The sequence below is a fragment of the Hemibagrus wyckioides genome, linkage group LG02, assembly GCF_019097595.1.
Source record: "Hemibagrus wyckioides isolate EC202008001 linkage group LG02, SWU_Hwy_1.0, whole genome shotgun sequence".
NCBI lineage: Eukaryota > Metazoa > Chordata > Actinopteri > Siluriformes > Bagridae > Hemibagrus > Hemibagrus wyckioides.
Window position 1 is genome coordinate 10,253,972 of NC_080711.1, and position 72,089 is coordinate 10,326,060.

At 39.4% G+C, this 72,089-nt stretch overlaps 2 protein-coding genes across 2 annotated transcripts in view; both read right to left on the reverse strand.

Annotated features, from left to right (window-relative positions):
* ppp1r9ba (protein phosphatase 1, regulatory subunit 9Ba) overlaps positions 1-7,240 on the reverse strand; it is a 46,451-nt gene extending 39,211 nt beyond the window's left edge. The window contains exons 1-2 of the mRNA XM_058377078.1: positions 7,082-7,240; positions 4,285-5,703 (exon numbers count right to left, since the gene is read on the reverse strand). Coding sequence (XP_058233061.1) covers positions 4,285-5,646 — 1,362 coding nt within the window. The 5' untranslated portion in view covers positions 5,647-5,703; positions 7,082-7,240. The remainder of the gene's footprint in view (positions 1-4,284; positions 5,704-7,081) is intronic.
* An 11,620-nt stretch (positions 7,241-18,860) lies between these two features.
* On the reverse strand, positions 18,861-36,289 carry col1a1a (collagen, type I, alpha 1a). The gene is made up of 51 exons (XM_058417438.1): positions 36,068-36,289; positions 34,323-34,514; positions 33,582-33,604; positions 33,323-33,358; positions 32,660-32,752; positions 32,125-32,199; positions 31,509-31,553; positions 31,235-31,288; positions 30,940-30,993; positions 30,671-30,724; positions 30,516-30,569; positions 30,361-30,414; positions 30,223-30,267; positions 30,058-30,111; positions 29,606-29,650; positions 29,408-29,461; positions 28,986-29,084; positions 28,832-28,876; positions 28,616-28,714; positions 28,417-28,470; positions 28,102-28,209; positions 27,829-27,882; positions 27,564-27,662; positions 27,126-27,179; positions 26,732-26,830; positions 26,589-26,642; positions 26,418-26,471; positions 26,259-26,312; positions 26,102-26,155; positions 25,719-25,763; positions 25,507-25,605; positions 25,255-25,362; positions 24,579-24,686; positions 24,421-24,474; positions 24,210-24,263; positions 23,711-23,818; positions 23,487-23,540; positions 23,326-23,379; positions 23,052-23,213; positions 22,769-22,876; positions 22,453-22,560; positions 22,267-22,320; positions 22,055-22,162; positions 21,861-21,914; positions 21,644-21,751; positions 21,391-21,444; positions 21,196-21,303; positions 20,826-21,105; positions 20,441-20,631; positions 20,098-20,340; positions 18,861-19,748 (listed from the first exon to the last, which is right to left on the reverse strand). Exons 1-51 carry the CDS (start codon positions 36,147-36,149, stop codon positions 19,602-19,604), a joined length of 4,350 nt encoding a protein of 1,449 aa, XP_058273421.1. The 5' UTR covers positions 36,150-36,289; the 3' UTR covers positions 18,861-19,601.
* Positions 36,290-72,089: the final 35,800 nt, after the last annotated feature.

Below are 72,089 nucleotides of genomic sequence, written 5' to 3' on the forward strand. Positions count from 1 at the left end.
ATATTATTGAGCCACTTTGGGGTGTTTTGGAGGAGCGTGTCAGGAAACGTTTTCCTCCACCAGCATCACGTAGTGACCTGGCCACTATTCTGCAAGAAGAATGGCTCAAAATCCCTCTGGCCACTGTGCAGGACTTGTATCTGTCATTCCCAAGACGAACTGATGCTGTATTGGCCACAAAAGGAGGCCCTACACCATACTAATGAATTATTGTGCTCTAAAACCAGGCGTTTCAGTTTCATTGTCCAACCCCTGTATGTATGTATGTATATATATATATATATATACATACATATATATATATATATATATATATATATATATATATATATATATACCTACGTCAATACCTTCCATGTTTGAAATCTTGTGTTTCGGGGTAAGGTACTGTTGTAAAGTCGGAGAGAATCTTTAGCTGTTTGTTTTTAGCTATTAGCTCTTCCTAGCTCTCATCAAAATCACACAACTGTCATTTGTTTAGGTGATGAAGTGCTTAAAGAGACAGGAGTTTTCTGAGATGGATGCCAGACTGGTGTGTCTCTGGGTAAAATATTAACAGTATATTAGCCTAGTGCAGCATTGCCTACAGGACTGACCACTCTGTCTTCTCCTGTCCATTGGCAACCCAGTGATGAGATTACATCTGAATAAAGATTATATATTGTCTATAGTTAATAAATACTTATTCAACATCTTTCTGACAAATATTTGCATTACAAGAGCGGTAGAAACATTAGCATGAGCTGTGTTATACATTATTGGCCCTTTGGAACTGAATGTTATGCACAGGCATGGGCAATAAATTTCAGTCCTCATTCTTTGATTGCCTTGATAGTTCTTGTTCACACATAACACCACTGACCTTTCTCTCTAAAGAATGGCAAGCCTGCAAATATAAGTACTTTAAAAGCATTAAGTTTACAGAACAAAGAAAATGCCATACTGTCTCTGACTAGCACAAAAGCTCAATGAAGCCAGCCACCTCCTTCCACGCAACTGCTGGACCTCTTCCTGTGTTTGAAAGGATAAGAGGGGCCGCCCAAAGCTGCCTGGAATCAGGAAGCACTTAATAATAAGGCCAGCGACAAAGCTAGGCATGTACACACATGTAGACCCCACATGGATGCTTGCTAAAAAAACAACGCCATGTAAATAACAATGCCATATACAAAATTGCAAAGTCATATACTTTTTGTCTCATTCTTTCGCTCCAGAGCATGTGATTTATTTCTAGCAGTACTCTAAGCTGCTGAAGTATTATCTGTAAGGCTGCAAAGTTTACAGATGGGAAATGAACAACAAGGGGAAGGAGAAGAAACAAACGAGGAATGACAGTGGATGATATGAAAGGACAGGGAGCAAACAACTGGCTAGGGCTGGTAGAAATAGCCCTTTCCTGTTACTTAGACATTATTTTTTATTCACCTTCCAGTGCCTAATGTCGTGGACAAGAAAACCTTTGCTGTGAAGAAGGTTCTTGCAGCCTATAATTACTCTGCAAGGCAAAACAAGTCACAAAGAAAATTGTTGGTGCTTAAATGGTACACACTGAACATCCTGGGTATAATTTAAAATTACTTCATATAGAAAAGTCACTATGGCAGTATTTATGCAATGCTTCGCAGCACTAGTCAAGCCTAAAATCCAATATAAGTGTAGGCTGTTTAAGTACTGCAGACTTTTATTCACCCTTTCAATGATATTCTCCATGTCAATAAGTTGGCACAATGTGTGTATTCTGCCTACATACTGGAAGCTTGGCATTGCAAAGCACCACATACACACTGCTTTCAGATTGTTGGCCCTGGCGTATTCATGGAAATAATCTATTGCCTATAAGTGAATGAATTAATGAATGAATGAATGAACAAAACCTTTTTTTGACATTGTATGCTTACATTTTCACTGTGACATCAATGAGAGCAGAAATCCACACACCATGTGAGCAGACACACAAAATGCTCAGCCATTAAATAGATACTGTGTGATAATGCCATTCGGAAAGATTTCCTCAGACAGCTGAATTTCTCTTAAACAGGATTGAATTTTCTTACACATGTGTCAGTACACTTCGGTTTCAGTTCTGTTTTTAAAGTGGTGACATGCCCTTGTCTTGTCACTTGCCCTTGGGGGCAATCCTTGGCACCATCTTCCATTACTGTGTTCACTCAAATAAAATTTCTTAAATGACCCCTTGAAGGGACAAGTGACTGATAAACATGAACAGAAATGATCGTGACCTGGCACAATGGATTGGGGACAGAAAAAAAGGTGGGCCAGAGCAATAAACTACTTTGAAATATGAAATACTTTTTAAAATATAACAGTGAACAAATCAATTGGGCTTTGTGTAGCAAATTGCTTTACTTGTTTGGCAAGTGGTCATTCATCTAACTTAGTGTAACTTTGGATGATTAAATACAGTATTAAAAAGTGGGGAGCAGTTATGGCTCTGGCCAACTGTTTGCCAAGTGAATAAATAACATTTTTTCCCCTAACACTTAAATGCTGTGTTATGTGTTATAGTTCGAAGAGCTGCAGGAACAGCCAAGGGCCCTACAGATAAAACTGTTCAGTATTTTGATTTTAAGACCAGATTTGTTTCCATGATTACTTTTAGAAATAGTGAGGTCTGTTAGATGAATTGATGTACAGAATTCATTTTACATTTACAGCATTTGGCTGTCAACCTACTTACCTACATCATATTTTATTCAGCTGAGCAGTTGAAGGTTAAAGGGCCTTGCTCAAGGACCCAGGGGTAGCAGCCTGACAGTTGCAGGATTTGAGCACACCGCAGGCCAACGTCCTAACCACTGAGCTATCACTATTTTCAGTTCCACTATATGTCAGTCTATGACTGTCAGGTCAGACAGGTTCAGTGTTGAGTACAGCTTTTGTCAAAGTCTGACACATACAGCACTCTGCCAATATAAGACAGATTAATTACTGCTATACATGAAGAATTCAAGGGGGAATCCTATATAGTAAAATACATAATACTGTTTACATGACACAGTCTAGATATGATGCTCTACTTTTGTACTATACCACCTTACGTTTTTATTTTTTTCTTTCAATGATCTTCATGTCATATTTACAGAACACCATGTCTCATATTCCATTCACATGGATGTCCTCCCTTCAGAGCAAACAGTATATGTGCATCAAAGCCCTGATATATTGACTTATAAACACAGATGTTTCCAACAAAATAAGCAAAAGTTGTGATTAGCTATACCAAAGACTAGCTGAACAGGAGGCTATTCTGCACACTAGCTGAGTCAAAATTGCTGGCTCAATGTACCATAAGAACACACTGCTTATTGGCAGTAAAGTCGTGAAGTGCCACTATAGATTTCACAAGTGACTGCACTAATACCAGACAGCACTTGACCACAGAACAGAATTTTTTATCCAGACAGATATAAAGAGAAGCTTCAACATTAGTGACTATCAGTCTGTTAAAAAGTTGACATAAATACTTCATATTTCTTCCCTTTATAGAAGAATCTGATATGCTGTTTTCATATCCGGTGTTACTGAATGAAGGAAGTGATAAAAGAGATACCAAATAAAAAAAATTAAAAAAAAAAAACATGGGCAGGGTACTAATAATTTTCTTGCCAGTGCAAACGCCAACATGATGGTGGCTGCAGAACCAAGCTAGCGTGTGATGATATGAAGGCACCAGATCAGACAGGAAGTGGCTGTACCCTTTGTTAAAAAGATGTACTCTGATGAATACAAAAATGCAGAATGAAGCCGACACTGACTGCTCAGCAAACCTGTAGGTGTCTATACATACTGCCAAACAGCTTGACTGTCACCGATTGAAATGTGTGTTGCTGAAATGGATACCTGCCTGACATAGGGCCAATGCGTGCTTAAAATTAACTATGCAATTACTGAAGTGATTTATGTGATAGTAAAAGTAATAGCAGTCCTTGGTAGTTAACCTTTTACCATTCCACCTCCAAATTAAAAACTGTCAGCCGCACGTGGCATTAATAACATAGGTGTAGCATACTCTGTTCAACCGAACAAAACTAAGAACCGAACTAAAAAAGGGTATTGTGCGGCTGTATACTCAAAGAAAATTAAAAAAGATTACTATGGTTTGTCAGAATCTTGCAGAAGATAGCAATATACTGTATTCTGAGCTGTAAAATCTAGTGATGGTGACAAAATATCCTCCAGTTTTCTGTTACTGACATATTCCAATGGAAACAGCTGCAGTATTGATTATTTTACAATTAATTGTGACATTAATCACATGCTTACCTTAATAGGCCCACTGCTGAAACGGATCTTCCTGCTGGCTGGAGGATCATCCTCATTTGGCAGTCCCGCAATCTCTGTGCAGCTAGATTCCGGTTCATAAGCCTCATCATCATCAGCCTCTTCGTCCTCATCCAGCTGACTCCCACCAGAGTCCTCACCTACACCACTGTAGGCGCTGATGTCTATCAGGTCAGCTTCTGAATAATCCTCCTTTAGGGTCTCTTCCTCTCCTGCCTCATCCTTCAGAGCGGAGGTGTCTCCTTGGTTCAGCCTGCGCTCATCTCTCTGCTCGGCAGCCTCGTGACAGTTTTCAGTCTCCCCATTCTCAAGGGAAGCGTGAACCTCTGCGTGCACCAATCTGCTCCCCGCTTCCTGGCTAGCTGCATCCTGCTCCCCAGGTTCGGACTCCTCTGTATTAGTTCCAGCAGAATCTTGGTGTTCTTTTGACTGCTTTGCATTTGGCTCTGCAGACAAAAGAGATGTTTCATCTGCTGATTGCTTGTTGCTTGTTGCGTTAGCTTGGGATCCTGTTCTCCTTGGACTTCTAGGGGCTGCTTCTTGATCCTTACCCAGCAATTCATTTTCTTGGCTTCCTGCTTGAGGGAATGTTCGCACCTTTTTTGGGATGACTTTGGGGCGTGAGGGCAGAAGTGAGGTTGAAGGTGGCCGATGGAGATTGTTCCGCAATTCTGCCTTCTCAAACACAGCACTCAGCTGGCTGACAGTGGGTGACACTGCCTCAGCAGGCCCACCTTCTGTGTCCAGTCTGTCCAGGGCTTCTGTGCTGCCATTGAATCGTACGACCACGTCCAGACGGCTGTCCTGGAAGCCTGAGGCACGCTCCTTCTTCAGAAGGATGCGGTTGGTAGCAGCCTGCTTCTCCTGCAGGGTGCGCTGCTCAAAAATCTTACGTGTCTCCTGCAGCTTAGAGAAGCCAGATGAAGGTCCACGGGTACTGCCATCAGGCTTCCCATCAAAGCGACTCACGCGTTCAGAAACGGTTCCTCCTAGCTTGAGAAGGGCGCTGTGGTCTACATTCTCGTTAAGACTGCTGGCTCTTGGCAAGGAGAGGCGCACTGCCTGGTCTTTCATCTTTGACGGATCTTCTTCCTCCCCAGGGGAGCCCATCTGCATGAACATGTTCTTAATGCGATGGACATTGGAGCCGTACCTGCGACCCCGTCCGGTAGGTCGTGGTTTTCCCTCTTTGCCATCCTCACCGTTTGCAGCATCAGGGTCTTTGACTGGTTTAAGTGACTGAATTCCTGCCTCGTATGCATTCCTGTGTGGCGACGCGCTCCGAGCTACGAGCGTGGTGCTTGTTGTGCCGCTGGCTGCAGATGGGGGTTCAGTCTTCATCATGGTTAATCAAATGGTGGTAAAGAATAGTTGAAACGGCATAGCCTCCTCCCTTTTTCCCTGGAGGTGGAACCCCATCAGTGGTAGAAGCATCAGAAAACATGAAGCAGAGACAAACCAGGGGCCATTATCAGTATTATGAAACGGGTGAGCGAGACATAGAAGAACTGTTTACAAATATGGTGTTTATTAAATATATAATAAATAAGTGACCAATATGATGTGCCACTTGCAAATTTTATTTACAAACAGTCATATGGAAAGATATAAATGCTAAGGGCAGAGGTTATTTGGATGGGGTCAAGAATTCTAAAGAGATTCAGCTTGGAACCTTTTCTAGTAGAAAATCCTCTGCTGTACGGTTCTACCTAAAACCCTTACAGGTTTTATATTAGCATACATAACATAACCAAAAAACCTTTGGCATATTAGATCAAGCTGATTTCCCCCCTTAAACTGTAAGTCTAGGGGCGGGGTTAGTATGCATACATTTTCTGTTGCTTTCATTTGCGTGAAATCAAAGAAAATTTCAACCACATCCTCTTGTGTAGTTTCATTTGTATGATCAGGCTGAAGAAAGCACACACTTTTGGAATCTGCTATTAACCTGCTTTATTACTGAGTATGACAGGCTATAGCATAGGCCTAGATTTTATGTACATTTATATCCTTGTTTCAAGGAGGCTTTTCATAGGTAGTTATGCCAGATACATACATTATTTGTATAGACGATGTATTTATTACACCAATTGGGACCTAGAACTGCATTAAAACCAGAAGGTGCTCGTGCAATACAACACGGGTCCTGTTGTAAAGGTGTGATCTTGATTAAAAATTTTTAGTAGGCTTTATTCCTAGGGCAATAAAATATAAATCCGTATGCGGTCCTATAGCCTGCTATATCCTGGCATGGTGCAGTAGGCTTTGTTATAAAACCCTGCCTGTGATTGATGCCACTAATTTGATCTAAGCAAGGTAGGCTTCAGTTCTCCAAATCACGGCATTCTAGCCGGTTCTTATATGGTGCTAAAATCGCATGGTTGGTGCAATAACTACAGCCTAGCATAATAGTAAGCGATTAATTTGCGGTGTGTCAGCGAGCAGCAGGCTGTCAAAACACGACAGTAGGACCCTGCGGAACGGCGAGGCCCCCGTTCACTGCCCAATACACAGGCTACATCCCAAACCGCAGTACTACCGCACTGAACCGCATGTCCAAATAATACGGCAAAAAACAGCAATATGCCAAAACCAAACGCTGTGCATGAGCTGACACGCGATTTAGTGCATTAGTCCACGGTTCGGCATGTAGCCTTTGTCTCGCTTACGTCGCTTCCTGCATCTTCTGTCGCCCAAAAATAACGGTTCTCTTTTTTCAATCAAAGCCACAAACGAGGACAAAAAACGCAATCGCAACGCCGTCACTACACGGACTCACCTTGTATTTCGTGTTCATCAAAGGTCCAGTGCGTTAAAGTCCGTCCGCTGGCGAGTCCATTGTGTCCGCGAGCCGTTTTCAGACTGTCGGTTTCCCCGCGAGCGAACAGCAGTGACGCGGCCGTGCTGTCTCTCCCCGGCTCGCGCTCACAGCTCAGCTCGCAGCCCCGCCCCTCCTCTCGCGCATGGCATCACTGCTTCCATCACATTTTCCTCCTGTGGGCTTCAGGAACACGCAGCCGTGCAGCTTAGCTGTGCACAACATGTGAAAACTGCATATGCAGGTCCGTGCAAAAGTTTGCATCCCCATGGTTTGCGGCTGGAAAATATGTTACTATATTGTAATTTATTTAAAAGAAGTTGCAACGATCCAGATTATAAAGCAGAGAGCAGAAGAAAAAATGCTTGGACATATCAACTATTAGATGCTAGATTATAAAAGCTGGCCAAGAGGAGGTTAAAGATGGTTATAAAGCCAAAGCATAGGTATGCAAATGATTTTTAACAAATTTTAAATGAATAATTACCAATTTTAATATATTCATTCATTCATTCATTCATCTTCAGTAACTACTTTATCCTAGTCAAGGTCATAGTGGTTCATAATCGATCCAAGGAACATTGGGTGTGAGGTAAGAATACACCCTGAGAATAGGAAGCCAGTCAATCAGGGTACCACACACACACACACACACACACACACAGACCTAAATAGCAACTTATTTTAGCTAGTCTTCCTACCAGCATGTTTGTGGACAGTGGAAGGAAACCAGAGAACCCAAATGAAACCCACACAGACATCCACAAAGAGTAACCAGAACTCAGGATCAAGCAGGGGACCATAGAGATCTCAAATAGCAATGCTACTCTCTGCACATTTTTAATAATAAAAAAAAAATGTTTTTCTTTATCTATACTATATTATACTATAGTATTGACAGGCAAAGGCCCTAAAGCAGATCTTTCAGAAATCCTGAGTTGCCTTTTTACTGCTATAATTTATGCAAGACACTGGCTTTAGTGAACTTGCATAATATACAGTATGTGTTCAGAGATACGTCTATCTGCTCATCAGCTTTTCATGAATACACAAGAGAAGTCCAAAATTAGATCCAAAACACACTTCCAGTTTGGTAGAAACAAACATTTGCACTGTGGTTTGTTCATTCTTTTTAGGATTACATTATCTATGTGACACTCAGCAGTGAATGAGCAGTGCAGCAACATTTAAAATAAGATCAACGTGAGAGAGAGAGAGAGAGAGAGAGAGAGAGAGAGAGAGAAAGGGCAAAATCTAACTGGAAAATCTTAGTATTAAACATGACTGGCATGTGCTATTTGACCATAAAATTACTAACAATAATATTGAATGATGTTGTAAGAGAAAGGGAGCGTCACAAGGATTGGGGCCTTTAACAATTTGCTTGATTTTGCTGATAAATATGTAGTCACTTCTCTGCCTTTTTCTATTGTGAATTAACAACAGGAAAACGTCATTTTAAAGTTCTTTCTCTTTTTTTTAAATAATAAAGATATTTTTATGAACTGCAATTTGAATCAATTTACAGTTTATTAAAGAACAAGTGATAAGTGACGTTAATAACCTTTATCACTAAAATACACAGCAAATTTTATCCTTCAGTTCGTGATCTTTAATGTCAGGAGTGAATTAATCAGACAAGATGAATGAAAACCCTGCAGCAGTCCACACTACACCACTGTAGGAGACACACTGACCCATTTTGTCATGACGTGCATCTTCTCTGGAAAGCGCATTGAGAAGAGCGACACCACGTGACGGACCGGGGATATGACACCTGGAGTCTCGTGGAACGTCACTGCTTCAAGACCAACCCCCTGACCAGTTACATATTGCATTGAACTGATACTTTTTATTATAATTTCATAGGCTACTTTAGCAAAACTGGGAAACAATGAAGTCCTACACACAGCATGCACGCACAGTGAAGCATCTGTGGGAATTTCTAATGTGTGTAGGGGTAAGAATTCACTGTGATCTAGTTCCCAGCATTTTGGTGTCTGGGGATGAGATAGATAAAATGTCCTGAGTCAGAGTAGAACCAAAAAGATTAGATAAAGTGCTCAAGAAATTGTGAATATTCATCCATCCATCCATTTTCCTATACCCGCTTTATTCCAAATTAGGGCCACGGGGATCTGCTGGAGCCTATCCCAGCACACATTGGGCGAAAGGCAGGGGTACACCCCGGACAGGTCGCCAGTCCACCATAGGGCCACAATTGTGAATATTCAATATCTTTAAATAAATGGTCAGAAAGAAATGTCATGCTCTACTTAAATCACCACATGCTACCATGCAAGGAAAAAGGAGCTAAAAAATGAAAGAAAGGTAACATTACGAATAACATTCAAAAAGAAAGCTCTCTGTGTATATTCCTAGAAGGTGCTGATGTATAAATGCAGGTGGCTCATGCAGAAGCAGCTTAAATCTGCTGCACTCCCCACCTCTCACAGATACAGTTTCCATAGCAACCCCTCCTCCTCATTGCCACCATGGTGACCCGGATTTTTCACATGCATGGATTCAACCTGCGCTGGTAACAGGCCTTCAGATGCGGATGTAGGCTTGGGTTGAAAGGTTGCTATACCTTAAGGGACAAGTGGGTGGGTGCTTAGGTGGGAATAAAACAGGACAAATTTTGTAAACACTTAACCACATTATATCTGTCCAATTTAATGCCCTGATTAATACACAAACTGACTCTACCTGTATGCATAAGATATACAGTTTATCACTATAGGCACATTTCAGTGGGCACACACACACACGCACACATACACACACACACACACACACACACCTTACTATATAATAATTCAAATTTTGCAGTGATGTACATCTTATATGTTTATCTGTAATTTGAACAACATTTTATCTTGACCAATCTGAAATTCCTTTATTAGATCTCTTAGCACTGCAGATTCAGAATTTGAATGCCTGTTTTTAATATTTTTTGATATCTTGATTTCAGGTTTTTAAGATTTTATTTGTCACATATACATTTATGCACAGTATATAATGCAGTAAAATGAAATCCTGGCTTACTTTACATTGGACAGTGCATTAAAAAAAAGGAAAAACAAATAGTAGAAAAGACTAAGGACATCTATCTATCTATCTATCTATCTATCTATCTATCTATCTATCTATCTATCTATCTATCTATCTATCTATCTATCTATCTATCTATCTATCTATCTATCTATCTATCTATCTATCTATCTAATCACTAAACACTTTATTATGATACTCATGCATGCAGTTATTTAATCAGCCAGTAATTTGATGTAATCAGATTTAATGCCTCTTTCTTTGAAAATGCATGTGTGTTTTCTTTTGAGTTGCTATTAAACATCCTTCATGAGATTGCATTCTCAGTTTCTTTGTGTCTTTAGGTTTTGCATGATGGAAAAACACGGTGAAGATAGATTCAGATGAAGGAACATCAGAAGAACACAGAATATCAGAGAACTTGACATTGCTGACACCCAACAGCACCAACTACAGCAGAAGATGATACTGGAACAAGAACAGCAAAGTCTCCAACGATTAACTGTCACTATCAGAAGAATCTCACAGCAAATGAAGGCTCCTTTTTCAGCATCTTCCTAGGAGGGGGAGCCAGAATTCCTGAACGATGTGAAGCCTAAACGATGTGAACATTTCATACTACATGTTACTTGGATTTTTATTTCTAACTGATAATTGAAAAAACACTTCTTTTGTGCTCTGATGCTGGTGAGGAACAATAGAGAATTGACTGCTATAGGGGCTGAAAGGGATATTGGTATAGATTGGTATTTGGCCTGAAGATCTTTGTAGTATCATGCAAGCCACCACTACATGGGCAAGACTGGGATGGCTGATCACTTGTCCTGAATGAACACTTCCCATTTTGCTACTACTTGGAGATCAGTAAGGAGATTAAGTTTCAAGGATATAGGAGTTAGAGCTTTTGTCAGTCAGTCACCTCATTACCTGTAAGGGATCTCAATGATTCCTTGATCTCCTGGAGAGAGCTGACAGGCTGGTTCACTTGATGCTATACACCTGCATTCTGTACATTCTCTGTCAAGGAGACAGAGATGATGAAGGATTACATCCAGTAAGTAAGCACTAGGGAACGGTTTCTTCAAAACATTCATATCACCAGCCTCAGCAGGGTTGTGGAGAAAAGAGATCATAAAATCTGCCTCGGAATCAGAGTCACTGTCAAGTACCTAAACTCCTTGCCATCGCTGCCGGATGGAGCATTTGGTGAAGCAGAAGCACATACAATTTTACTAGTATCCAGGCAGGAAATGAAAGGAAGATGGCTTTATACACAATCGTGGCATACTGTAAACTTATACACGTGGTCAAAATTCTTGGTATCCTTCCATTAAAGAAAGAAAAACCTACAGTGGTCACTGAAATTAGTAAATAACTTGAACCTGACAAAAGTAATAATAAATACAAATGTACTGAAAATTGACAAATGAAAATCCGACTTTGCTTTTGAATTGTAGTTCAACAGAAGCATTTAAAAAACAAACTAATGAAACTGTCCTGGACAAAAATGATGGTACCCTTAACTTAGTATTTTGTTGCACAACATTTTGAGGCAATCACTACAATCAAGTGATTTCTGTAACTCTCAATGAGACTTCTGCACCTGTCAACAGATATTTTGGCCCACTCCTCGTGAGCAAACTGCTTCAGCTGTCTCAGGTTTGAAGGCTGCCTTCTCCACACTGCATGTTGCAGCTCTTCCCACAGATGTTCAATATGATTTATATCAGGGCTCATAGAAGACCACTTCAGAATAGTTTCGGTGTGTTGTTCTTAGCCATACTTGGGTGTTTTTAGCTGTGTGTTTTGGGTCATTATCCTGTTGGAAGACTCATGACCTGTGACTGAGACCAAGCTTTCTCACACTGGGCAGCATTTCCCTCTTGAATACCTTGATAGTCTTGAGATGTCATTGTACCCTGTACAGATCCAAGACACCCTGTGCCAGGTGCAGGAAAGCACCTCCAGAACATAACTGAGCCTCCTCCATGTTTCACAGTTGGTACAGTGTTCTTTTCTTTGTATGCTTTATAAAGGTCCAGTTTTGTCTCATCTGTCCAAAGGACATTCTCCTAGAAGCTTTGTGTCAATATGCATTTTGGAAAATTCTAGTCCCGCTTTTTTATGATTTGCTTTCAACACTTCCATTAAGTCCACTTTGGCTTAAACAGCGATGGATGGTGCGATCTGACACTGATGTACCTTGACCTTGGAGTTCACCTCTAATCTCTTTGGAAGTTGAATCTTTGGTTGCCATTCGTATTATTTGTCCCTTCAATTTGACATCAACATCCAGAGAGATTGCCTACAGTCCCGTTGACTTTAAACTTCTGAATAATATGTGAACTGTAGTCACAGGAACATCAAGCTGCTTGGAGATGGTCTTATAGCTTTTACCTTTAACATGCTTGTCTATTCTTTGCCTTCTAATCTCCTGAGACAACTCTCTCCTTAGCTTTCTGTGCTCCATGTTCAGCGTGGTGCACACCATGATACCAAACAGCACAGTGACTACCTTTCACCCTTTAAATAGGCAGACTGACCGATTACAAGTTTGAAGACACCTGTAATGCTTATTACAGGACACACTTTGGTTTAACATGTCCCTTTGGTGAAAATATTTTCAATCTTTTCCAGGGGTACCATCATTTTTGTCCAGGCTAGTTTCATTAGTTTGTTTTTCTTTAAATGCTTCTGTTGAACCTCAATTCAAAAGCAATGTCTGATTTTCATTAGTCAGTTATTATTTATTATTACTTTTGTCAGTTATAAATTTATTTATTGTGGGTTTTCCTTCTTTAATGGAAGGGTACCAACAATTTTGTCCATGTGCGTAAATACAATTTCTGTCTTCCAGACCTTTGCCAACAAAGTCCTTATAGCGTTATACTCCGTCATTTCATTGTAGTCTACAACGATTCTCCTTTGGACTGAATATATCTTTTCCATCAGGAACATCTCCCTTCCAGGTTGTCCTCAGTAACCCACCTCTTCACTTCCCTTGCACCCAAGCCAAAGAGGACAAATGGTTTCAGTGTGGTGAAAAGAGCTGGATTCCAGACCTCCCTGGAGTTTAATTTCACATGTGCTTCTGTTTTTGTTTTTGTTTTGTTTACTCTGCCCCATTCTGTGTCCATTGTTTCTTGTCTTGTAAACCCATTATTAACTTCACCTGTGTCTGGTTAGGGTCTATTACGTGGTGCATTTTTCCTGCAATTTTGATTCTAGTCATCTCATTTGCAGTTGTGGAAGCAGCTGGTGAAGCACATGTGAGAACAAATATTGTAATTTGAAAATAATTAACCATCCACCCTGATTTTCACAGATTTTCTTTGCTAATGGATGATAAACCTTGTGAAATGGACATGTATTTTGTTTTATAAAATAAACTAAATCTATTAGAATTTTTATACAGTTAAAATCAGCATTGACCTGCTTTTTCCATTCAAAAAAACTGCTAGACATTCCCACCATCAAAATAATATTAAAATAATATGTTTAAAAACTGACACACCTAAAAGCCTGAAAACAAGTATTTATAGTCATGTTGTCATCATTTAATCAAAGTTGGCTATGTAAAATCCATGTATATATATATATATATATATATATATACACTACTAGTCAAAAGTTTGGACACATCTTCTAATTCCATGGTCTTTCCTGATGTTTATTTCTTTCTACATTGTAAAACAATGCTGAAGGCGGTCGAAATCCACAATAATCTCCTTTGAACAGTTGATATTGAGATATGTCTGCTACTGATGCTCTGTAAAGCCTTCATAACGGCTCTAATCTGAGGTGCTGTTAATTGGTGATTTCTGAGGCTGGTAACTCTAAATGAACTTCTCCTCGGCAGCAGAGGTCAGTTTTGGTCTTGCTTTACTGGGATGGTCTTCATGTGAGCCAGTTTCATCATGGTGCTTGATGGGTTTTGCAAATGCACTTGACAATACTGTTCTTGCAAGAACTATTCCAGAACATCTGACCTTCGTGTCTTAAAATAACAACTGACTGTTTTTTGTTGTCATTACATATGGATTACTTAAGTCCATGTGTGTTATTTCATAGTATTGAAATCTCCAGTATTGTTCTAGAATGTAGAAAATAAATCCTTAAACAAAAACACTGAATTAAAAGGTGTGTCTAAACTTTTGACTGGCAGTGTATATACCATTCCTGAACCATTTTTGCATTATGGAGCCCCATACGCAACAAACTGTGATATACTCTGTGATGCACTTATGTAATCTGACACCTTTCTATCAGAACTAGCATAAACTTTTTTTTTAGCAAACAGTAACTTGTCTGTTGGATTGGACCACACGGGCCAGCCTTTGCTTCCCATGTCCATCAGTGAGTCTTGGCCGCCCATGACCCTGTCGCCGGTTCAACATTGTACAGTTGTATACCTGTACATTTATGCAATTAGCAGTAGCAGTAGCAAATCTTGCAGCTACAGGTTAACTGTTACATCTTCACATCACACATCAGAACGGGGAAATTGTGATCTCAGTGCCTTGGCATGGTTGTTGTTGCCTGGTGGGCTGGTTTAAGTATTTTGGAAAATATGCACAACAATCTCTAGAGGTTACATAGAATGGTGTGGGGGAAAAAAACACCCAGTGAGTAGCAGATCTGCAGGCAGAAATACTTGGTTGGTGAGAGAGATCAAGGGCGAACTGCCAGGAAGTCTACAGTAACACAACCGCTCTTTACAACTGTGATGAGCAGAAAAGCAATTCAGAATGCATAACCTTGAGGTGGGTGAGCTACAACAGCAGGTTCCACACTTGTCAGCCAAGAACAGGAATCTAAGCCAAACAGTGCCGTGCAAAAATATTCCTACACCTTGAACTTTTCCACATTTTGTCACGTTACAACCACAAACTGAAAATGTATTATATTGGGTATTTTATGTGATTGACCAACGCAAAGTGGCACACAGTTCTGAAGTGGAAGGAAAATGATAAATGGTTTTCAAAAATTTTTTTTTACAAATAAATATCTGAAAAGTGTGGCATGCATTTGTATTCAGCCTGTCTGAGTCAATACTTTGTAGAACAACCTTTTGCTGCAATTACAGCTGCAAGTCTTTTGGGCTATGTCTCTACCAGCTTTGCACATCTGGAGAGTGAAATTTTTGCCCATTCTTCTTTGCAAAATAGCTCAAGCTCAGTCAGATTGGATGGAAAGCGTCTGTGAACTGCAATTTTCAATTCTTGCCACAGATTCTCTATTGGATTTAGGTCTGGACTTTGACTGGGCCATTCTAACACATGAATATGCTTTGATCTAATCCATTCCATTGTAGCTCTGGCTGTATGTTTAAGTGTTGTTGTCCTGCTGGAAGGTGAACCTCTGCCCCAGTCTCAAGTCTTTTGCAGACTCTAACAGGTTTTCTTCTAAGATTGCCTTGTATTTAGCTCCATCCATCTTCCCCTCAACTCTGACCAGCGTTCCTGTCCGTGCTGAAGAAAAACATCCACACAACATGATGCTGCCACCACCATGTTTCATGGTGGGGGTGGTGTGTTCAGGGTGATAGTTCAGTGTTAGTTTTCTGCCACACATAGCATTTTGCATTAGGCCAAAAAGTTCAATATTGGTCTCATCTGACCAGAGCACCATCTTCCACATGTTTGCTGTGTCTCCCACATGGCTTGTCGCAACCTGCAAAAGGGACTTATTATGGCTTTCTTTCAACAATGACTTTCTTCTTGCCACTCTTTCATAAAGGCCAGATTTGTAGAGCGCACGACTAATAGTTATCCTGTGGACAGATTCTCCCACCTGAGCTGTGGATCTCTGCAGATCCTCCAGAGTTACCATGGGCCTCTTGGCTGCTTCTTTGATTAATGCTCTCCTTGTCCGGCCTGTCAGTTTCCATGGATGGCCATGTCTTGGTAGGTTTGCAGTTGTGCTATACTCTTTCCATTTTCCAATGATGGATTGAACAGCGCTCTGTGAGATGTTCAAAGCTTGAGATACTTTTTATAACCTAGCCCTGCTTTAAACTTCTCCACAACTTTACCCCTGACCTGTCTGGTGTGTTCCTTGGGCTTCATGATGCTTTTTGTTCATTAATGTTCTCTAACAAACCTCTGAGGGCTTCACAAAACAGCTGTATTTATACTGAGATTACACACAGACTCTATTTACTAATTAGGTGACTTCTGAAGGAAATTGAATCCACTGGCTTTTAGTTAGGGGCATGAGAGTAAAGGGGGCTGAATACAAATGCATGCCACACATTTCAGATATTTATTTGTAAAATACCCCCCCCCCCCCAAAAAAACAAAACAAAAAAAAACCCCTTTAGAATTTCCCTTGCACTTCAGAATTATGTTCCACTTTGTGTTGGTATATCACAAAAAATCCCAATAAAATACATTTAGGTTTCTAGTTGTAACGTGACAAAATGTAGATAAGCTCAAGGGGTATGGATACTTTTGCAAGGCACTGTAGTGGGCACAGTCTCCCTAATTAACAGACGAAGACTGGAAAATACATTGCCTGGTCTTTTTCCAGTTTTTTTGTTCAGTTTCACTGAACTGGTGGCCACTGTTCTCAAAATAAATCACAAAATGATCTTTAAAATGTCAAAGTGTTCAAATGTTCTCTCAGAAACAATATCATGCTGTCAAACTACAACAACAATATAAAAAAAAAAAAAAAAAAAATAATAACAATAATAATACTGTAATGGGATTTTTAGAAATTAATAAATGACCCTTCAACACCACTAGATGTCGCTAATCGGCTGTCTAACCTCTGGCTCCTCAAAAGATGGCATGTGGGAAGATCAGTAAAAACTAACTCATAATTTGATACTACCATAACATTTTGTCATTTTCAATAACTAAAATTACTGTTAGATTCATGAATTAAAACATTAATTCCACCAGACATTTGACTCATGGCACATTTGTTAACTTGGCAAATACCAGCTGTTCTGTTTTATTTTATGAACATTTGAAACAGACACTGTTATAATGCAAGTACACAAGTAGAGACAGTGCTGTATTTAACTACACTTATAGGCCACTTTCCATACTTCCCCAAGTATTCCTTTTTTCATTATTCAATTGCCCCATAGAAACAAATAGATTTTGCTCCTAATGTTCTGAGTTGGGGAAAGTTTCAGATGAAATGATGACATACAAGATGAAAAGACATTTGAAGTCATTAACAACAATCTAACCCATCTTTACTTTATTTAAGACTGTGTGTGCCCTATTAACTGCACTTATATTGGAAATAACGAGCCATTTGGGAGCATCAGTAGCTGCTTAAACAGAGACCATAAGGCTACTAGAGACTCAGTGTGTTGTAACAGATAAAACCCATAACAATATGGATGTCTTATGGAGATATGCACAGCTGTCCTAGAGGTTAAATATGTTCATGGCAATGTAAGTGTAATATTATGGTGCAAATCTACAGCATACCAACTGAAATCAAAGCAGGAGCACGGCTCACATTTCAGCTAGACCCCCACTACGGAAACCTGCACATACCTAGCCATACAATGGCTTCCTTGTATCAAGCAAGACAAGCTTCCCTTCACCATGAAGATTCCTTCAGTACACACTGGCGCACAGATCACTTCAGTACCAGGGCTGTGAGGTGCAGGTAAATGTGGAAAACCGAGTTCCCTTCTGGTGGATTATGAGTTGGTGACCCTGCGTGGAGTGGACCTGAGGACTCGGCTGGTCAGACGTGGTTATTTCATTTGCGGAAATATAATTTGAGCGTGAAGAATTGTCTCCATGGATTTATATCAGAGATTCCACAGATGCGATTGACAGCGGAGAGTCTGTTGATCCCATTTATTTGGATTATATCGAGTTTTATTCAACGCAGCAGCAGCTGAAGAAGAAGAAGAAGAAGAAGAAGAAGCAGCCCAGACTCAAAACAGGTAATGCGGTGAACCTCTATAGAGGAACTTTAGGCTATGCTTTTTCGTTACAACTGCACTGCTGGACAAACTTTAGTGATATGGTGGTCATCTGTCTGAGTAAAACCAGCTACATTATATGATTTGAGAGTTTTAAAAAAGGTACAATTGTAAGACAATTCTGTTTCTGTTATTTTTCTTTAATCTTTCTTCCAGTCAAAAGAACTGTAACAGGTGCAAGCTGTGCTTCATTAAAGTCCATTTGGGCACTTGGGGATGAGTCAAGACCACTTCTGACAAACATTAGATCGACCACTTAACATGCTTTATTTCAGCACTCAAAATAATTAAAAACATCTCAAATTATTATACATATACAAAATAGGTACAGATCATCTTGTTTTAACCCCCTATTGTGTGTATGCTTCTCTCACTAGTTTTGGGGATCCCTATATCTCTTGCCATCTTTGAAAAGCCCTAGGTCAAAACAAATCAAACAAAACAAAACAAAACAAAAAACCAACAAATCCTGACACAAACGTGGTAGAATGGAAGCACTGAAAGTAAACATGGGGATGTATTGTAAAGAAATCAAGACAACAACCAAAAAGTGTCAAAAGGTTTTGAGGGGAAAAATAAGACTCCACCTGCTTATTTCTACACTTGAAAAGACTATGTGCATCAGAGCTTAATTATATTTCCCTAACAAAGTTTCTGTTACAGAAATCAAAGCGAAATCCTGTAGCAAGAGAGGCACGTGTTATAACTGGACAGCAAGAGAATATGATTTGTTTTTGGTTGTTTTTTTTTAGCACCAAAGGCCCTGTGAGCAAGAGTGAAATAATACATTACTTTAGAAACTGCTCTAACACACCCCACTAACAGGACCTCATGAAATAGCACCTTTTGCAGCTGTTTCTTTCTTTCTTAAGCATACTCCTGTGTAAAATCCTAACCTGGTGTTGGTCAACATTGGTAATAATATAGGTTTCTTTTCTGAGGTAGACATAAGATATCAAAACGAAGTTGAACCCCTGTCTCATATGAATTCTTTTCTGTTTGCGAACAATGAAGGTAGTACCTGTTGATCACTTGTTCTGATGGGTAGAACACAAAGACACTTAAATGTCATTTTACAGATTTATTCAACACCTGAACATGGTACAAAGCATTTGTTTTCTCTTTTTCATTGTCCTTCTGCAGTGGTAAAAAAAGTCACCTGTATGTTTTTTCCTTTTTTCCAGGGGGATTTTACACTTTACAAGTATATATTATTTTCTTGTGGCCAGTGAAACAAATGGGTCTTCTAAAGTGTCCTCTGTGTTGGTGGTGGTAAAATAGTGGTCCCAAAAAAGCTTGATAACACATAACCACTGTCTTCTGAAGCGTAGTTCTAAGCAAGTGGACCATTCGGACAGCCAAATCGAAGTCTAGGGTTTTTTTAATGCATAGAAAAGATTTTTAGAGAGATGACTGCTAGAAAAAACACACACACAACACAAACAATTTCAAGTCCAGATTTCTTTTTTACAAGAAGCAGACTGGGCCAACTTCAATGCCAAATTCCTGATCAGGTGCACCAACGTCCATAGGAGCGATGTCAATAATGGGCAGCCGAGATGTTTTCGTTGTTTTGTAGTCGATGACTGTCTTGCCCCATGCACCAGTGTGCGACTGCAGGGAATGAACAGAAATGTATAAGTATTTCGATGTGGTGGACCATAAAAGCAATAAGAAAAATATGGGCCTCTTTATTTTTTGAAGGTTTTCGACTAAATTTTTTTTTTCACTTCGGTTTAAGACTTAATATGTGTCTCAAAGACAAACTCATTAACAAACTCTTAAAAGTAGTATAATGATATATTACTTGCATGTACTACTAGTGGTATGCCATCCAACCTTTTTTTTTTTTTAGCTTTAAATGTTTCTAATGCTGGTGTGAACGCAGCCCAGACATATACAGGAACATGTTATATAAAACAATGTGGACATACAATGGGGATAGACATTGAAAATAACTCACCGTGCAGCCATCTTCAGTGACGCTGTATGTGAAGCGGCTGTTGCCTTCTGCTCTGATCTCAATCTCATTGGAGCCCTGCAGCAACAGAGCCTTCTTAAGGTTGCCTGTGGCCTGGTCCATGTAGGCAATGCTGTTCTTGCAGTGATATGTAATGTTCTGGGAGGCCTCAGTGGACATAAGGCGCAGGAAGGTAAGTTGGATGTTAACATCCTCAGGGTTGGAGCCCTCGCTGCCATACTCGAACTGAAGGGGAAAGAAAAGAGACAAAATAAGTTTAGAAAATGCTTTATGTTACTAGGTATTATACTTTTTCAAATAATGCACACGATAAGAGAACCCTCACCTGGAAGCCATCAGTCATAGCCTCTCCAAACCAGACATGTTTCTTCTCCTTGATGTTCTTGCTTGTGTACCAGCTCTTCTTGGGAACGTCAGCCTGGGATGGGTAGACACAGGTCTCACCAGTCTCCATGTTGCAGTAGACCTTGATGGCATCCTGGTTGCAGCCCTGGTCAGGGTCAATCCAGTACTCACCTGTTTTTTATAGAACAGGTGTCACAAAACCACATACCCTGGTTAAATACCAGAACTCCATTGTGGCCTGTTTTCATACCAAAGTCTTTCTACAGACCCAATATGCACTTAGATGGTAGGTTAAAAAAATTAAGTTACGAAAATTATGGCAATTCTTATCACAATTTGGAAAAGAAATCCTGAGCTTGGCATACCGCTCTTCCAGTCAGGGTGGCACATCTTCAGGTCGCGGCAGGTGCGAGCAGGGTTCTTCTTGGTGCCATCGGGGCTGCGGATGTTCTCAATCTGCTGGCTCAAGGACTTGAGGGTGGTGTCAACTTCCAGGTCACGGTCGCGCATCACATTGGCATCATCAGCACGGTAGTGACGGAAAGGATCAGGGGCTTTCTCCTGGGGTGCAGCAATGAAGCCAATGTCGAATCCACCGCCAGATGGTCCAGGGGGTCCAGGAGGTCCGGGAGGTCCAGGAGGTCCCTAAATCAAAGGATGGTGGAAAGACTGGTGTAAAATCTTGTGTGCTGACTGAAAACTTCAAAATAAAGTTAAAAAGAAACAGCAGCTCACAGATGGTCCAATTTCACCAGTGCGACCACGAGGTCCAGGAGGTCCAATGGGTCCAGGAAGTCCACTCATGCCATCCTTACCAGCAGCACCAGAAACTCCAGCAGGTCCCTATTTTTTACATAAAGTCATTAAATGAGGGAACATCTGTATAATAAAACATCTATCTACTGCAAGGTAAAATAGAAAAAAACTCACTCTAGGTCCAGCAGGGCCGGAAGCTCCAGCTGGTCCAGACTCTCCAGATGGTCCCTATAGAAACAGAATAAATGTTCCCAGTTCACTTTTGTGCCCCCATTACTGTGCTAGTTTTTTTGTTTCCTTTTTGAATACACACAATAAAATACTAGTTTCTTTGTGGAGCCAGGGAATTCTCATTTTTGTCTTTATGCACTATTGAAGATATAATTATTAAAAATATTGGATCTCAAGCAATTGGGTCAGAACTTACGGGAGGTCCAGGTGGTCCCTGCATTCCAGTGAATCCTCTGTGTCCCTTCATGCCCCTTTCTCCGGCCTCTCCAGTCTCACCTTTGTCTCCACGAGCTCCAGAGGGTCCCTACACAAAGACATATATAAGCCTTGGAGTATTTTGAACTACGCTACTGAGGTCACAATTATTCAGATCATTATATGTTAACAACACAATAACTAAAGTATAAACTTACAGCAGGGCCACGGGGGCCAGAAGGACCAGCAGCACCAGCGGGACCAGCAGGACCCTAATGGAGTAAATCACAAATGATGCTGAGTGAAGTCAGACACTGATTCACTACATTCAAGTTATATACTATGCACCTTTAATTAACAGTAGTTGTGACTAGATTAGCTTCGAAAAAAATAAAAATAAATAAATACTTACAGCCTCTCCACGATCACCAGTCTTTCCAGCAGGGCCAATAGGTCCAGGAGCTCCAGGGGGTCCGGGAGCACCAGGAGCACCAGCAGCACCAGACTCACCACGGTCACCCTAAAGTAGATAAATGGAGAAGTCAGGAAAAATCCATGTTCTTATTATTTTGTGATAACAAGAGACAAGGTTTAGTCATGGAGATAAATGATAGTACAGTTCACCTTGGGACCAGCAGCGCCATCACGACCAGCAGAACCCTCATTACCAGGAGTTCCCTAATAAAGAAATATTGAGCAGTTCATTTTGCACTGTCTATTCATCAAACAAACTTCAACACACATTCCCAACTAAAGCCAAAATGGTGCTGGGCCATTCATAATATGGCTGCATGTACTAGGGGTGCCCACCTCACGACCAGGCTCGCCTGGAGCTCCAGCCAGTCCTGGGGGTCCCATGGGTCCAGGGGGTCCACGCTCACCAGAGGGGCCACCAGGTCCCTGCTTACCAGGCTCTCCCTAGGATGTGAAAAGAGCAAATGCTGGGTTGATGTCCCTGCATTTCTGCAAAGTACTGATTACTTTGAGAGCAAGGTAGGATACATTGGATTTTTTGTGTGCTCACCCAGACAAATGTGATGTTATCTCATGTCTCAACTTTGGGTTCTTCAACAATAACTAGAGATATTGAGAGTATGTTTAAAGAGTTCACTCAGAATTCACTCACTGATGGTCCTGGGAGACCAGGGAAACCACGCTCTCCTTTCTGTCCGGGGAAACCAACAATACCACGCTGTCCAGCAAGACCTTGAGGTCCAGGAATACCAGCAGGGCCCTGTTAAATAAAAACAATGCTGAAGAGAATCTGATACTTGACAATGTCTGTGTTTAGTTAATGACTAAATGCATACATACAACATAAATACAAAAAATACTACACTAGACATAAAATGGTACTTTTTCTGTCTTGTAAGACTGAGGGTACTTTAGACACAGTAAGAAAGACTTACAGAGGGACCCTCAACTCCAGTAGGTCCTTTCTCACCAGGAACACCAGGAGTACCAGGGGCACCAATCTCACCAGGGCGACCAGCAGGTCCAGTCTCACCACGAAGACCCTTTGCACCCTCCTTTCCGGGGACTCCAGGAGGTCCAGGTGGTCCAGCATTACCCTTGAAAGGAAATAGCAAGGATGGAACAGCAGTTAAATGTGTAGTCAAGATGTTTTACTGAAGCTACATTGGAGAAATGATTAAAGAATTGTAGCTATACTAAAGAACTTACAGCAGGGCCGGGAGGTCCAAGTCTTCCAGCAGCACCAGGGAAACCAGTAGCTCCCTTAACAAAAGAAACAAAAATTGATTTGGATAATCAGAAATCCTTATCTTAAAACAATGTTTAAATAAATACTGAAACCTAGTATCATTTAAGAAAGTGATACTTACAGGAGGACCAGCAGCACCACGGGCACCTTTAGGACCAGTAGAACCAACTGGACCCTGTAAAGGAGCAATATTGAGTTTGCTGTATTGAAAATATGTTCAGATTGCATTTTTATAATGAAAGCTTTATGAAGTTATCAAACAAGACAAGGACTGTGGATAAAGTATTCAAGGGATAATTGTATTATTCATTTGTATATGTGATGCGCTTTGCATGTTGTCTGTACCTGAGGTCCAGGTGCACCAGTAGCTCCAGCAGCTCCAGGAGCACCAGCATCACCCTTGGCACCAGTGTCTCCAGCCTCTCCCTTAGCACCAGGCTGACCATCAGCACCCTACATGAGAAATGTGGACAAGTGCAACCAGTTCAAAAGCCACCTAAGGTCCATAAGAAATCACATGATATTCAATTCAGTTCAGTCCAATTTATTTATTTGTATAGCGCCTTTTACAATGGACATTGTCTCAAAGCAGCTTTACAAAAGTAGAGAAACAGAGAAAGGGGGAAAAAATTATTAAATGAAATTATTAAACTATTTTATCCTTATTTTATCCCTGATGATATCAAAGCAGCACACACAGTAATAGTTATTTGAGTTTTAGAGCTCAATGTGATTCAACTAAAATGGATTTTAAAGGTGTAATTGGATCATTGGTAAAGTATGTCCAGACAACTGTGCTACATAATGAATCAATCTGGTTGATTTGAAATTTACAGATACTCACAGGTGGTCCAGCAAATCCGGCAGGTCCAGGAGCTCCAGTCTCACCACGTTCTCCCTAGAAGTGGACACTAGTCATTCATGGGGACTAAGGCAGACACTAGCAATAAACACTAGCCATAAACACTGACCCTAATATCAAAAGAAACCATTTTCGAATTCCTTGAAAGGAACTAATATTGCATATTTTGTCCAGAAAAGAAAAAAGTACTCACAGGGGGTCCACGGGCACCAGTAGGTCCAAGAGGTCCAGCAGCACCAGGCTCTCCCTTGATAAAGGCAGAAGAAATTATGTTAGCCTCAAATATATTTGGATATTTGGCAGTAAGTAATAATGGATATCCAGCAATAGAGAGACAATGAAGAGACTGACCTTGTCACCCTGAGCACCAGCTGGTCCAGGAGGTCCAATAGGTCCAGTCAAACCACGGATGCCATCCTTACCAGGGGCACCATCAGTACCCTTGGCACCTTGGTCACCCTGTGTAGAAAGGCAATTTGACATCAGTGTTTGCCTGTTGCAATATAACAGTAATTGATTATGAGCATACTTAAAAGTTTAAAAATCAGGCAAACATTGTATACATCTAATGGCTCATTTTTAACTGGTTGGAATTAAAATTTTGTAGATAAAGTGTTAAATGTTTGGTTTTCTTTATTTCCTCTTAGACTCCACTGAGATTTAGCATTTGCAACCAACAAAATCTTATTTTGAACACAGGCAGGGAAGAAAATTGCACACTGTTGTAAAGTATTACTTTATAATTTAGTGATCAACATCGCTTGATCTAGTAAAAGCTATCAGCCATTAGGGAAAGCCTGTATGTTGCCTTTATAGTACATAAAATTAGTTTCTTCCAGTATGAGTGTAACAATCAATGTGATTATTTACACCCTCGAAATAATAACAGTCACATTAAACAAAATCATTTGCATTGCAGAACATTACTTGAGGAACTTGACTGTAATCCAATTATTGTTACTGAAGTGACAAATCCAGTCCCAAAGAAAACCTCTTTAAAACCTCTGTGAAACATGGCGGCACTTACTCTGTCTCCCTTAAGACCTGGCAGACCGGCAGCACCACGCTCACCAGGCATACCCTGAAGACCAGGAGCACCCTGAGCACCAGGGGCACCGGGAGCACCAGACTCTCCCTAAAGAAAGAGAAATACAGAAAGAAAACGGTCAAGACTAGTAATTAGCTCAAAGAGGTTTGCTCTGTATCAGCTCAGCTTATTGCTTTGCTAAACACTAAACTAGACACCCAACACTAAACACCCAACATGCCATGCTCTCACCTTGGCACCATCGTTACCAGCTGCACCAGGAGAACCACGTGGGCCAGAAGGACCAGCAATACCTGGGGCTCCACGCTCACCGGGGAATCCTCTATCACCCTGAGTAGAAAGAAGGAGTGTGAAAATGAGAATAATCCAAGGACTGAAGTTTTGAGTGTCTTTAGGTCTGATCTATGGATTTGTCAATATCTTCTATAGCAACAGATACTTACTCTAGCTCCAGAAGGTCCAGGGGCACCAGCTTCACCAGGCACTCCCTGTAACAAAGAGGATTATACTTGTATCACAACAATCAATTTTGAGGTACATGAAATCATACTAATAATTTCCAATTCTCCAGTGCTGGTTGTAATTATGGCTTATTACTTATTACTTACTTGTTTTAAGCTTGAGAAACATAATCAATTCTAAGGTTGATAGAATATACAGGCTGCACATGTTTACTAGGATTTTTGAAAAAGCAACTGTCTAACTGTTGTCAGCTTTAACAAGACCCTGACCTGAGGATATGTTTTCTGATGGAGACTAAAAAACACATTTTTAAGCCACTCTGGACAATGCTGGCAAATGCTGTAAATATAAATGAATGTCTTACCTGCTCACCGGACTTTCCAGGCTCACCAGTAGCACCTTGAGGTCCAGGCAGACCCTGTTGCAGAGAAAAAAATAAAGTAATGAAATTATAAGAATCACTTTACTATTGGAGAATATGTTTAGGTTCTGTAGAGAGAAGTAGGTCCTCAGTTACTCACCTGGAATCCAGGTGAACCAGCAGGTCCCTGCTCACCTCTCTCACCAGCAGGTCCCTACAGACAAAAGCAAAAAAAAGGTTTTGAAATGTAATAAGACCAGTGGATTTGAGAGAAGATGCTAGGTGAGATATATGGGGATATATCAATATAGATACTCACAGCGGGGCCAGGGGCACCAGGAGCACCAACATCACCATCCTTACCGGCAGCACCCTACATACACATACACAAATGCATATGATTCAGAGTGAAAAATCAGCCTTTAAAAGACAGATAGCATTCTTTGATGCAAATTTTATTGTGTTTGAAATAATAGTCATTGATACTTACAGGGGCACCAATGGCACCCATCACACCTCTCTCACCAGGCTTGCCAGCCTCACCCTGCAGAAGTTTGAAAAATGTTACCAAATTGTATAAGGTTTAATATTAAACCTATTTAAGGTGATTGGGTGAAAGGTTGAAATACATACAGCAGCACCCTTAGGTCCAGGGAATCCCATAACACCGGGTTGACCTCTGGCTCCAACAGGGCCTGGGGGTCCGGGGCGGCCATCTTGTCCAGTAGGTCCCTGCCAGATAGCAGATATATTAGAGATATGTGAATATGTATATGTATTTGGCTTCTAGCAATAGAATCTATCAGGTTGAACATTCTTGCAATGTGACAGAATGGCAAACGTGTATTATTGCCCAAATACAGCAAAGGCTATCAGTTGAATATTGCTATTTTTATGGTTAAGGATGTATATGTTATTAAAACTGAATTAAATTGTGGGTAGTGTAGATAAAATCGGAGTGAGATGGTGTAGATATGCTGTCAGTGATGGCCGCTGTGTAATGCAAGAAGGAGTAGTGGTTACTTACAGCAGGTCCCATCTTTCCGTCAGGTCCAGGGCTGCCAGGGCTACCAGTCATACCCTAGAATGTAGAGCAAGTGGAAGAAAGGTTAGGAAGTGATAAAGAAATGAATGTTGTTTTAAAATGCAAGGGAATTTAAATTGAGATTACTAAGAATGAATAGAATGGACATTGTTTTTAGAGAGCTCCAATTGCATGTGCCAGTTATCAAGCCTTTGGTATGTTTAATTTGGAGTACAAAATTAGCAAAGCAAAAAAACTTTGTAACATTGTTATTATACTGTATTACTAAACTATATATACTATACTATACAGCGTTCCGAAGGAAATATTTAACTTTTCCAGCATCTACATTGAATGTATCTGCTAGAATCACCATGGCAGTATCCATTCTAAGCTTTCTTGTTCTCAGATATAAGAAAAATACAAGAAACTAGTTCCTACCTTTGATCCAGGCATACCAGGCTCACCGTTGCGGCCAGGCTCACCAGTGGCACCCTTAGCTCCAACAACTCCAGGGCCTCCACGCTCACCAGGGGCACCCTATAGTCATGAGGAGAATATCATGAGTGTCATCTATGTCTGATTGAAAAGTGACTGATGAGTTTCATTATGGTAGGAATGGCTTTTTGCTCAGAGGAATCCACTGTCAATAATCGTCTAAATCGTCCGGCTAAATTATACCTGTGAGTGATTTTTTAAAACATACCTTGGGGCCTGCAGCTCCATCAGCGCCAGGGAAACCACGGCCACCAGGAGCACCCTATGCAGAGAAGAATAGATTGATCAAGCTTAATGTATTATTCTCTGTTGTATATTGTCTTTTGCTGTGTGCAATTGATAATCTGAACTAAACAAGGAAGTGGTGGGAACATTGACAGAAAAGTTATAGCTTTGTTACCAAAAAAAGGATAAGAAAAACTGATGTGAAAAAAATGGAAGTATATGGGAGAGCAGATGGTAAGACAGGTAGGATACATACACGTTCTCCAGGGGGTCCACGAGCACCAATAGGACCGGGCTCACCACGGGCTCCTCTCTTGCCCTCCTCACCAGAGGGGCCAGGGGGACCTTGGATACCGGGTGCACCCTGAGGGATTACACAGAAGACAGAAAGAGTCAGACAAAGTGACTGATGAATCAGAGCTGGGTACTGAAATTGAATATTATCTTATGCTACCCTGAGATTCCTAAATGCATTCGATACTAACTAAATAGTGATTGAACTTTGGCTTGGCAAAACAGACTCAGATTTAATTAGGATTGTGAAATAAGGCAGTTGGGATGATGCACTTACAGTCTCTCCCTTGACACCAGCATCTCCCTTGTTACCAGGAGCACCAGCCTCACCCTGTAACACAAAGAAAAAAAATGTTAATGTTGGAACAAATAACTGCCTAGTTGGATGACAATGATTTAATTTTATATCTAGAAAAAAATCTAATTTTAAATATACAAAAGGATTTGATGAATTGATAACATAAATATATACTTACAGTGTTACCTTTGGGACCAACAGCACCAGGAGTTCCAGCAGGTCCAGGAGGACCACGGGGTCCAGGGAAGCCAGGAGCACCAGCGATACCTGCGGCACCCTGTAGAGTGCAGCAGAGAGTCAGTGTAATTTATTCTTTGTTTTGGTTAAAATGAACTAAAATAAATCTAACAGCAGACTGCAGAAGAATATACATCATTAAATGCATCATACTTACAGGGGCACCCTTAGCACCAGGAGCACCATCAGCACCATTGTTGCCCTGAAGTAGAAGAAAAAGAAAATGGTGGAATCAAAGTGGAATCTACCTATTGCTCCAGCTTTGTAATGAATGATTTGCAGTAAAAATCAAGTAAGGAAGATCCACTCACAGCAGGTCCAGCAGCACCAGCAGGGCCAGGGCTACCAGGCTCACCACGTGCACCCTGGGGTCCCTCGGCTCCACGAGCTCCCTGAGGACCAACCTCTCCCTAAAAGGTACACGGAAGACCGCTTAAGTTCATGCCTGTCAGGAGATCATTTTCACTATTATCTTCTAAGAAAGAATATGCCTATCAATTTTTGGGGAAGATCCATTCCCCACTATTTGGTGAGACACATCTCACCATGACTGAAATAAATGGTCTCTGTGATGTAGAAAGCACAAACAGCACATGCTAATCTGACTTTCAATTTCAAAAGCTTTCCCCATTTACCCCTATTTACCCTATTAGGAAAATATGCAGTCTTCATTCAGATATGCTAAAACACAGAGCTATCATTGCAAAATTTAGTTTGATGCAGGTGCACTTACTTTAGCTCCGGGGCCACCAGGGAATCCGGGGGGACCAGCAGGGCCAGTTGGGCCCTAGAACAAATGGTAAAAAGTATGTCAGGGCTCATATTTGACTTAATCTAGTACACTAATCTTTAAATGAAGTTAAAACCAAAGAACTAGCATGCAACACGATATATAATGTGGATTAAAAATGAATAAAAGTTGGCTACTCACAGGAGGACCAGCAGCTCCAGCAGCACCATCGTTACCACGAGCACCCTATGGAGCACCACAGGTGTGTTAGAAATATAAAGGATTTCAATCTTTAATGTAGAGACAAATAAAATATTGTGTCTGCTCAAGAGGTTTCCTGGTCTGACAAATGACCTGATTGGAAACGTTTATCAGTATCTGTCAGTATTTGGGGATTTTAAGTGTAACTTTGAAAATCATTATAATTAATTAGCAGCTAAGATGATTCCTTTATTTAGGTCTATAATTTGTACTTTTTCTACACAACTCAACCTGACTTGATTTATGAAATTAAGTGTTCTTATTTCATTCTTAATGCAAGTTTTATTTCCATAAAACTTACTGACTTAAGGGCACTGGCCTAGTCTAAAGAAGTGCACATTTTCACTGATATGAGATTTAGAGTCTTTAATTCAGTGGGTGAAGTTACTTACAGCAGCTCCAGAAGGACCAGCACGGCCTCTCTCACCAGGAAGACCACGAGGACCCTAAGAACAAAAGTCACATAGACAGTCAGAATGATGCACAACCACAATATATTAACTTTCCTCCTTTATTAATGAGATTATGAATATAATGGAGATATTGGTGACACCCACCATAGCGCCAGGGGTTCCATTCTCTCCAGGTGCACCAGCCTCTCCCTGTGGGTCAAATCAGGACATTATAAATCACTGCATAGTGAAACCTGCCATTTCTAATGCAATTATATTAAGAAACTGTAATGTGGCACCAACCTTAGGTCCAGAAGGGCCAGTGTCTCCCTTAGCTCCATCTAGACCACTGAAACCCTAAGAGAGAGAAGATAACAAGAACGATTCAGGATAAGTTGAATGATGCTGAGATCCACTGAATTGAAGACAGTGCCTGTTGAGTGGCAGTGAATACTCACTCTGTGTCCTTTGATGCCAGGAAGTCCGGGAGTTCCAGGGAATCCACGAGCACCCTGTATAAGAGAGCAGACAAGAAATTGGGTGAGATTTGACAAAATAAGGGGAAAAAAGTGCATTGTTAAAAAGACCAGATTGTAAATACAGTGGTACTAACCTGTGGGCCAGGGGGACCACGCTCACCAGGGCGACCAGGTTTGCCAGACTCACCCTACATTACACAGGAACAGTGAATCAAAAAGGCTGGAAGTGACCAAGACTGCTATCCATGTATACATGTTTGGAGTCACACAAGCTGACACTATTCCTGAGCATACTGGATGTGACCATCAGCTAATATTAAGAATACTGGCTAGTTCCTGGAAGAGAAATTTGAAATATCTTGTAGTTGGATAATGCTGTGTTGAGATGGACAGAGCTACTCACATCTTCTCCGTTCTTTCCAGGAGGACCAGCTGGACCACGGGGACCCATTGGACCCTGCAGAAGACAAACAGGGTCAACCAGGTTAGCCATGTGTGTCTATGTGTGTGTATGTACTTGAGAAAGAGCCTAAGAGCAGACATGATTATAAGAGTATTCCTTAAACATCATGCATTAGCAGTGGCACTGAGAGACACTTGGACTATCACTCATTTAATATTTTTTTAAACTTTTTATATGGGAATGAGATTATGTTTATGTCTGAGAGCTTAGCAATGATGTTTATTCAGACACTTACACTAGCACCAGCCTCACCAGGCTCACCAGGAGGGCCGGTAAATCCTTGAGGTCCCTATAGTTGGAAACAAAGCAAAAATTTAAAATTAAAATAATCTAAAAGGGAGACTGAGGATCAATTAAAACACGTCCTAAAATCAGTTAAAGTCAGCTCATTTACTACTAGCTTCCATTTTCACTATAATGATTTACAGTAGGTTTAGAGTTGCATTCAGTAAAATACTATTTAAAAACAGCACGTTTCTAAATATTAAATGAATTAAAACAATGCTTACAGAAAGTCCAGGAGGTCCAGGGGGACCACGGGGGCCCATGGGTCCCTAAAAGTGACAGAGAAGAGGAGCATTGGAATATAACAGTCACACTGCTTTCGTCATCAATCCTTGATTTACATAAGATTTGTTAATAATAGTATTTGTATCACATTATGTTATACCATATCACTTGTAACAAAACCACACTAGTATTTTGTGGAGCTCTAATCTTATTATATGAAAGTATAAATATAAGTAGAAAGGTGAGGAAATCTTGCTTCCTGTGTAAATGATGTAGTTTAACTAATAAATACTGCAAATGTTTCATAGCAGTACCAGGAGATAAAATAAATTGCTGTTCAACTGTTCATCTAATGTTCAAGGATGATGATTGTAACTTGTGTAGTGGTGGAGTAGGAGTGTCTGACTCCAGGCCATTGCAGAGTTTAGTATGTGACCTCTTCAAAGAATTTAGCTGAGACTGAATTTGGTGATTAAAAAAGGGAGACATAATAATTCATAGCATTGTGGCTAGTCAAGCCCTTAGGATTGAATCTATGTCTCTAAGATTATAATAAATGTATAAATTGATGATATATGGAATCCTTTGTTTTGGTGTACGCATGTCTGATCTTACCATTGGGCCAGGAACAGCCAGGGCAGCGCCACCAGATTTCTCATCATAACCTCCAGACAGCTGAGGAGAAAAGTTCTGTGGAAAACACAAAAGAGTTACAGGTGAGTGATTATGCAGAGCCATTTTTGTGTTAGAAAGCAGTCGTGCTTAATTATTAAAAGCCAGTTTGGCCAAATTTCTAAATGTCCTATTGGCTAATATTACAATGTCAAAGAAAGAAGAGCACATGGGTACTGAGATGCATATCAGGGGTGCAAATAACTTTAGCAAAGAGTTTAGTGTTAATTTTGACCCCTTTCATATCGTTCATGGGGGAATTCTGCAAATTTCAGATCCACCTACAGGGCGCTGTCCGTTCTAGTGGTGCTGAAATATATTTGTAACTTAACCTGTCTTGGATTTCTCATGCTTTGATCTGTGACTAACTTTGGATTACAGATCAATCCAAATGATCAGGAGTAATCAAGGGCAAGACAAACTGCTTCTCTTCCTGTGTGGTCTGTCTGGTATTGTTCTTCTCCAGGTGTCTACTTACTCCGCCAAGGCCAGGAGGTCCAGGGGGGCCTGGAGGTCCAGGAAGGCCAGGCTGTCCAGGAATTCCGTCATTGCCAGGAGGACCAGGAAGACCCTGATAGCAGAAGAGCATATGAAAGGGTATATGAGAAACTGAGGCCTTGGGTAAGAGAAAATGTTTCTGGCCATTAATTATGCTTACATACTATATCAAATCTAATTATGCTGATTTATGTATTTGTATTAACATCTATTTTATTGCATAAAGAAACTATCTAATTCTTGAGAATCTGCATTCAGCCACTGATCTGCAGCTTAATTTCAATCAGAAAACCATTTAGTTCAAATAAATCATAAGATAAAAGTCCATGGGTCTGTAGTCCATCTGGGTTAAATATCTGTACAAAAACACAGCCTCTATAGTGCATATGATTAATATTTATCTCTAAAATTGTACACCTAACAACTGACCAATATGTTTAAGAATAAAATTGTAGAGTATAACTTGGTATAAGAAAGTGGAATGAACCGTAACAGTAAAAATAAATCCAGCTAGACACAAATCTCAGACTGTGTGTATAAAATGCTTTATCTTCCCATAAATGTCTTAACACCACATAAAGCAAGAAACCATTAAAACTAAGCAACATGAATCATGGTAAAATAAAAAGTAAAAGAAACATACCCTGTCACCTCTCTCACCAGGCTCACCCTTGGGTCCCTAATAAACAGGAAAGAAATAATATAAAATTAGCTACTTGTGTTTTTCCCCACAATATGAAGAATTAATTTGATTTTATATAAATATTTTTGGAGCATTTCATGTGATTAATGCACCGTGATATGAATGCAATTTAAACTATGTCAAACATAAACAAACAAACAAACAAATAAATAAATACATTTAACATTATTTTATATAGTTTTAATAAAACAAGAATTACCTCAACCCTGGGTTCTTGATATTCTGTTAAATGAAAAAAATAATTAATAAAAACGGAATTAGAAAAGATGTCTTTCTAAATCCAGTGAGAGTTGTTTTAGCCATAGTAAGCTCATGACTTTTGATAACTAATAACATGACTGTGACTCTGTATCCTGTATCATCCTCCCACATTTACAAAGAGGGTCAAGGTCCTGGTAGAAATGCGTATTTGTGCATACTGTTGAAACTGCACAAACTCTGGGATAACAAGAGCAATAATATTTCATTAAGAAAAGGTAATTCTTTCTGAAATCCAGAGGAATTTCTTGATTCAATTTCTCAGAAGCAAACAACATGAGACCCTTAATGATTAAACTATTAAAATGAGTCAGTTGTGCTTTACCAAAAGCAAATTTCCCACGATAAAAAGATGGTGGCTACCATGGAACCACACCCCATTTTCTATTTAGAGCAATGCTTTGTGTTTCTGCCATTTTGTTATCAGGGTTTGTGCAGAATATGCAGTTATAAATTACTTAAATGCAATAAGATCCAAATAATGTGCTCTAGTGAGTTCTGAGTACCAAAAAGGTGCCATGCATATTCATATAATCATCAGTATAGTGAAATGGGCAAGGCTTTGGTGACTACCATGGGATGATGAACATGAGTCCATTTAAATGAATTACATGAATTCCCTTCTCTGCAAGCTTAGAGTTTTCTGATGTATGGTTTGAAACTCAGAAGCTAGCCAGCGTACCGTCATCAGGGCAGACAGGGCAGCACTCATCAGGGGGAATCACTGGGTTGGCACAGTCACTTGTGTCCTCGCAGATCACCTCGTCGCACATGACCGTGCCACTGTCGCACACGCAAATCTGGCATGGCTCTGGTTTCCACACATCACGATCATTGTAGACCTGACCGTCTAGCGTGCAGCTGCTGCCTGTGCCTTAAGCGGAAGAAGAGAGGGAATGTCAATTTATGTAGCCATTCTACATAGCGTGCATAATAATAATAATAATAATAATAATAATAATAATAATAATAATAATAATAATATATTGTTAGGCCATAGAGAAAAAAAATATTTGCAAGCATAATAAATTATTTAAATAATTTAAACAGTGATGTGGATGAACTTAAATGATGTTTTTATGCTGTTTTTAGATGATCCTAATATGTCCATGCCTTGGGTTGAAAGGTTAAACCCTCATGTCAGATTTTTGTTTTAGGCCCCATGGCAGTATTTCTGGAAAGTGGTGACGATTAGCTCAAAATAAATCTAGAAATTAAAAAAAAAAATGTATACGTGTATATGTAAACAAAAAAGCCAAAAGGCTGAAATTATAATGCTGGATAAATGTGTGACACCAGGTGGCGCAACACCGTGTAAAAAATGTACAGGCAAAAATAAAAAGGGCAAGAAAACTTCCACGTCTTGCGGGTTTGAGTGACTATCAGAAAATAATTGAAAACTGTCGGCTTGGCAGAGACTTGCGTTTTTCCCTTTGTGGAAAGTCTGTAGAGTCAACATATGTTTTACATTATGACAAAAAAAAGTGGGGAGGGGGTGAAAAAGGTGGGGTTTCGGAAGCAGCTGCCAAAATATTCAATTCCAAACACAGCCACGTGGAGGCGCTGTTGGATTATGGGAACAAAGCTCACCTCACTTAACAGTGACAAAGATTTCATAACTAAGCTTAAAATTCGGGTAAAATACCAATGTAAAATTCTCCTTAATCACTCGTCAGCATATTTAATTCTAGTTTTAAACCAAGCTACATAGTTCTGCTCTCATGCGTTTATTCAGCTTGATGCTACGTGACCCTCTCCATCCACTGATCCAAAGATGAGATCATCACTTTTTCCAGGAGAAAAAAACACACACACACACACACACACTTAAAGTGGTTTATATAACTCCTTCTCAAGACAATGGAATTCACTTAAATCTACACGTTTATACTCATCTAACATTACTTCCCAATCTTATTTCTTATCCCAAGCATGCTACGTGGTAAATCTGTGTGTGAGTATCTCTCACACACACACACACAAAGCATGTCAGAAGAAAGTATCAGGTTCTGTCATTTCCCCCTGCCTGGCCAATTTTGAAGGTAATGTTAAGGTGCAGAAGTTGTAGCTGCAGGGTGTAGATAGCGCATGGGTGGGTGGGTGGGTGGGAGCGCTGGAGGTACGCGTCTCCAAACCTGCACCAACTTGCCTCCACAGGCTCGAGCTCGCAAGCACGCAAAAAAGGGGTCATTGGGGGCTCGTGTACCTCAAAACCGGAACCTTTTCTCCACTACTACCACGTTCAAAATGCGCAATGCACAACCACGAGAAAGAGTAAAACGCCACTGAACAATGAGAATAACTTTGCAATTCCACAGGAGGCACTTTTTCCAATGGGCCCTCTGCCTTTTGCATCCTGGTTATAGCATCGCTTTTCCTCGGTTAAGAAAGATACAGCAAAAAAAGAAAAAAAAAAGTTATACTCACGGTCGTCCTCGCCTTGTCCCCTTGCTAAAAGCACTGTTGCGCTGAGCAACAGCGCCAGCCGGATATCCACAAAGCTGAACATGTCTAAATATTAGACATGTAGACTCTTTGAGGCGAGGGAAGTTTTCTTTTTTCTCCCGTTAGACTCCACTCATACACAGTAGGGTCCGGTCTTCTCTGATTCCAGTGCGGACCCCAGCAGAAACTCCCTACTGCCCAAGCAAACTTTTTGCCCAAGCTTTTATACTCCAAAGTTTTGGGGAGGTGCCGGCCACACCAGATAACTCGGGCATGTTCCCATTTAACGGGGAAAAGGCCCTCCTTCATCAGACTAAGGGGTTGTCTTAAAAACGTTTTTTTTTTAGCCCTAACATCTGAAGAAACTTGATCTTTTAAAGAAAGGTGAGAGTTAAGCCAGCAAAAAAAACCTCTTTTTGGTTCAGTTGGACAGAGTGGCATGCCATACGCATCTTTCAGCTAAAAGTTAGTGATGTACTGCAGAAACGAATGGAGGAGATTTGCAGGTATTTTCAGTATACAGAACTCAGTACGCATATCTGTTCATTCCGTGCGCTTTGCGTTTTTGTGAGTGCACACGACTTCAATAGCAAAAGCTTCGGTGCTAAATGCACTCTTAGGCTACAGCACTTCACAAACAGAACAAAAAATAGGACGACACTATTAACGCTTTCATCTCTTAGGTCATTTTTTCTATATTCAGGAGTGATAGATTTGTTTACGCATGCTATATGCGACATATGCAACATGCCTAGGCCTGCAGTAAACAATTCAGTTAAATTGCTCGAGCCACTTGTCAAAGGTAACACAAATGCGATCACGTTAAAGTGAGAGGAGTGCATTTTAAATAATTAGCTTGCATCCCATGCACGTTTATGAATAAATGTCACCTTTAAACAGGGCTGTTTGGAAAACTGTTTGCAGTGCATGGGTACGTTGTGAACTTTTTAGTTCTTTTATTTTTTTTAATAAAATAAATATAGTAATAACTGTTCACATTATGTAGGCATATGATTTGAACTTGAAATTAAGACGTGGTGCCTAATTTCTAAATGCAGTTTAGAAATTGTTGATTCCAAATCATTTTGAAAGCGCACCGATTGCAATGCATCACTTTAAGTAAGAACATTTATTAAAATAATCATAATAATAATATTAAAAAAAAACCAAACAAACAGACTAGCCACGTTTGTGTCTGCAGTGATAGAGAAAGATGCTGAACTTCACAGACACACACCAACGCGTGCGCTCCAGCGCGCGCCACGCACGAGCCGCTTTGTGCACATGCGTACTGACGCTGTAAGAAAAATCGACTTCAGGATTTCATTTCTCTTCCGCAGACGTCGCATCTCTGTGAGGATCCAATCACAGCTCTGCCCCCTCATTCTTTAACTTCGTGTATTTTCCGCCATCCAAGAACTGACTCTGCTTTCTTTTTCCTTTTAAAACACCGGGAGGTGAAAGCAGCGTGAGCGCTCGTGAGAGAAAACGCCACCTCATCGCCTTCAGGTGCGTTTAGGCTGAGACTCAGAGGAAAACTCCTGCTCTTCATTTTAAAACAATGACTGCTGAAGAAGTGCTGCCAATGCAGCTATAGGGGGGGATTCAAGTAACAACTCTTTGCATTACCATACAAAACCTGCAGATGGAAAACAGACAGAAAAAATCAGCCCTTTCGATGTAATGTTTATTTGATCTGTCTAAAGGTATATACATAGATTATGTGACAATAGGAACTTTTGTTAGAACAAATGTAAGGGACAGCTGTAACTCTGTACCATGTTTTATTCTGGACATCTTTCTATTTCTATTATATGATGCAACATATTATATATCACGTCTCTGGTGGTCAAATTGATTGCAGGCAGCACCGAGGCACAATGGGTAGCACTGCCACCTCACAGTCCTTGGTTTAATCCTGAGCTCAGGTGTTTATGTTCTCTCCATTTCTATGTGGCTTTCTTCAGAGTTCTCTGGATTCCTCGCACCTCCCAAAAGCATGTCAGGCTCCGGATCCACTGTGACCCTGACCAGGGTAAGCGGTTACTGAAGATAAATGAAAATGAATGGAAGTCGATATTGTTAATATGCTTACTTCGTATTGAATAGCATTTTCAAGACTAATTAAATAAAGACGTTTTTGCTTTCACACCAAATGCTTCCTGTATTGCTCCAAAATAGCTCACGTTGTCACAACATAACAAACAAAGGTGAGAAAGTGAATAAATCACTTCTACTTATTACTTATATATCCTGAGATATACATGCAGTTGAAAAGTCACAAGCACAAGCATCAAGCATGTTTACAGTAAATATTGCCATTCAATATTGCATTGCATACAAGATTTCTTGCAGAAGATTTACTGAGAAATGACCACTTCTGGTGGTACCTAGGTGCTGAATAGCACAATCCGCCAGCCTTCTCTTGGTGTCCCACAATGTATAGTTGATTGCATAAATATATAAATATTAGATATTTATATTATTTATATAATGGACATAAAACAAATAAAGTCATACAAACACATACACAGTAAAAACCCTACTGCAGTGAAGGAGTGACGCATGACTTTATCCAGTCTATAAGAAATTACTGAAGTGTCTTTAAAAAAAAAAAAAATGAGTATGGACGAAATAAATAGCTGGCAATAGTTCATAGGCAGATGAAATTGTTCTCCACAAGAATAAAGATATCACAGGCCATAGAATTATATTTGACTTTTTTTTTATCCACTTTTATGAAAACATTCACATTTCCCCGTTTCAGGAGAAGTTATATGAGCACACGTGTTTAAGCTATGAGAAAGGAATGAATTTTTCGCAGTACTCAAGGAGTCTTATTGTAAATAGGAATTACTGTCTGGTGGATTTATAATAGATGGTGGTAGTCAAAGGTTTGTAATTTAAATCACATGTTCATAACAGCTAACGTCTGAGACAGAGCAAGCAATACCAGGCTTGTGGGAATAAAGAAATAAACAGCTAAAAATTCTTTAACTATACATGTAACGATGCAGTCATCCATATCTGAGAAGGAGTGTTACTTCCGAAAGAGTCCGGCAAAGAGACTTGCACATTAAGGTCTCGTTGGGATATAGCTGTGCCGTTATAAACCTGTGGGCCTCCATCTCTTCTCTGTCTGATCCTTACTGTTTAATAATGCATACATGGCTGTAATTCAAGAAACTGAAAATTTATGGCGACTTGCTAATGAATGAAAATAGCAGCAACTGAGAAAAGTCAAGTGTTAGTAGTTATCCATGGAGAATGAAGGCTCCTGGGAGCTTTCATGTTGTCCAAAGTCAGCAGGAATAAGACGTGGCCAACCAAAACACAGAGAGCTCAGATGACTCCAACCTGGACAAGACACAGGGGAAAGAAAAACCTGTGAAGAGTATTCATAAAGCGTCATCTTTTCATGCCTGTTTTTTAGGGAATGTGTATTACCATGTGAGACAAGATATAGCTTCAAGAGAATATCAGCTTACTCCTTGTTTGTTTTACTTTATGTTTGAAACAGTCAGAAAATACTACTTTTAATACATTTACTGTGTTTGTGTACTCCACTCATTGAACTTATTGTATTAAGAAATCTTAAGGAGAAATGAGATTTTGTGGAGAAATAGGATTTTGGGGAGAAATGGGATTTTGATACTCAAATTCTGCTTAATAAATAGTTAGGTGATATAATGTATTGAATGTTGACTGAAATATTTTCACATACATCTTTAAGTATAATGAATGCCCATATCAAGCAAGGTAAAAAATAGTGATCTTCACAGGGGAACGCTGGTATCGATGCCCAACCGTCATGTCATTAAGATATCCAGATCAGCCTCCAAGAGTTGAAAATACTACTGTTTGACAGGAAAGTGTCTGTTTTGGAGAAACAGGTGTTCCTACCGTAACTGTGCTTTCAAGAAACAGAATCCTGGCATGACACAAATACCAGTGTTACCCTATTAAGCAACTTTTGCAGCTGTTGCTCTTCAGGAAGCTCTTCATCCTCTTGGTGGTTTGAACACCAGCAAAAAATAAATAAATAAACCATGACATAAAAAAGCTGCTGTAGAGATACCTGTTTGTTTTTTAAGGCATAAAGGAAATGGCAATGGAATTGTATCCTCAAAGCTCCACCAGCTTTCCTTGAGATTCATCCCAGTGATGCGTTTTCACCCTGAAAAGTACAGCATAGTAGATTTCTTTCCTGAGTGCATGATAAAGAATTTTTCTAATAGCATGTGGCGAATAACAGATGGAGTTCGTGATCATTAGATCATTCTTCCATTTTAATTCAATTCACAAAGATATTTTAACACTGGATGAAAAAAACTTCTTCTAATGGCTTTCGTTTCAGCATTTAAACAAATCAACATGCATCCTGGACAAATCTCTCAGGGAAAAAAAAAGAAAAAAGACTAAGGAGTAGAAAACGTGCTGGTAAAAAGCGTGTATACCGGCAGGCAGGCATTTAGCTTATTGCTCGAATGAATGTGATTATTTTTAACTAGATGCAGAAGACTATAAAATAGATTCTATAATCTTGTGCAGCAACACAATCTATCTTTGCTACATTCATAAAACATTTACTATTCTAAGAAGGAAATGTCAAATTGGCCACGCTTGAGTAAATTCGCACTCACATACAGTTAATAAAGCAGTACATAATGTATATTCTGTGTTTTGATGGAAATGTTTCAAGGTGAAAAAAGCAGTCAAGAAGTTGCTGTAGTTGTTGGAGGACAGTAAACCTGTGGAAAGTAGAACAACCAGCAATACCTTTTACTGCTATTTAGCTTTTGGTAATGGCGATCTGCTTTGTTTGCTAGCTAGCTACCTAAAGCCTTCAGATTTAAACAGCTAATCCATACAGTTAACAGCAGTTACTTAAATTCAAGTTATACTGTAAATACCAATTATAACTAACTTTCCATTAAACCCTGAAAGGTTTGGCTGATCCTAAGGGAGACCATCATTATGCTATGACCTTAGACTAACATTAACATAGCTAGGCAATAGCTAGCTCCTGTTGACAAAGTTTGTTTGTGGGTTAAAGGGACCCACTAATAAATTGATATGATTAATGTTAGGACCTTTTCTAAAAGTATTTATGATGTAGATTTGACAATATGCGCATTTATAACTGTGAAATTTAAAGTTACCCAGTGCTATAAATAGTATTTACAGGAACTATGTATTCATTACACTCACCACACATTTTTAGTAGGAACACCTGTATACATGCCTGCAGTCATCTAATCAGCCAATCATGTGGAAGCAGTGCAGTGCATAAAATCATGCAGATACAGGTCAAGAGCTTCAGGTAATGCTCAGATTAACCATCAGAATGAGGGGAAAAATGTGATTTTGACTGCGGCATGATTAATGTGCTGGTTTGAGTATTTCTACAACTGCTGATCTCTTGGTTTTTTTCATATAAGACAGTGTTGTAAGAACATCCAGTGAGCAGTATAGTTCTGTGGACAGAAACATCTTGATGAGAGAGATCAGAGGAGAATGGCTCAGACTGGATTGAGCTGACAGAAAGCTTACTCACATAACCACTCTGTACAACTGTGTTAAGCAGAAAAAGCATATCACAGTGCACAGTCTTGAGGCGGATGGGCTACAACAGCAGAAGTTCAAGTTGAGTTCCACTTCTGTCAGCAGCTACAGAAAGCTGGACAGATGAAGACTGGATAAACTGTCGCCTGGTCTGATGAATCTACCTTTTTGCTGTGGAACACAGATGGTCAGAATGGTCAGAATTTGGCGCCAACATCACGAATCCATGAATCCAACCCAATTTTATACAGTGTGTGATTGCAACCCCTGATGACTTTTGCATGACAATTATGCTAAATCTCTTTATGTTTATTTTTAGTGTTATATTTATTATCAAGCTACACATTAGACAAATATTAAGCAACAGCTGGAGAGTAATCTGGAGCAGTTGATTTAACCACAGGGCTGATTTAAATGTAGACTCTGTCCAGGTAGCACGGAAAAATACTCTTCTCTGGAGCTCAGGTCTGCCAGACTCTCGAATGCAAATTGTCTTGGAATGGAAATACATTTGAGGAATCTGAAGAATGGAACTGGGATAAGACCTTGACTGGACTATTTCAGCTTTTCTGTCGTTATCTGTACATCTTACTTATATAGTCATATTTAGGTAGATGTATTGAGAGTGCTCATATACAATATTTTTTTTATAAGAATCTTAAAGAAACTCTCATGAATGTAGTTTGGAGTAGAAATCAAGGCTGGTCACGCCTTCATCATGCACCTAGTCCTCCCACGACTGTTTCCTAAAGCTTATTGAATAAACAGTGCAGGAGTGGAACAGAGGCAGCTGGGGTTTTGGGTGGAAATAGAAACTGCCATTTTACAGAACCTCCTCATCCGACCCTGGTCTTTGTAATCTATAGTTGTGTGGCGAACGTCTCTCTGGGTTCAAACTGGTGATTATGGGTGGAGTGCTGCTGGACTGCATAGCAGCCTGGAGCTTGAGTGGAGACAAACTTTAGCTCTGCTCTACTGAGAGGAAACTTCCACTTCTTTCTGTTCACTCTCTTACTTTCTCTTCAGTAGCACAAAAAAAAAAACAATAGCTAATTGAGATTGCAGGCAGCTTAAGATTGGAATGGAGAGAGAGAGAGAGAGAGAGAGAGAGAGAGCTGTTTTCAAACCTAAAATGTTGAATTATAGTTACAGGATCTTAATGATTATAATAAAAAAAGTCAAATGTGGCCACGGATTTTCATGATGTAATATATGAGATCTTCCTTCCTTCTTTCCTTCCTTGTTTTTTACAGAGAATTATGTGAGATTTATATATACTACATAATTTTACCTACTTTTGCTTTTTGTAGCACATTTTACACAACTCGTTTCCCTTACTCTTACTTCCTTTGATTATATCCCATCACTGAATGCTATAATAAAAAAACTTCCAGTTTAAGAGCAAACATCAGCCATTTTTTATGACCCATAGCCAACGATCTTCTGATTAAAGCCATTTAAAGCCATTTTGGACCATTTAACAACACCTGAGATTCTCAGCAAGTTTTGAAGACTTTATGATAGGTATTTTTTCCATCACCCTTCATAAGCAAAGACTAATGAGTACACTGTAACCATCCTCACAAAGCGTCTGACCCAAAAGGTGCCTCGTTTTAAAGCCCTCTGTTTTTATGAACGGAAGCCCTGTGTTTGAAGTGTTGTGAGAAGCCACATGGTTGCTGAAAGCACTGTTAGCGGGTGGGAGACGAGGGGGCCAACAACACACTTAAGCCTAATAATCATACATTACACACACAAACACACACAAACACACACACATATATTGCATACATCCGCAAAACATGGACCAGGGCACCAGTAAATTGGACATTCCAGCATCTGTCTTCAGAGCTTTTACATAAGCTGCTTGTCACCTGAGGCAAGGGTTTTATCCCTCCATTTCTCCTCTCATCTAGTATTGTTAAATGACTTTGAGACTAGCATTTTACTCAGCCATAATGTTGGACTATAGAAAAGGTAAGAGTAATGAGAGAGACATTTCATTGCCTTGTCATGTATAACATCCTTTAGACGATCCATGAGGCTTGAGCACACTAATGTCACTACTGTGGCTAGAGCTTTATGACAGAAAGGTTGAACCCCTGATTATCTGATCTTTCATTCAGCTTAAAAGGTATTATTATTATAATTAGGAAGTACAGGAAAACAAGTAGGAAATATAGTTATGAGAAAGGTTTCTAGATGTTTAAGGGGTTAAAAGTGTGATTAAATGATAAGGACTAGAATTTGTTTTATATGAGATATCTCAAACTAATATATTTCTATTTGATGAGCATGTTAAAATTTAGACATTTATACAAGTTATCAATTAATTTGCACATTAATGCAATAGCGTTTTAGCCGTAATTTATTTAATCTAATTTCCTATTGAGCTACATTATCAGTTGCTACTTCAGTAAACACATTTTTTAAAAGAAATCTAATGTAAATATTGGCTTGAAAACAACATCAACCCAGGATCATATAGATGATCAGTGTATCAGTTTGCAAACTGTGAACCGTATATGTAAGAATAAATGGTTTGGTCCATATATTTTGCTTAAGACAGAAAGAAAAACTTTGAACGAATCATGTTTTCTCATGTATAAAACCACCATGATAACATGCCCTGTTGGCTTTCTGTAATATTAAATGAAACCTAATGAGCATGCAACCAATTTCAGTGGTTAGATACCTCCCCATATGTGTTTCGCTGCTTGTAGCAGCTTGTGTGCAGATGTTTCTGTATGCAGTGTTTGCTCAAGGCAGTTTTTAAAGCAAAATTGTGCACTGAGAATGGGCAACATGTAGGCACCTCATTAGGAGGAGGCCCATCAGTCAGATGGCATCTTTTAAGTTACAGTAAGTGAAGTTAGAGCAAGGCTTCCTTACAGTCGCATCCTGTATTTTCCTTATTAAAAACTTTTATATTAAACAGATTTTTGAAATGAAAATGTTGTTTGAGGTAAATCATTCAATCACATGGCGTTTCTTTTTTATGGTTCTTTGAATTCAGCCTGATTTATCAGTCACAGACAAACTCTATTAACTTATTTACTATCATATTAGAAAAAAAATGAATTGGTGAACATTTCTTCTCTGATTATTAGTCAAAGAGCAGACATAAACCTAAAAACACACACATACACACACACGGACAGAGAAAAGGACACTACAATTTCCATCCTTCACTCGGTCCTGTGTGCTTTCCATTGACAGAGTAATAGTTGTGTAGCCTGGGATACCTTTTTGTGTGTTTAGTGTCGGTTTGTATACACACACTTGTGTGCTAAGGCAGTTAGCTGCATGCTGTGAGACACACTTCAAGAGCTCTTGTTGGCAGTTAAGAAGCAGGGACGATTAGCTCGTTGGCGCCTGCTTTTGCCATGGCGCTTCTGTTGCCCAGCAGGTGAGGAAACTAACACGTACGCGCAGACACACATACAAACTCATGCAGGCTTTACAGCGTCAGGAATCACTTCACCTACGGCGCACTCTGTGCCAAGTCACACCCTGCAACATAACACGTGTGCTGTTTGATCGAGCAGACCTCATCGCTTGAGTAAAAGGGTTTGTACAGTTGCTGTTTTAGCTTTAGCGGTATGCTGTCGATCATGACATAAGTTGCACTATTTCACAGATACATGTACACACAAATCATTCCTGCAACATGCCATCTTTTCGATCTACATCTATTCCGTCTACACTAATTTTGCACATAATGCTGAATACTCGATTCTGATTGGTCTGAACGCAAAAAGGTTTTTTTTTTTTTTTAAATAACAGCATTCTAATACATAATTATTTATATAGTAACAAGTTACACAGGAACTTCTTTATCTGGCATTTTTTGAAGGAAGTCTCAATGCTTTATAACTCTCACTGCTGTAAATCTAAGTTGTTGCTTTTTTACATGGGAAAGTCTTTAGGACAGAAGGCTTTGAGGTTTCTTGTTAACATGACAAGCTGTGTTTTTCTTGTCTTATTAACTTCAAGAGGGACTAAAGGAGAGGCTGGTGGGGGGGACTGGCTGTTCCAAGCTGTTGTAATGTAAGCGATAACAGGAACTAGCATTAACTATAAATTGATCAAATAATGTTAATATTAAATAGTCATTGTTGTCCAATTACTGTGGTATAAGAAGAACAAAACACTTTAGCTTATACTGTTATACTGATACTTCATCACACCACTCTGCTGGTGTTAATGTTGTTGTAGCACCATGCCCTGATATGTTTTATTACTTCCTTTGTGCTTTCAACAATAGATACACTTTATATAATGATTTCTTTGATGCAAATGTAGTCTGTGTTTTCTATTATATTTCACCATGAAGTTTCGTATCACAGGTGAACCTTTCCCCTATGGTTATAAGAAATGTTCAGATAGAAAGCTGCATACTACACTGGAGATGAGAAATGCAATTTCATCCATGATTAAACTTATCCTGAGCGTGGAAAGCCACATAGTGCTAAAAGTCAAAAAGCAGAGCATGATGTCATGGTGAAGAGGAAGAGTACTTCAGTCTCGCTGGAAATAACACAGGACTACAATTGCAATGGAGTTCTCTCTCTCTCTCTCTCTGTCTGTTTTTAAGAGATTGAGAGAGAGAGTACATGATTCATGTTTAAGAGGCTCAGACATTATGTTGAGACCTCCTAAGTTATACTTTTGAAAAAAGGTATCATAACCCTGAGGTGTTCAAGGAGTGCCGTCTAAATGCTTCTTTTAATGTTCATAAAATCTTTATAATTGTCAGATTCAGCCCAGACATTTAGTCTCATATACTGCACAACAAAACCAAAAGAAACCCTTGATTAAATGGATACAGTATGCAGTATGCATCATGTGCTGCTCAGGGGTTCCTTATTTTTTTCATTCTGTAATGCAGATGATTTAAAAACTATATCCCATATATTAAATACAACAGTAGTAGCTGGCGGTTTAAAAACAGAGGAAGTATTGCTGTTTGTTATTGAAATATAGGTCTATGATTTTTCAGATTTTTTTTTTCTCTCTTGGTCTGGATTCCTGTTTAATTCTTGGTCTCATTTTATTAAAAAAAAAAAAAGAGCATCAGAAGAGTTAGTAAGTAAGAATTATTAGCTCCTAACCACCTAGCTAAATTTCACTGACAAAGTTATTGACATATAGCTAGCTAAATTTCACTAAACTTACTGACGTCTAGCTAGCTAAATTTCACTGAAGAGGTTACTGACGTCTAGCTAGCTGAATTTCACTGAAGAGGTTACTGATGTCTAGCTAGCTGAATTTCACTGAAGAGCTTACTGACGTCTAGCTAGCTGAATTTCACTGAAGAGGTTACTGATGTCTAGCTAGCTAAATTTCACTGAAGAGGTTACTGACGTCTAGCTAGCTGAATTTCACTGAAGAGGTTACTGACGTCTAGCTAGCTAAATTTCACTGAAGAGGTTACTGACGTCTAGCTAGCTAAATTTCACTGAAGAGGTTACTGACATCTAGCTAGCTAAATTTAAAGTTTGAGCTTTTTTTTTCTATGTAAACCTCACCCATCCATACACTCACTGACTTCCTGTGAAGCTGTGTGTCCAGGCAGGATCCAAAATGACATATGAAAAGGCTGTTGTCCAATGAGCATTAATCTTTGCTTCCAATAAAACATAATCTGTCATAGGAGAAAACAGACATGACTGCAATATTGTAGTGAAGTATTTATTTTTAGTACTGTATTCCACTAAGTGAGATTGATAATATGGAAGCACTGGTAAATATTTTAGCATCATTATACTGAAGTTTTGGGGTATTCTGGGTTTCCCATGTAATCTTCGTCTCTGATTTAAAATAAAAGTATTTTAAATATTTGGTAGATACACAGTAGATACTTGGATACTTAATCTGGTAAATGTGGAAAAATGAAACTAAGTATAACATTACACCCTGAGCTACCTGGATGAAAAAAAACAGAGTGGTGTTGATGACTTAAACTTTATGCTACGAGCTGTATTTGTCTGCCCCTCTCCCTGCCCGCACAGCTGCTTGGCGTAAGCATGGCAGCACTCCTGCTTTGATAACCTCCTCACGTTCCAGACAAATAACAGGGTGAGTGAGGGGGAGAAATCAGCCATTTTAGAGCCACCTTGGCTTTGGTGGAGACGTCTATAAATGTCTGTCATTAGCACCAAGGTAAATTCAACCCTAGCAATTACAGGTGCCCACCGAAGCCATCCTTAGACTAATATATACAGATGGTGACCATGGCTAGATGAAAAGTGGGAGCATAAGTCCTTGTGTTCCTAGATGATTTAGACAGTGGTTGATCATCTTTTTTGGTTAGATCTATGAATCTGTGGAAGGTTTTGATTGGGTTTATAAGAGCTGAGTCAGCAAGATGATATTAAAAAAACAACCAGATGAGCCAACCACAATGTAAAACCGTGTAACATTTCACAAAAATATTCAAAGATTTGCATATGAATTATTCCACTAGACATTTATTTCTGCTTCTGTAAATTATGTAAAGATAGTACACCACTAACTGCTTACTTCAGCCAATCAAATCAACCCCTGGGACAAATTAGAGAGTGTCTAATGCCAGGCAAGTTACGATTAGCTTAGTGTTAGCGTATAGGTTCATTTAGGTCTGTCCTTGTCTCTTGTGTTGGTTGGAGAGGTTTAGAGAGCAAGCAACAAGCCAGCAAAATGCTCAGCAGATCTAAATCTCTTTCTCAAGGATCTCGTCGAGTTTCTTTGCTCCCAGAATCTTTATAATATTGGCTCCTATTGATCATATAGTTCAACTTCTGTGTGGTCTGTTTGGTAATCCTAAAACATTCCTTGCCTAAAAGGAGATCTTTCATTACTTAAGCCCTGACTGGACAACTGCACACCATACTTAAAAGGACATATTCAAGGGACACCTACAAGAGATGCCCACCATCCTGGCACACCTGTACGCCACGCTGCGCCGGATGCCTGCTCTTCTTGAACCCAACACAAACACAGACTGCTGTAATGATTGGGCCCAAGTATCCTGAGCCAGGGCCACGGAGTCTGCTTGTGTGTATATGTGTGTGAGAAAGCCACCGGCAGAGCTCTTCCCCTGCCAGAATGTCCCAACCAAAGCAGTGTTTTTGGCGAAATGAAAGAGGACTCTAAGCTGGTTGGGCGGGGTGCAATTACAGGGTTGCTGGGTGTCTTCCTCACAGTTCACTGGCATCACAGAGGATGCATAGAGCTTTTTACATTTTAGACATCCTTCTGTTCTACAGTCTATGATTTTAGGGGTCTCGTGACTATACCATGATCAGTTTGTGTCGCTTGATTAATTACCTAGTTATGCAGCATTGCACAACATTGTCATGACAAGCGAACATATTTCTTACCAATATTTTGTACCTGATGACAGAAGACCAAACACATGTTTGAGATTTAGTCCCAAGAATAGAATTTAGGGGAAAAGGGTTAAAGTGTTAAGTGTCTTCATCTTCCCCATTTGGCAGCTGTCATATGATAGGGAACAGCTACGTAGATAGTGGGTGGGAACTGGCAACGTACCAAAACTTGGGAAGCAAATTGGGCAAGAATATATAAATAAATAAAGCTATTTAGTTTCTACCTCTTGTGGAAAAGATTTGTGTTGAAGCCTTAGAAAAATGTGTCCTTTTACAGTGGGTTCCATATAGAAGCTAAACACGCATAGTTTCCCATGAAAGAAATTGTAGGAATGTAGGAAATTTCATAACCAATTAACAGCAAAAAAAAGTATTGTGGTCAGAAGAGAAGGTAGAAAAAAGTTTCACTCATCAACATGCATGTGTGAAGCAGCTGATGTGGTTTAGCAGATCAGCAGAGATGAGGCAGAGAAAGGGAGGGCTATTCTTATAGCTGAGCTACAGAGAGAGAGAGAGAGAGAGAGAGAGAGAGAGAGAGAGAGAGAGGCTGTAATTTGCTAAAGTGCTTGGGGAGAATGGAATGATTTTTTTTGTGTGGATTAATTTAATCTTCTCTCCACTTGATTATGTGTTTCAGGATGAGACAGAGCTTCCAAACACCTCCCTCTCAGGCCTTTTATTCTGAGCAGACCTGACAACTCGGCATAAATAACCATAGCTAATAGAATGAGAGTGAGTATGAAAATAAAAAAATCGGAAAAACCCTCAAACAATCCAACAAACAAAAATCTGTTTCATCACTGGCTTTTTCTGAGAACACTCACCAGTTCACACTCACATACACATACCTTTCAAACAGTCTTTCCAAAGCCTTACTCCAGCTATCCAGTCTGTGACATTAGTGAGCCTTGCTACGCTTGTCAAATGCCTGCTTTGTGATTTCCTTCTATATTACCTGTATAGGTTTTTTGAATATTGTCTGATCATCCTGTTTTTTAATTATCCAAACCAATAAATCACAATCTGCACTTGTGTCCTCATGTCTTCATCCCTAACATGGACTTGTCAAGCCATGACAGCTCAGAGCCATGCATTTGGGTGAGCAATGACTACAGATTGTCACCATCCATGCCATATTGGGAAACTCCACTAATCAGATATTGTTAGCCGTTTCTAGTCCTGTTTTTCCAGCATTTGCTATTTCTAGTTGCCTACAATGATGCTAAGCGACTTCAGTTTGACCAAACTGACACAAAACCATGAGATTTTATGATTGATCCAGTCCATAATGTCTTTAACCATGTGCATGAAAGCAATGGGACAGGGAACACCTCTTAACCCTAAACAGGGACAACCTATGGCAGCTCAGTTTAATTTAGAAGTTTACACTGGGTGTGGTTGGATTGAAGTGACTCAACATTGCTTTCTGTTAGCTGAGAAAAGGAAGTAACTTGACAGAATAGGCAGAAAACTGTCACTTCATGCCCTCATTGTGTTGGGCATCCATCTGGATAAATTCCTCACTGAGAGAAGAAGACGTGTCACAATTCAAGCCTTGTCACGATTTATTGTATTTTTTTTTTTTTTTACCATGGAGAAGGAGGCAATCCCCAATCCATACCTCATGCAGACTGACAAAACAAAACTGAACAATGTTAGTCAAAGCACAAAATCACATCCTGGTCTCACCACTGACACAACACCCATATATCTGTGCTATATATCGCTTTCATATGAGGTGGATCCATTAGGGAAAATTCCATCCTGTAATTCCAAATATTGAAAGTTTTTTTTGTCAGAGTGTGTGCCCTGCCCACTCATGGACCTCATTAGGTCTGATCTTTGATACCACTGATCTTATTTTGAAAGTCTATTTCCATCCTTACTAAAGTATAGCTATGTAGGTATATTTTTTTGAAATGAGATTGTCTTATACCTTCACCATGGTTCTTTTTCTATTAGAATTAAGAGATCTATTAATTCTGTATTGGGTATTGGCACCCAAGTTACAGTGATACCTGTTACCCCTGGTGCCTTCTTCCATCCTAAAACAATTCAAACTGGCCACTGGAAGATGGAAAGCAAACCTCCAGTAATCAAGAATATTCAGTGATAATATACATCCTGATCCGTCCCCCATCTTGCTGTATTCCAGGCATTTATCTAGAGCAATTTGTCATAGTGTACACAGATGATATTGTAATATATTCCACTTATCTGGATGGTCTTCCCCTAGACTAATAAACATAAACTCAGTGCCAATGACTTTGCAAAAGCTGATTAGATATTACAGTGAAAATGGAATGATACCGTATGAATGTCCTAAAGTGCTCATTGTCTTTTTGAGTTGTGATACAGAACGCATGGCATGATTAAGGAAATTTCTTGTTATTTTTCCAGCTGAAAAAGCAACACTTGCAGTCACACAGTCAAAACAGTTTAAACCTTGGAGTCACAGAGGTCGGGAATACATTCCATTGTATTGGCCCGGCAGTAGACACACACACACATCTCACTGCTTTACTTTAAGTGTGCACTGTGAACGTTATAAGGCAGAAGAAAGAGTGAGAGAGTTGATGGAAAATATGACTGAGTCTGCTCTGCCAGCAACAACAGCACAGTAGAGGGACGACAGGAACGAGGGAGTTAGAGAAATCTCTTCTTAAAGTGGGGGAAGGGTGGAATCTGGATTTTAGGAAGTAGAGATGCAAACGTGAAAATGGTCAGAGGGACTGAGGTTTGAAAATATTTCCACTGAAGAAAATGGCTTACGATAACTTTGCAGAAATACATAGATAATAAAAAGCTCTGACTATTATATAATACAAAACTTAGAGTAAAACTATTTTGAGGAAAACATGAGGAAAAGATAAAATACTAGTTTGACATTTAGAAGTTATACTTATTTTTGGTCAGCTGAACTGGTAAAGTTTCTGTGGATTATGTTCTACATGGTTCTAAATGGTTTTCCAAATTCTAAGAATTCTATTCTACAAAGAAATAGTAAAATGTACACCTTTAGAAAAACATATAGAGTACTTTGGGTCAACTCTCAAAGAATTCTTGCATTCTTTGTATTCATGTCTCTATGAAGAACCCTCCAGCAGAGTTTCCATTTTAGATATGATGTAAAGAAGAACCCCTTTAAGAGGCTAAAAACTATCCAAAGAACCCTTAAGGAATCTTAAGGTGTATATTTTTTGTACCATTAAAGGATTTTAGTCTTGCAGTCATGAATGACGTCAGTTTAGCAGTGTGAAAGCACAGTTTATCTCACATATAAAAAAAAAAAAAATCAAGAACACGCCCAGGTTCTTTGTCACTCTGGGAGAACCCTTAGAGATTCTGTGTAGAGACCTGTAACAGTGGTTCCTTATATAAAGAGCCCTTGAAGAAACCTCAGGCATTAGGCATTTATCACAGTTCAGGTAGGAACCCTTATTTTTTGGTCAGTATTTGGATCCTCAATTGTTCACAGCGTTAGAGCTTCAGAATGTTTCCATGTGCTCAATTAAAGAAATCTGTCCATGGCACCTGACTGACTCATCAGCACTGTACAAGACCATTCCACATTCCACAGAGAGTCCCTGATTGAAAGAATGAATTAGATATAAGAATAAACCTTATATGAGAAAATATTTTTTCCTAATTACGAGCATGTGTTTTCATGCCGCCAGAAAAATATTCCCAGATCTCCAGATTCATTGCTCCAGTTGTTAGAATAATTCGCCAGGATCCTAGGCATCCTAGGAAAATTCCTACTATCTGTGTATCCAGTTTGAGATTCTCTGGCATTTTAGACTTTTTTTATCGAGAGTTTTCACAGTGCAACAAAGGTGAAAGCTGTCCAATATGGACACACCAATGTCTTTATATATTTTTACCAAGTTATTGAGTACAATTAAAATGTGGACCACATTTTGACGTAGGCTGATACTTATGGTCACATTTTCATTGGTAATCACCTCTAAAATCTTCATTAGGGAAAACTAAACTTGAATGAAGTTACCATTGTTTTTCGGTGCCTGACCAGGTGCTGTATCATGACTAGGGGCTAAATCTGTTTTTGTCTCTTTTCACAACAAATATTCCTTCAACTGAATCAACTCAATTTTATTTGAATAGCACTTTTAACTATGAACATTGTCACAAAAAGCTTTATAGGGATATACAAATTCAGAATAAAAATGATTTTATTTACTTTTATCACTAAGCAAGCCAGAGGTGTCAGTGGTAAGAAAAATCTCCCTAAAATGGTATGAGGTAGAAAACTTAATAAAAACCAGACTCAAAATGGACCCCATCCTCATCTGAGTGACACCAGATATTGTGATTATAAATCATTTCCTTTCTATACTATCTGGTCAAGTGCAATTGTGTAACCAGGAGCTTTTGAGGCAGTGTGAGCATCATCGTCATTTCTGAATTCATTTTAGTTTTAACATAAAATCCTTCCTGCCAAATCCATCAAATAGTCAGTGAGCTATACACATGCTTGAGTTTAGACACAATGGAATTGCACCAACTCCACAAGATGTTTCACATTCAGCGAATCCTAAAGAATCAAACCAGACTGTATAGGAAAACCAAGGTGCACAAACGTTCCATGCATTCCATGCTACACACTGGAGATGCTTTCTTAAGGGATTTTCAGATAGTGACATGTACATAACTACTTAAATTACCACTACTTGAAATATTTTCTTATAGGGAAAGACTTTTACATAAAATCTTCCTACAACTGGATAAACCAAAGAATAAAAAAATGGTGCTTGCTAAAGTTGTATGCTTTAGTCACTTTTTTTTTTTTTTGCAGTGTTACTGGTTAATGGTATTCGCAAAAATAGTACTTAAATCTATATATATTTAATGCTATATGTATATTAGCTGATAAATTGTAAGTCATACAAAAACATGACATTTAACACATTTAATACCAGGCAACAGGAGTCAAGTTTCCAAACCTTCTAAGTCTTTTACATTTTCACCATATTAAATGTATTCATAATCTTTTTACATCCTCAAACTGATATCGGACTAACCACAGCTTCACCAGTTAGAAGGATAAAGCTGGTTTATTATCTTAAACCTAAGCAACTATTATCTGAATGCAGCACACTCGCGCACACACTTTCTTTCTAAGGCCTGCAGAATATACTTTGTCCAGACCTGCGCTCTGCTGGAAAAATGTCTCACAGAAAGTCATCGGCTGCTCCCTTCCCCCTTTCTGTGGTGTTCCAGTTGGGAAAATTAGTCAGAGAGTGAGCTCAGCCCCACGTCTGGAGAGCACATTACGTCCTCATGCTTAGGAGAAAGGAAAAAATGGAGTGGATTGAAGACTGAGAGCAAATAAAATAATATAATTTTATATATATTTTTGCTTTTTATTTCCTTAAGAGAATTTTGACTGTGCTGTGTGTAAAGAATTGAAACACAATCACTTAATAATAGAAAGCACAACATGACAAATTCCATCATGATATGAAGGCACCAAGGGACCAATGCTTAACTGTATGCTTAGTGCAAGACTGAAAGGGATCAGGCTTTTTTGCTTTTGGGCGGCTAGCGCTGTGTTCTTCCCACACTGCTGCAGAAACTCTTCACTGTAGGTTTGCTTTTTAGCCTGACATCCTTCTCACCGCCCCTCACTGTGACTCATAATGGGACTATGTACACAACCTCTCTCTGGCATACAGCCCTGTTTATGGGGGCTTGTCCACATTGGTGAATATGCATAAGGGATAAAGGCAGGAACGAAGGACTTCCTCAGACTATCATTGTTTTAATGTATTAATTGGCAGATCCAACAGGCCATTGATCAGATTTTGTAGTGAATACATCTGGTCCTGCATGAACAGTTTTTCTTATACACAAATAAAATTTCCTCCCCAGTATCTCCTGTGCTGCTGCAGAGCTCTATGATGATTTGCCATGCAAGCATTTGCTCCGCTATTAGAAATAGCTTACACTGTACTTACATTTTTTTTTGTTTCCTTACACATTATAAACCCAAGGACATCACAGGAAAGCAAGTTTGTTACGTTTCCTACTTATCCAGCAACCCTAGAAATATCATCTGCAGTAGTGTTATTTAATAATTAGAAGAAATGCAGTTTCCCCTTTTAGTTTCTGGGCAATTAAAGACCATGCTTATTTAACCGCTAGTGTGAGGCAGTTAGCATTGTAAGAATGACATCAAGTTTATTTAACAATAGTGAAATCAGAATTTATTGGTGATTAGAATAGATATCGTTAACCATGTGGCTAAAATACTATCTTCAATGTATTTTCAGAATAGAAGCTAATATGTTTATTTACAAGCAAATAAATTTTTGTCCAGCCAACCAGAACATCATGATATATCTGTGTATACTCTACTTTTCTAATGCTAGGTTGATTGAGTCAAAGCAAACGACCATCTGCATTTGTGTGTTATTTATGGAACATGTCAAGTGTCCCATAGTCAGTAGTCCTCAATAATGATGCACCATAAAGCCCAAAGGCTGCTGTTTCCTGTGTGTTAAACTAGCTCATCCAGCTGTTTCATGTTTCATTGGTGGGTCTGTTCAGGTCTGTGTGGCGCCTCGGCCTCTGATAAAAACTAAGCAGCTCTTTAAAAATTCATAACTATAGGTTCTTATCTGCAGGTTAATAGGGAACATCTGCGATACACACAATCAGAGTTCACAGCCATTAGACTGAAGTAGCTCGTTTTATTCTATTGCTAGAAACATTTGTTCATTTTCTGTGTGTCGGCTCGCTTCTGTTCACAACCCTCTGATTAAATCTGCTGGGTATTTTTGTTTTCCACCCACATGTTGGCATCAAAATATCTGACAGTTAACAGGCCATTACGACAAACGGTTACTTCAGTGGCATTAAAGATTTGAGGGTGGAAGGAAAAAATCACTTAAAGGAAGTTTAGCGAGTTTTGGGTGATTAAGGCTGATGGGCAGATTAATTCTTCTTTTTGATCCTCACCAATTACTGAATAAATAAATCAGATCAGTGGGTCAAACACGCAGTTATACATTTCTCTGACCTATGTCAACACATACAGTGTGCACACTGAGGTGGGAATTTCACAGATAATATCTTAGATGTCTGTTTCTTTAACATGACCCTTCTTTCATCCTTGCTAACCTCTGTGCCATGTGGCCATCTGGGAGTAAATGCTTGCGGAAGTGGAATACAACGTGATGCAAGAAAAGCACACCTTAAACAAATAACTACTTTCCTCGTGGGAAAAGCTATATATCTAAATTTCAAGATTTTAATAATCATTACAGTGCAATAGAGAAATATAACAATATGGTATTTTTCAGTAATCTTGCAGTGGAACAAACTGCTAAAAGGTGAACATATCAAAGTCAAAGAAGCTTTATTGGGAAGCTGACAATCAAAATTTCCTTGAACATGTCGAGCCAACACTCTTTTGGCATCACTAGCTCTCTCACACACACACGCACACACACACATTTTCCTACGATTTTGGTGAGAATCTTTCACTGACATAATTTTTATTGTATTTTAACTTAAAAATGTCACTTTCTTTAGGTGTTTTTTTTAGTTAATTTTTTTGGTTAAAAAGATTTTTTATATCAGAATTTCCTATATTTGCAATGACCTTGCAAGGTCCACCCAAAAATGTAACAGATTTAACAGGTTTAAATATATAAATATTAAAGGTTTATGGAAATTTTTTTGCAAAGAATGCTGCCTTAAATCAGCCTATAAATCAAGAAAAATCAAGCCATCAAAAGAAACAACTGTGCAAATGCAGTGTATTTTCTCTCTTTCTTTTCTTTCGCAATGCTCTATTTCTATATTCCATGTGCTTGTGCCATATAAGGTGAAGACATTTAAAATGCTTCAAATTATGGTCAAAGTACCATAAAAATGCACACACACCCTTCAATCAGAGGTTGGCTTTGGAATAGGAGTCTAAAAAAAAAAACAAAGAAGAAAATCCTGGCAAAAAGCCTTTAGCACTGGATGGTGTTTAACTGAGATGGAGGAAGAGAATCGCAGGAGAAGAAACTTGAGGAAGAAGGGGAAGGAGGAGGGTAATGAAATATTGGGGTGAAATTCCAGATCAAACAAAACTCCCTCTGGTAGAATTTTTGCTCACTGGATGAAACCAACGAAACACCGTCAACTATTCTCTGTGCTTCTGGACCGCCCACTTCTTTGCCTCAAACCCATTGGCAGGTGTTTTTAACAGGAAGTAGCTTTTTGGAATGGATTCCCTTCACAGCCACGTCTCGCTTGGATACTGCCCAGCTTGACAAGACAATAGCAGATTTTATTTTTGCTTAACTGCAGTGCAAGGTTTCCCTTACTTCTATGACCCAGCTTTCATGCATACGCACATACATAAGTTCTGCTGACTTTTCTGCAGCAATTTTTGTACTTTTTCATGGAGCATACTGTGACTGCAATGTTATATACTCAATGTTATATGTTTCTTCTTGTATTTTTCACTCCCTCCTTCATCCATATGGTCAACTCCAATAATATCTGATACTCACTGATCCTAAATGAGCATGTCATCCAGTCAGGTGCCAACCCTATAGCCACCCTAGTAGGACATTAATATTATTATTATTAGTAGTAATATAGTTGCTGTTGGTCATTGTGGTAAAAAATAACATATGATGTGAAACCATACAGCTTGATGGATCTATCTGTACGCTGTTGTTCTTTTGGATGCTCCATGTTAGGGGTCACCACAGCGGATCATTTAGTCCACACGTTTCAATTTGGCACAGTTTTTACGCCGGATGCCCTTCCTGATCCAACCCTCCCATTTAATCTGGGCTTGGGACAGGCACTGAGAGTTAACTCTTCAGTGGCTGGATTAGTGCCCTGCCCAGGAATCAAACCCAGGCCACAGCAATGAGAGCGTGGGATCCGGCCGCTGGACCACCAAGAGGCTATAGGCTTGTCGGTATAATAATTACAAATTCTCAGAAGAAAAAGATGCTCTCATCATTATATATTGCCAAAGATGTTAAAGAGTATAATCTTGTGCAGGAACAAGTGAGTTGTGCTAGCTAACACAGAAGCAAGCTGTTTCCTGACCAAATGAGTGGAAAACCAACAAACAAACACAGGATTACCCAGGTTACTAAAACTCATGTTTTAAAAATAGAAAAAAAGTATATATAAATAAATAAAATAAAATGTATATTATGTTTCGATTATTGTAGAAGGGGTAGTAACAGCAAATGCCACACACCTGAAGTACATGAGGGAAATTGGTAATGACTCAGTGTTGCATCATTGGAAGCACAGATGAGGAAGTAGAGCAGTCTCGACTTGAGCATGTGTAGGGTATGCACATGGTTAAAATGCTAACAATGAAAGAAAAAGCAAGTTATTAACCAATATACATGAGTTGAGATTAGAAACAGTGGCGACTTTTTTAATGAGAGGAGTTGATTAAACAGGCTTTCATCGTGTTTGCATAAATTCCAAGATGTGAACAAGGAGTTGAGCTAACTTGTTTGATGAGTTAAAAAGCATTAATTGCCATCTTCTTGGTAAGTGAATTTGTAAACTGTCTCATTTAGCCACAGTTTTTTGTTATACCATAACTTGTAACTCGTGAATGTGAGATTTATGTGAACATGTTAAGAGAAAATAAGTGAATGAGAATGGAGTGTTAAGTAATGGTTTATTTATTGAATGTGTGTATGTGTGGGGTTTTTTTTGGGCTCATGGGGTAGCTCATGCATGTGTTTAGCCAACCACGTGGTGTACGAGCTAAGCTAGCAAGTGCACATACAGCAAAGTAGAGGATATTCTCTGTTAGTCATAGTTTCTTGAAATTATGCTGAAAACAGTAAATGTTATAAAATGTAATTAGACTTTTTGATTTGTACTTTAAGGATGATAATTGTTATTTTGCCATGTTGCAAGGTTGGGTTTTTTTTTGAAGCTTCCTTTTTACCTTCCTTTTTGTTCCCTGCTGCCTCTGCAGTAAATTGTATTCATTGTATAATTGTAAATTGCTTCGGTATCAGCTGAGAGAGTATAACTTATAATAGCTGGGATGTGGCAAGCCAACCCGAGATTCTCTGAACCTTTGTCAGTTTATATGATGTCGAAGTGGACCACACAACTTTATTAAAAATTAAAGAATTTTCATGTTCTTAACTACAGTCCTGTCCTTGTGGTTATTTCCTTTTTCTCACTGCAACTCTGGCTCAAGAGCGGATGTAGACTTCTGATCTGGCCCAAACATTAGGAGGTGTATTCATCATAATCTGTATTGTATTCTGTGGCTAATAAATCTATGCTTATGCAGTAAAGTACATTCTACATAAAAGTTGGCGAGCCAGCCAGGATCTAGTTGTGTTGCAATGAAGATACCTGTTGAGATACAGAGAAGGGAAATTAGAAAAAGGCAAACCCGGTTATTGAAACTTTGAACCACTATAATAGAAACTGTGAAGCAGGAAAATGTGAATGTAGCAAATGCAAATAGTGCATCAAACTCCTGCAGAATCTCAACATGCGAGCTGCCATGGCTCTGGTAGTAACCATCAGAGTGCACAGGCCACTGTCCCACCACCAATAAGTAGTCCCACGGCTCCCCGTTTGACTAATGTAAAAGTGACTGAAATCCAGGGTTCAGAACAAAAAACTCAACCAAGAATGAAATGACTTTTGTATCTCTCCCTTTGTCAGAAACTACAACTGATGATATTACTCGGACAACCTGCCCTGTTTTCTCAACAAATGTTGTGGACCCGCACAGTGTCCAGAGAATGGTTACAGCAAAGCTCAATTCGTCTAAGGATTTTTTCCGGGAGGAGTCAGCATCCCTCCAGTGAACCCGATTTTGACACCTGGCGTGTCAGCCCTAACTATTGTGTTATTGACAACACAATAACACAAGAAGAATGCTTGCATTGTCATCCCTCTAGTGCTTACCCAAAGTCACGGTCAGTTCCTAGCCAAGTATCAGCCTGTTCATGTCATGTGTCCAACTCTGATTACTCTAAAACTAGTCTCTTGAAGAAACAGGTTGCAGATATCCATGCCCAAATTACTGCCTTAAAGCAGTCTCCTGACCAGATGAGTCCAAAGAATCATTTTTTCATCATCAAATATGATGAGGTAGGTGCAGTAAAATCATCAGTCTCTCAGGGACTGCAACAAAGCAATGCAGAGGAGTCAGAAATTGCTAAGTTATAATGCCAGATTGCAGAGTTGAAAACTCAAAGTGCCATCTCTAAGATGCATCAGACTTTTCCCATGCAGAGGGCACACAAGACTGAGAGGAACGGATGTCCCAGGAAGGGCCAAGTGAGAGCTAACTGACCACATCCCAGCAACAGTTTCCAGTGCAGAGAGGATGGGCACTTGGCTATCAACTGTGAAAATGCTGCGAATCCTTCCAAAGTTGGGAAGAAGCGTCTTAAGAGAGCAACAATGGCAATGGAGCTTTCTACATGAGAGGCCTGCCCTTTAAACTGAGGAGGGTCTCTGTAGCACGGCATTTGAGACTTGACATTCAGACAATTGCCCTGAATTTTACAAACAGATATCTGATGTGCACAGCCATTGTACCCCCATCATTGCTTGCCAAATGGACTTGTAGGGATAAAAAATGCACAGCCCATGTTACCGTTGGATGAAAACAGAGAGAGATTGCATTCTAGACACAGGGTCACAAGTTACTATGATTCCTCAGTTGTTTAACGAATCAAATTTGTTAGTCCATCCCATGAAACCATTGGAAAATTTGCTGAAGGTGGAAGGACCTAATGGACAGGCTGTGCCTTATCTGGGGTACATTGAGCTAACCTTGAATTTCCCTAAGACATTCATATGAACCGAAGTTGAAGACCTTACCCTAGCACTAGTTGTGCCAGATTTGACAAGCCAAATTTTAGTTGGGACCAACAAACTAGATGTCCTTTACAGTAAATGTGCTCATGAAAATGCAACAACCTTTCTGTCTTCCATGGTTACTTAAGCAGTACTTAAAGTTTTGTAAAACTACGTGGAGACAAGCCTGCAACTGACCCCTGGTTTATGTAAAGTTAAGGGGAATCTCCCCCAAAGTTGTGCTTGCCGGAAGCACAGGGGCCATGGATGGCTATGTCCACTTACATGGCCCCCACAGAGATAGGTGGGTGACCCTCAAGCTGCCATCGGTTCCCTTGTCAAGTGGCCTGCTCATTGCTAACTGCTTGCACACTTTATCTTATAGACGTCCCTTCAAATAGAACAGAAACAGAAACAGAAACAGAACCTAAACAGACATTAAAATCCCTTCTAAGATTGGTTTGGCAGAAATGCATGTAGTTCAAAAAGTCATGGACCAGAAGCATCAGAGTTCAGATGTCAAAACTAGGGAAACAACACTCACCTGTACTAACCTTACCTTTGGCTTTGGTGACTCTCCTCTGTCCACAAGCTGAAAAGAAAGAATAAAACGGTTATTGAACTCTATGCCAGAGGTCTTCTCCTTGTACAATCTCGACTATGGCCATACAAGTAAAGTCAAACATCAGTAAAGTTGAGTGACAAAACACAATTCAAACAAAGGACATCCCCAGGACATTGATGCTATGAGAAAACATCTCCAAGAACTATTAGAGGTCATCTGTGAGTTTAAGTCTCCATTTGCTTCACCCATAGTTGTAGTTTGGAAGATGGATGGTACATTGTGACTGTGCATCAACTTTCAATAGCTTAACTCACATATGATCAAGTATGAATATACACTATATTGCCAAAAGTATTCGCTCACCCATCCAAATAATCAGAATCAGGTGTTCCAATCACTTCCATGGCCACAGGTGTATAAAATCAAGCACCTAGGCATGCAGACTGTTTTTACAAACATTTGTGAAAGAATGGGTCGCTCTCAGGAGCTCAGTGAATTCCAGCGTGGAACTGTGATAGGATGCCACCTGTGCAACAAATCCAGTCGTGAAATTTCCTCGCTCCTAAATATTCCAGAGTCAACTGTCAGCTGTATTATAAGAACATGAAAGTGTTTGGGAACGACAGCAACTCAGCCACGAAGTGGTAGGCCACGTAAACTGACGGAGCGGGGTCAGAGGATGCTGAGGCGCATAGTGCAAAGTCAATCACTACAGACCTCCAAACTTCATGTGGCCTTCAGATTAGCTCAAGAACAGTGCGCAGAGAGCTTCATGGAATGGGTTTCCATGGCCGAGCAGCTGCATCCAAGCCATACATCACCAAGTGCAATGCAAAGCGTCGGATGCTGTGGTGTAAAGCATGCCGCCACTGGACTCTAGAGCAGTGGAGATGTGTTCTCTGGAGCGACGAATCACGCTTCTCCATCTGGCAATCTGATAGACGAGTCTGGGTTTGGCGGTTGCCAGGAGAACGGTACTTGTCTGACTGCATTGTGCCAAGTGTAAAGTTTGGTGGAGGGGGGATTATGGTGTGGGGTTGTTTTTCAGGAGCTGGGCTTGGCCCCTTAGTTCCAGTGAAAGGAACTCTGAATGCTTCAGCATACCAAGACATTTTGGACAATTCCATGCTCCCAACTTTGTGGGAACAGTTTGGAGCTGGCCCCTTCCTCTTCCAACATGACTGTGCACCAGTGCACAAAGCAAGGTCCATAAAGACATGGATGACAGAGTCTGGTGTGGATGAACTTGACTGGCCTGCACAGAGTCCTGACCTCAACCTGATAGAACACCTTTGGGATGAATTAGAGCGGAGACTGAGAGCCAGGCCTTCTCGTCCAACATCAGTGTGTGACCTCACAAATGCGCTTCTGGAAGAATGGTCAAAAATTCCCATAAACACACTCCTAAACCTTGTGGACAGCCTTCCCAGAAGAGTTGAAGCTATTATAGCTGCAAAGGGTGGACCGACGTCATATTGAACCCTATGGATTAGGAATGGGATGTCACTTAAGTTCATATGCGAGTCAAGGCAGGTGAGCGAATACTTTTGGCAATATAGTGTATCTTACCAAACTTAGGGGAGGTCTTTTACACACTAATGGGCTCAGAGCCGTTCTATGTGCTTGATTTGAAATCTGGGATCTACAAAATGGAGATGGAAGAAGCAGATAAGGATAAAACTGTGTTTGTTTGCCTTCTCGGATTCTGGGAATTTAACAGGATGATGCATGGGATTACTTATGCACCACGCACATTCCAAAGACTAATGGAACACTTTATGGGAGACTTGAACAGGAAACAAGTACTCTTCTTTATTGATGACCTTATAGTTTTCTCAAAGACTCTAGAAGTGCATGAATCCCGATTGCTTCCTCAACCAACTCAAAGAGCATGGGCTGAAACTGTCACCCGAAAAGTGATGGTTTTACCAAACATCAGTGAAGTATCTAGGTCATATTGTGTCACAAAATAGAGTAGAGACTGATTGAGCAAAGGTTGAGACTTTAAAGACCTGGTCAAAGCCAACAAACCTAAAACAGTTGAGGTTCTTTTTGGGGTTTGCTGGATACTGCCGAAGGTTTGTGCGTGATTACTCCAAAATCATTAAAACTTTTACCAACCTTACAGCAGGATATCCTCCTCTTCAGAAGAACCGTAGTAAGAGATAGAAGGATGGGGGGTACCTCAACCCCAAAGAACCATTTGGTGATCGGTGGTCCACAGATTGTCAGAGTGCTTTTGATTCTATAATTGATGAGCTCACATCAGCACCTGTTTTTGCTAATCCCAATCTTCCCTATGTGCTCCACACTGATGTCAGTACCACCAGGTTCAGTGCAGCTCAGTACAGGAGCAGAAGGGGCAGATGTGAGTCATTGCCTTTGCCAGCAGAGGATTAACCAAGGGTGAGAGTAGGTACCCTGCACACAAATTGGAGATTTTGGCATTAAAATGGGTTGTCATCTCAAAATTTAACTATTACCTCTAAGGTACAGAATTTACCATTGTTACAGCTAGCAACCCTTGACATATATCTTAACATCAGCAAAGTTTAATGCCACCAGTTACTGTCTCTAGCCAGCTTATCCACCTACAACTCTAAGCTGGAATACAGAGCATGTAGCCAAAAACAAGATATATAATAAATCTATGTTTATGCAGTCAAGCACACGCTACACATTGGTCATTTTTTTATGTTAACAATATTCATTATTAGGAGGCGTTAATCTTGATTTATTCAGTTCTCTATTAGCTAAAGATACTTAGTGCTAGTGTACTTCAGAAGCCTAGAGTTAGCTATGTTAGCTATGAGATTTTATAGCTTGATAAACTAAAGGTTGTGTAGTTGTGTGCCTTTTGGGGATCCTACTCAAGCCATGTAATGATACAGGGAGTCACATTATGTTGTCTTTTATAGATGTGGGCTAGAATTTTGCAACCTCAATAACGTCCTTTGGTCCACCCTGTTGTAATAGGTTAGGCTGCAGACCTGGTCTGATGCATTTGAGCCCTGATGTCTGGTCAGCAAAGTTTAGATTTGTTTTTTTTGTTTTTTTTTTTATCACTGAAACATTCTCTAGGTGATGACCTGCACACAGCAAAAATCATATATGAAAGCCTTAACCTTCCATGTGCAAGACTCAAGTGGTCACTGAGTGGCCTCCTCACCAAAGCAGGATTTTTTTTTGTTTTGCTAATTCATGTACTGTGATCAAAGATTTCTGTCTGGCCTTTGCTTTAGAATGAACGTTTACAGTTTAAGGCTGAAGTACACATGTTAATTATATGCCTAGAAATTTCAGGTCAGAGTTGGACAGAGAACATTCAATTTACTGTAGGCAAGAGGATAAATATAATGTAGACATAATTTCTATGAATAGAGGACATGAAGTAAAGCAAGTTTAAGGATTTTTGTGTTAGTACAAACAAAACTAAACATTATAAGATGAGGAAATGTTGAGTCTTTTTTTATTATTATTTTTACTGACATTTAAGTGTGTGATACTAGCAATAGTTAGTTATTTAAATGTTACAAAGATTTGAGAATGGAATAAAAAAAAGTAACAAGGTAATATGACTAAAAATAAAAGGTTTCAGACCATTAAGGAAAATTAATTAGTAAGTGGGCACGGTGTAAATGTGGAGCGTGATGGTTATAAAAATAGAAGTCTCTAAGAAAGTTCTGTCTTAGTTTTGCAAAAGTGAGCTTTAGGTCAGGAGAGTTTTCCCTTGATCACGCCACAGAAATGTGAAGAACGTCTCACTTCTCTATAATAGCCTTTCTCCTTACCAGTACTCTCACTCTATCTCTGCTTCTTTCTCTAGTTTGACCCTCTATCTAAAACATATCTGTGGACTAAGAAGACTTTTACAGACAGCCATGTTGCACCATGCATAGCTATGATGATTTCTTTCACATGTACAGATTTATGTCTGGGTGTAAACCCAGTTGTTTGCAGACAGGCACAGTCCATACCAAAAGGTATGGATGTGAGTTGTTCAAATTCCTACAACAATTTCTGAAGGTGGGAGGACCAGGGAAATAAATGGAAATTTCTACTTTCCAATAACGTGGCATGATGACGCATCATGCCTCAACGAAAATCCACCGAACCAGACCAGACAGACAGGAAGAAAAGACAGAGACAGCAAGAAAGAGAGTGAGAAATCTAGAGAGATAGAGTATACGAGAGAGAGAGAGAGAGATAGAGAGAGAGAGAGAGAGAGAGAGAGATCGATGCTAATGAGGAATGCAGTAACACTAAGACAAGGCAAAAACACAACAATGTTCATTTTCAGATATGCATTTCCCGCTAGTACAGTGAGCTTCGCTAAAGACACATATTGCTTGGATTAAATGGGAGAGGGAAGGAGGGGAGGAGAGAGGCTTTGAATTTTTTTCCATTGAGGTCAGTCTTTACTGCACTCACAGAGCTCAGCACAAGCAGCGCAGACTTCCACGTCTGAGCTGTCATTCCGCTACTGCTTGCTATTCCTCTAAATAAAACACAATTTTTTTTCTACCTTCTTTTGTCTTTCTGTCCTCTATGAGCCAGCTCTATTAGAAGGGAGGCTACCTGAAATAATGACAGCACTGATCATTTGTTTACCCTGCAGATGTTCTGACAGATGTTTTGGACAACCCAAATCTTTTAATGTGGACTTTTCTAGTGAGCAAAGCTTCAGGGATTGTTTCATCATTTTAACTTGTAATGCTTTAACTGAGAATTCTTACCAAGGGGAACTGATGGGAGAAAAAAATCCAGCCATAGTGATTTACATATTAATCGTGATGATTATCTTCTGATCATCAGCGGGCTCCAAGTTTTATTTAGTAATGAACATGTTGGTGTTTTTCCAACTTTATTTGGTTTTGCTCATTACTCACAATGCTGTTCAGCTACCTAAAACGATGCATCAGCAGTGCAAGCTGCTTTCTGTCCAGGTTTCTCACCTCCTTATCTGTACACTCAAATAGATAATCTTCAACTTGAACACAAATCTCGCTGTTTTTCTCATCTCATAGTTCACTAACTACCCACAGCGCAACTGTGTCTTATAGATAGATTATAATCTGTATGAGTCAATCATTTACTGTCTCCTACATTGGATTTTGTCAGTAATGTGACATTAAACATCGCTTTAGAAAAGAAACTTGCTTTTTTTGGTTTCCAGAACTAACATTGAAACCTAGCTAATGCCCCTCATATTTTAGACTGTTGAATTTTTCCACCTGTTAAACCCCAATGTGCTAAAAATGTCCCCATGTGACGTCAGAGAAGCACATGACTGATAACCTCTCTCAGGAATAATAGAAGCCAACAAACTAACACCAGTAGCACAGAGCACAGTGAAATATTTCAATCTAAACATATTTCATTTCAACTGTTTCACTGTTGACTTTTCCATTAATGCTTGCTCTTTCAGCCAAAGCCTTCAGCCCTTTACTCCAAACTTGACATACACAAGTAAATTTCCCTTTGGGATGAATAAAGTATCTATCTATCTATCTATCTATCTATCTATCTATCTATCTATCTATCTATCTATCTATCTATCTATCTATCTATCTATCTATCTATCTTTATGATCTGCAGTAGATCCATAGATGATGTGAAAACCTGATCAGCATCAATAAGAAATAAGAGTCATGCAAATCAAAATGCTTATATTATGTTAAGCAGAGTAAATGTATTCGTTTAGGTATATTATAGTTTAGCATCTGTGGTACTAAGCAACAAAACTTTATATAAAAACATTTTTTATTTATATAATGTGGAATTACTGTTAAGTCTATAATGAACTCAGAAATTACGCCGCCCTTTCAGTTGCTCAGGAGCACTTGACTATAAACAGGTGTAGAAAGGACATTATTTATATTTACATTCATTACTATCCGGTGTCAGATGAGGATGGGTTCCCTTTTGAGTCTGGTTCTTCTTAAGGTTTCTTCCTCATATCATCTCAGGGAGTTTTTCCTTGCCACTGTTGCCTCAGGCTTTCTCATTAGGAATAAATATTAATTTAATTATAAACTTTATCGTTTTTATTCTATGTTTCTATATTCCTGTAAAGCTGTTTTAAGACAATGGCCATTGTTTAAAGTGTTATATAAATAGTGAATTGAATTATATATTACTAAACCTATTTATCATTAAAGGTTTATTGAAATTCTATGAATTTCTGTATATATTTTGTGTAATTCCCTTATATTTGAGAACCTGCTGTAGAAAGATATGACTTTAAAGACAAATCTGTTTGAATTTTCATTTCAATATTTATTTTATAACATTTACGCATTTATCGGGAACTCAGTTTATTTTTTACTGTTTAATTTGTAACTGTAAAATGATCTCATGTACAGTTTTGCATTGCAGATGTTCATGATTCATGTCACAGTGTAAAAGCAGGAGAAGAGGAAATTTATTCTATGGCACATGCATCTTCATGTCTGTCATGCTGTTATGTTTTTAATGGAAAACCACTGATATTATTTAGCACTGGATGACATCATGGCTGCCAAGTGTGTGATTTGTTTTCCCAGGATTAGGAGCTTGTGCTTTAACTTCAGCTCCTGTGGTCATCTCTACTTCAGTCCAGCCCACTACATCCTTAAGTAAACAACGGCAGACATCTGGGAATAGTCAGCAGCCCCCTACCCCCAACAGACATACACACACACACACACCCACATGCCTCTTGCTGACACCATTTCTGAACCATAATAAACAGATTTCCCCAAATGCTAAATGCACACATATGATCTGTCAGTATTCTTTTTATCAAGAGACTTTTCTCTTCTGGAATCCTATATTTTGAATTTCTGAATTTTACCTGAACTGTTCACATAAAAATAACTGGAAGCTAAATGGGACGAAATTGTATGATTTCTTGCACCGTGGAGGAAATCACTTAAAAAAAACCCTCTGAGACTTTGTCAAAATCCAGCAATAGCCAACTGTCCAAATGATCTATATCAACCACACAGATATCTACACATGCTGAACCTGATTTTGTCATTAAGATGCTTTCATCCCACTTGGCGCAGACACAGATTGTCATATTCCAGTTCGAATTTGTGTCCAGTTTATTTTACTTTAGTAAATTCGGCTTTTTGCAGAGATTTTGATGAATGTGAGTGCAGATGAGCAGAACACGTGGACCAACTGTGCATACAGAGCCAGGCTTCTGCAATCAGCAGGAGCAGACTCACCCAGTCAGCGACCTTCAACAACCTGGTAGCAATTTCTGATATTTTATAACTAACAAAGCCACAGTGTATTTAGCATTGTGAAAACTTTGTCTTGCTGGTGATTACTCTGTCAACAGAACCCTTCAACCCATCACTCTGTTCTACCTTTCCTGTATTTCCAATATGTCCTAAATAACTACAGATCCTTAAACATTTTCTTGTAGTTTTATTGATAATGCACAAAATGGGGCTTGTAGTCTGATTCTCAAACCAGTACAAAAGAGCTTTTCTTTTTTCCAGGCTCACAGAACCTGTTCTCTTAAGAAACTTGTTAGAATCCAATCAAATAACAGAAATGTGGCTGAAGTTGTGGTACATATAGGCACTATATTTCATTATATATTTCTGTGGATGATTCTGTGACAGTTGTCTTAGCACTGTTTGTTATTGATCCAAAATATCAGCGCTGGTGGATTTTGCAGACTTGCTAAGCAGCTGCTAAAGTCTGAATGGCTTTTCAGGAAGGAGCTAAGTGAGAGTGAAATATCATTTCATTGCAGTGAAGGATGATCCAAATTTAAGTTAACTTTGGGAGCTCCAGGGACTAGCCAATAGGTAAGCCAGGAAAAAAAACTATCTGAGCCAACACTGATCATATGTCCCTCACTGCTACACTTCTCTTTTTGGTCGTCATCACTCGCTCCTGAGCTCGTATATTTTTTTATTCCCATATTTTCCCAATTTTTTGTACCTGGTCTGACCTCAATGCTCTCTCTCTCTCTCTCTCTCTCTCTCTCTCTCTCTCTCTTGTTTATTTGGGAGGCTCGGCAGGGTAAAAAGGTTCATTGCATGGCTTTTGTTTATGTGAGGAAATAACTGAGTGTTGTCTTTGGGCCTGCTCATGCACCCCTCTGTCCACTAGAGCAAGATACAACTGCTGGACATGTCAATAAGGATAGGCTGGGGTGAACAAGCCAGCTAGCAGTTAGGAAATGATCAAAAGTGCTTCATTTATCTCTCTTATTATTGTCATATATCATTTTTAGTCTCCAGTTGACTTAACATTTTTCCTAAATCTAATTATATAACTGGAAGAAAAGAAACATTTAACCCACACATTCCCACTGGTTTAGGATATAGCCATAAATCCTACTCATTTGCATACAGTGGTTCAACCTCCCTATCAGTCGGATGTGTCCTTGTTGAGATGGAGAATTATCTACTATTCTTGATTAGACAGTAGTGCTCAGCTATGAAGCATATTCTGTATTTAGGCATTGCCATCTAATTACGCAATACTAGGACAGAATGGTTTATATATTTATGCAAGAATGTTTCCTGAAGCCGTGATATTTTATGATATTCCCACTGTGCAAAAATTTCCCTTCACTTTCCACAGTGCTTCCAGCTCTTCCTGTATGCTCACCAAAATGTGTTTCTAATGGGTTCTCTGGTTCTTCCTCCCACCTCCCAGCAAATGCCAGTATTGTAGGTGGATTAGCCACTCTAAATTGTGTATTGTATGAATGAATGATATAGCAGAGGTGTGGATTGTTATTTTTGCAGGTAATTTCCTGCAGTTTGGTTCTAATGAATTGTATTTTATTTTGTAAAAAGACAAATGAATTTGAATGTGATTGGGATAAAGTATTTACTGAAGATTAATGAACGAACATGGCACAATTGTGAACAACCCACTAGTTCTAGTATGCTCCCGTGTTAATGAACTTTCTTTGTCTTGCAAGCTTCATATCTGACTGCCTGCTTCTGTCCAGTACAAATACCAAATCCTGCAGTTTTTTTTATTGTGTCCCACAGGTCCCATGGAATTCCATTCCTGACTCTTGGGTCCCATGGAATTCCAGTCCTAACTTTCAGGTCCCATGGAATTCCAGGCCAGGCTGTCAGGTCCCATGGAATTCCAGTCCTAACTTTCAGGTCCCATGGAATTCCAGTCCTAACTTTCAGGTCCCATGGAATTCCAGTCCTAACTTTCAGGTCCCATGGAATTCCAGGCCAGGCTGTCAGGTCCCATGGAATTCCAGTCCCAACTCTCAGGAGCTTTCTTTGTTTTTCAAGCTTCCTATCTTCATATCTCTTTTACAGGGTTCCACAGGTCCCATGGAAGACCAGTCCTGACTCTCAGGTTCCATGGAATTCTAGTCCCATTTCTCAGGTCCCATAAAATCCCAGTCTAGACTGTCAGGCTGTATGGAATTCCATTCCAGATTGTCAGGTCTCATGGAATTCTTGTCCAGATCCTTTTGGTCCCACTGAATTCCAGTCCCAACTGTCCGGTCCCATGGAATTCACGTTCAGATTGTCAGGTCCCAGTTATTTACTGTGAAAGCAGTTCTAGATTAGAAAAGGTTTCTACTCTGATTGTGAACCTGGTTCTACACAGGTCATTTAGCGATTCCTCCAGAGAGACAGATTTCATTCTATTTTAAGTGTGCATTATTATTATTAGTTCAGAAAAAGATGAGAAACATCTTGACGTCGCAGCAGACAGTATGTTACATTCTTTTTTCATTAAAGCAATAATTATTCTCCCTCATTATAATACTTATTTTAGTATACTGTAGTGTATGTCAGTATTGTTAGTATATTATACGGCATATTAGTCTATATCATGTGTATCAATGCTTCCTGAATAGCGTTCCGTTGTTATACATCTCATGCCAGGTCTGCATTTTTGTGGATGTCCACATATTTGTTCAGTCAGGCAGTGTAAAACTTTTATTAGTAGGTTTTACACAAAAGGCGTGGAGTAACTTCTGTTTTTCGGCCCAAATGTAATATTTCAGGCATTTAAAAAAAAAATGCACATTTTTATTAGCACCCAGGGAAGCCCTGTCATTAATGCAAAAAACAGGCCACTATAGATAATGAAAGATTGGAAGTGGAGATGGGGCATGCCGATACAGAAAGGGACTAAAAGGAGGTTTGCTCTGGACCCAGATGTTTAATGAGCGGGTCCCTTTAGGCGGGTGCACACCTACACAATTATTCTTACTTAGGCTGAAAATGTGTTTCAGTGATCCACTGTGTTTCATAGGATATAATATAATATATATATATTGTCTCAACATGATTTTTGTTAATGTGGCTTTGATCTACGTCTAGCATTCAGATTATAATCAGCAGCATCAGTCTTGATGGCAATGATGGTAAAGAAAGAATATCGTAGTATTTGCTTATTGTTTATTTCTGGCTCCCACCATTTTAATCAAGACTAACAAATAAAACCATTTGACGGTGTTATGACCAAATATATTTAATTACGTTCTCAATTCTTAAAAAGCTGAAGGTTGGGAAGAGACCTAAAAAAATGGAGTAAATTAACAGATAAAATACATTTATTAGCAGAAATTTTTTTGTCACAAAAAAGAATCCCTTTTCTTCAGATCGCACTTGAAACCTGTCCTTGTTGCCCCGAAGCACTCTGTGATAGAATGTGTCTGATT

Coding starts and splice junctions, on each gene's coding strand:
- col1a1a (XM_058417438.1), bottom strand. CDS start 36,149: ATGTTCAGCTTTGTGGATATCCGGCTGGCGCTGTTGCTCAGCGCAACA. Junction 25,606..25,718: donor CTGGACCTTCTGGAGCTAGA/GTAAGTATCTGT, acceptor CTTTCTACTCAG/GGTGATAGAGGATTCCCCGG. Junction 21,106..21,195: donor CTGGTGAAATTGGACCATCT/GTGAGCTGCTGT, acceptor CCTTTGATTTAG/GGACCTCCTGGACCTCCCGG.